This window comes from Prosopis cineraria, unplaced genomic scaffold (genome assembly GCF_029017545.1).
Source record: "Prosopis cineraria cultivar Desert tree isolate PC_DT_omini unplaced genomic scaffold, ASM2901754v1 PC12, whole genome shotgun sequence".
Lineage (NCBI taxonomy): Eukaryota > Viridiplantae > Streptophyta > Magnoliopsida > Fabales > Fabaceae > Prosopis > Prosopis cineraria.
The window spans coordinates 9789176-9861264 of record NW_026555343.1 but is presented as its reverse complement, the minus strand read 5'-3'; the positions used below and the strand labels follow the sequence as shown (position 1 = coordinate 9861264).

Here is a 72089-nt window from a genome sequence, read left to right as displayed (position 1 = left end):
TAAATTACAACCTAACAATACAACATAGTTTTTACCTAAGAGACGATCAAAAGGTGCTTCCACCATCCAAAAAGCTATAGGGCCTTTCAATGATTAGTAGGAGATATAGGGTTAGCTACAATATCTAAAACCAAAGAATTGTTTGGTGAGTAACGTTCTAATAAGAATTATAATTAAAATAATTAAGAAGATAGAACTAATAAATTTAGGCTAAAATAATTTTATGAAATAATGAAATATATACTTGAATTAACAATAAAGACCAATTCTTTTTCAATAACACAATTGTGAAATTTAACAATACTAATAGAACAACATAAATTGATTATGATTTATACTACTCATAGAATATGATAATTTCAAGTAATGACACAATTAGCTAAAATGCTTTTAGAGAATTTATAGAAATAATAAATTTTAAATTTAAATTTAGGATGGCTTTATCAAAATGAATCACAAGCGTGGACACACAGTTTGCAAAAATAAGTAACCAGTCAAGCATGGCTAAAAGCTACGAAACAAACACGGGCACAAAGCCCATGAAAACAAGTTTGAGTATGATAATCATGAAAAACCATCCCTCCATTCCACGTGCGTTGGCCATCGTACGAGGCTAGCACCTCCTCTGAGCACCCTAGTAGCCAGGTGTACTATAGCATGTCAAGGGCTAATGGAATTGCTGTTAACATTTGGGGTCAATCTCCCTAATTAAAATCAAGTGTGCATGGAGTTAAAAGAACAATTTCAAAATTTTCACTCTCAAATATATATGATTCAATTGTCATCTTTCATTCCCATATTCATTTTCATCTCCTCCATGCATGAGTTTCTATACTAAAAGTTTGCATATCAAACATAAAATTAAACAAGTAAATTGTTTTTGAAAAGTAAAATAGTTTGTTGCACAACAACTTTAATTATTACTTGTCACTAACATAAATCACCAGTAAAATCAAGATATCGTCATTAATAAAATGATTATTATAAAAAAATAGAGTTGATAAGAATGTTTATATAACTTATAAAAAAATAATATTGATATTTTAAATAAATGAGTTTTACAAATACTTGCTATAAATTCATTCGGAATGCTACCCATTCACCCGAGTTTCGAAAAATTTTATAATCAGACTCTCTCAATTTCTTGCTTACTCCAATGATGACCCAAATTAATTTAGCATATAAAACAACACATTTTATGTCATTATAAATTTACTTTCTTATAATAAACCAAAACTTAATATTCAAAATCTTTACTAGTTCCTAAAATTGTCCATCAATCCCTTAAATCTTCACTAACCCTTCTACAGCTCCTACCAAATAGTCAACAACACAAGTAAACATTCAACCACTATCATTAACACAACTCTTATTCCAAATTTAGCAAAATCATGATTATCATTTAGTCTAACAATTTCCCTTTAGATGCTGCACAATTCTAATAGGTAGATCAACTTTATAGTTTATATGACAACATATACTTTCTCAACTAGCATAGACAACTCCTCAAGGTTTTAATATGAAGATTAAACAATCTCATTCCCACCAAGTTCTTTCAAGCCTTCCTACAAATACCTTGAGAGCATTTATCATTGACAAAATTGTGAGATGAACAACTAAGCAATTCCAACAACTCCTAAACTTTTACTTTCATTAACCAAATTTAGTTCAATATCATGATAGAATAACATCCAAGATTAACTAGAACTACACTTTTAATGGATTCTAAAATTAAGTGACAGCAACAATGAGGATTAGAGCTGTCATAATTTAGCAAGAGAAGGGACAAGATTGTACAAGGCTACTGTAGGAAACGAAGAAGAAAGAAAAATAGCAACTACCTCAACTAAACACAATAGCAACAATTGTGGATCAGCAAATGGCTTGTGATGAAGGAGAAAAGGAGAGCTTTAATTTATTACATGTTTGAGAAAGAAGCAAACTAAACTTTTAGCTAACAAATAAAAGAATCAGCCAATACACATACACATGTAAGACTTCAACAACTGAAAAGGAAGGAAAAGAGAAAAAACTAAATATGCATATACACACACCTCTAATCGCATGAAACAGAGCAAGAAAGAGGGAGAGATTCAGCTACTTCCACCAGACAGAAATGGACAACTAGCTGAGAGACGGATGAATAGCCGGTGGTGAGGAGACAAGCCTACTAATAGTAAGGATGAAGCCTATACGATAGAGAAGGGAAGAAAAATAGAGAACACTCACAAAATCTCTCTCACTCTCTGTTTTGCATTTTTGATTGATAAGGAAGGAGGAAGATAACATGAAATAATAAGCTCATTCAAAAAATTACAAAACAAGACCTAAATCTTGTTAGGAAAAATTTTAAAATAATACCCCACCAATTTTTTTTTTGATTTTTCATATTATAATATTTTTATAACGATAAGCAAGGGGAACTTTAGTAATTTCTCATATAAAGGAAAACAAAACTACCATTTTGCTCAAGTAAGATTAAATCTCTAGACTTCATTATAAGTAATCAATATAAATTTCACTAGGCCAATACTCTTCTTACGTTATAAACTAAGATAATTAAATAAAATATCAATAGGGAAGGAAAATTGTTTAATTTAAATTTTTAGGTCATTACACCTTTCTTCAATAAATTTGATTTAATCAGCAACACTAACCACATATAGCACATGAGTACCATCAATTACTCCTATATCATCCTTAGAGAATGGCCAATATCGTGAATCATTTTGAATTTTCAAATGAGATCGTTGAGACAAAAGATCAAGTGGCTTTATGTTTGCCTTAGAAAGGTTAAGGCAGGCAGCTTATACTTTATGAAAATTTCTATGGTTATGAAAATTTCTATGAACAATTTTCCTTGAATGTTGAAATTGTTCCTATATCATTCTATTACCAACTCCATATCCAATTGTATTTAAAAACATTCCAACCATTTCTTTAACTCCTATTTTTTTAGATTTCTTTAGACCAAGATCAACTAATGTTGTGCACAGGTTCCTAAACAAGTGTTTTTCCATTTAAAATAATTTATAACAACAATCAGGATGACCTTGCAAAATCTCATTGACCTACATTTGCCTTGTTTGCTTGCTAGTTCTCCATGGCTCTTTACACACATATGGCATCACATATTTACTAACTAACTGACATATTTCTTGTTGCTCAGTTATATCTTATTATAACAAGGGAATTAGTTGATGAGCCACATCAACATCCTAACCTAATATATATTCATTTGAATCTTTCATGATTTTTCAACCTGAGGTAAAATAGTATGTAAATATCATTTGTATATAATATAAAATAAATAGTATATAAATATCATTCAACAACATAAAAAGTAAAGCACAAGATAAACATTAGATGAGAGTTAAACATTTCACTACAAACTAAGTCATCATAACCATAACAAACTACAAGTCAAAATAAAGCAACTACAAGTGAAACACAAGTTATATCATCATAAGTCTATATAAAAATTCATCCAAATGTATTCTTTAAAATAAAATCTGGTAAATTGTAGACTTGGTACTTCAACATATTGACCAAGTGATCAGGATGATCTTTAAGTTGCCAATAAGCATCTCGTATAGGCTTGTACAGAACAAGATTGACACATCTCCAATGCAAATCTTTATCACTAAAAACTTTTAGAAGTCCATTTAGGTGAACCATAACCTCAAAAACTCTTATGTCATTTATCAAAATCTTGTTCACTATCTCTATTCTAGCTTTGTTTTCCTTAGTTATTTCACTCACCACACTTACTATTTTCATTGAGGCAGGGATTTTTTGCTTTTTCCTCCTACCAACTCCTGCAACGCTCTTTCTCTTGCCTTGACTTCCATCACCACTAGTTCCACCAGTATTTTTGTGACATTCAAGCCCAACAATTCATCAGTGACCCCCATAGGTGCTACAGTGTCAAATAAATTTAGCTCCTCTTCACTATCACTAGATCCTTCTTGAAGGTCAATGGTAGGGTAGTACACATCCTCATCATCATCATCATCTATTTGGGTCTGGGTAGTAGATGGTACAAAAAGTGTCTTCCTAGTTGCCAGGACATCCCTAAATATCAAGGTTAATTCCCTTGCAAATCTTAAGCCTTTATATCTAAATTTTTCATAGAGGGGATTTTCCTACAAGCATTCAAGTAACCAACAATTAAAATTCTCAAATTAAAGTCTAATCTAAAAAACATTTAACAACTAATCCATACCTAGATTTTTTCACTCCTACCACTCATCTGGAGCATCGACAATATTCTTGACACTATCCCGTCCTAAGTCGGTTTCACTTGAAAACAACTTATACCATATGTTCCATTCTTTCTTCATGTTGTCCAGCTTATTTTCCATTTGCTTTTGCTTATCCCTTTTTCCTATTTTTCCTTGAACCCCTCAATTATTGCTTGCCACCCATTTTTGTTGGAAGTAGTTCCTTTCATTTAGTTCTTGTATACTTGCTCTAAGCATTCTTTAATGAAAATTTCTGTCAAGGATGAATTCCACATAGCTTTTTCTTTGTTGGTGTTCATTATTTTATAAACTAGCAAGCCATCACAAACATGTAAAATCAATAAATATCTTTACATGTATGTATCAATGTACCATCGTATCCTAGAGTCACAAAGAAACTAAATGAAAATAATAATCTTAAAACAAGGAAGGAACTACCCATGTTGCCAATGTTATAGTTTCAAGGCTGTAGAAGTTATGAGATAGAAAGTAGATTATATGAAATAAAATGTAGTTAGAGGTAGGAATCATTCTCAATTTTGTTAACCAGTTTTAGTACCTAAGGGTGTATTAAATCAATAGAGATCCAAATTTGAAAAGACTATAATCTAATCATATGACGTAATTACATAGATAAAAGGACCTTGCACCATTCATGTGAAAGTAACCACAAGACATCAAGTTTTAACATTCAAAATAGCAACAAATGGAAAAGAAAGTAAAAAACAAAGTTGAAGCTGAAGCTAAATCAATGCAAGTAGTAAACATACAATCGCTGCATTCACAATGTGTAAGATTACTTAATAAACTAACACATTGTCAAGGAGAGATATATTCAAGAAGCATGCTCATCAAGCGTACCATCAAACTAAAATGTCATCAAAAATTCTCAACACACAACATTAGCATGTTAAAAATGTCAGGCTTTTAGATTAAGAAAATAATCCTATTTACCACATTTTTGTTGAAAGCATATTGGTCTAAGAGTAGTATATCTTCCTCTACTTTAAAATAAATGAACAAGGGATTGAAAATAAAAAGAATAACAATTAAATCTCAATTCAACTGAAAAAGTACATGGGCATTTCTACTTATGTTACACGCATTTCTCATTATAGGGGATTGAAAAAGAGAATAACAATCAGAGACTGGAGTTCTAGAAACCCCATAATTGCAATCCATGACCTTGCCTCGCATTCACCTTCACTTTATGCACAATCAATAGCATAGCACTTACTCAAGTAGTTATTATATACAAATTAAAAAGGAACGAATAATAAAAAAGGTTGGATGATATCCTTATTTCTCATTTATCTAAGGATCATTAGAAACTCCGACTGAGGATCATCACCAAGCATTCAAGTTAAGGAAAAAAAAAAAGCTTCGGAGCATGACAATAGAGTACTACAAGAAGGAAGGCATAGAAGGAGATGAAAATAAGAAGCTTACTTGGCAAGGACAGGCGATTGCGAGTAGATCTAGCAATGAGAAGTGCAAATTTAGTAGACCACAATGAAGATCGAGAGGCGATAGGGAGAAAAACACTTTAGAGTAGGGACACAGTAGATGCAAGAAAGGACGGTAAAGAGCTGGAGATCAACCGAAGGTTATTTGGTGCTTTAACATTGTGGAGATTGGCTGCTAGACAGCGTCGCCTATGACTAATAGAAGGTGAAGCAGATCTGAGGTAAAGCTCTATATGTTGTGTGTTTTGAAGCAAATCGAGAGGTTATAGGAGAATAAAGAAGCAACACACACAGGAAGCTTAAAGGCAGAGCTCGTGGGTAAATAGAGGACAAGAGAGAGAAAGCATAAAAATTTAAAATGCATTTAATGCTTCCAATAGGCAACAACATTAACTCTAAGGAAAAGCTAGGTTTGTGGGCTTTTTGATTAACACGCGTTTACATGCTAACCATGGTTGAAAATTTATGCTTATCCAAACAAGATTTTTTTAACATTTTACATCCTAACCTAATTTGACCCATTCTAATTGAGATTAGAATGTAATCCAAACATGCTATTAGATATAGAACGTAAAGAAGTCGATGGAGAGAAGAGAGAAAAATTTTCTAATGAGTTACATTTTGGCTAATGGGGTAATTTCATAAGGGCTATTATAACAACAACAACAACAACAACAACAACAACAACAAACTCCTCTCTCTCTCTCTCTGTTTTTTTTTTAGGATTTGAACCTAAATTTAGAAAGTTAAACACCAAGATAGTTTCTACAAAGCCACCTAATCCTTCTTATTATATCATCCCAAAATTAATAAAAATATATTTAAATACCTCATAAATTTTAATTTAATTATCCATTATTATATTATATTATAATATATTATTTATTATTATTATTATTATTATTATAAAAATTAGGTCATCATATTCTTTCCCCCTTAAAAAAATTGATTCTTCAAATTTAAAAACATACTTTCCTTATTTTTTAAGTAACTAGGAACATTTGGCATGCATCTTACTTTCAACTTCATGTAACTGTTAAAAATTGTGCCCTAGGACCAATCATTATACTATGTAGAGCCGATAATTTGGGCAGGCCGGGCTTATTAGAGTCGGGCTCAATTTGAGTTGGACTTATTCAGATCAGGCTTAAAGTATCCTACCCCTTTTAAAAAGCCCATATAGCCAAGCCCGGCCCTAATATCTTCGGGCTTCGAGCTTATTCAGGCTGACCTGAATACCCGAAACTTTTAAAAATATTTTTTTAATTTTTTAAACCAATTTTAATTTTTAAATAATTCTATTAAGCATAAAATATTATCTTAATTTTAAAAGAATAAAATAAAAAATAACTTATTAACTTTGTATTTAAGTATCCCTGTTATTATTTTGTTGTATTATGTATAATTTATTCATAATATTTTCTTTACTTGTAAATTAATGTCTTAGTTATTTAAATATTGCTCTTATCATAGTCATATATTTATATATTTTAATTATATTATATTATTTTAATTATGATTTAGCTAATCTCAATTCAATCACAGTTAGACTACTAACTTAAAATTATTATCTCGATTAGTTCAAAGTTTTTAATAACTTTTAGGTAAATTGTAATTTTTATTTTTATGACTATAAAAAAAATTTCCATCATTATATTATATAAAAAAATTATTTAATTATGAGAAAAATATTATTTTTTTTGAAATTATTTTTCTTTAACTTTTTATATTATTTAACTCTTACATAAAAGGGATTCTTACTCTAGTTTACTCTTAATTTTTAACCAAATCTAGCATGGACAATAACTAAGTAATTATTCAAGAATATTATTCTATTTGTTATGCTTATCTACTAGTAGAGTCGATAATTCATACATGCCTAAATTTTATTTTTAAAATTAGTTTTAATTTTTTTTACTTTAAAATTAATTATCTTAATTATAAAAAATATAAAATTATTTTTTTATATGCAAATGATTTATAGGACTCAAAATTTGTATAACAAAAATTAGGTCTTAAAATATTAAAATATATTTTAAATATTATTTTGAGATATTTTATTGATTAAAAATAATAAAAATATGAAATATAACTATTTTAATTTTTTTTAAAAATAACTACATTAAAACACTTATATATATAGTATTTTGGTATAAAATGATATAAAACTTAAAAAATTAATTAATATTTATCATATTTTATATATTTTTTAAAAAGTTATTTTTTTATTCAAGTATTCGGGCCAAGCCCGAACCCAATCGGGCTTGGCCTGAATTTCCTCGGGCCTATTCGGGCCACCCGAATAGGCTCGAACAATAGAAAAAATAATATTTTTTTTGACTTGGCCCTAAATTTTTCGGGCGGGTTTGGGTTGGCCCGTCGGGCTCAATCCAAATTACCAGCTCTAGTACTATGCACATTATTATTTAATAAATTTCTCTTTTGTTATCATATCAATTATACGTTCACTATGATAACTGTATCCTTGAACAAACTATAGTGATTGTCCTAAATGTCCCTGATCAGTCATCTATAAGGGATCATAGATGAAACAAGACTAGTATGACTTTAACTAATTATAGAAATATAAATCAAAGTTATAGGCATTTGAAAGAGTATAAGGTGCTAGACCAACCCAATATGAGAAAGTTACATAATACAAGTCATAAACTTATCTTATATGTAACTATATCACTAAGCCTTTTAACCCGAGATCATCATGAATTTCTACATGATGACCATTATATTGAACTTTGATCTAGTCAAAATTCACCTTTGATTGGGTGATCATAACGGCTATGATTGAGTTTAGTAATATTCATGTAGAGGAATATGAGTGGTCAAGATGAAATTTATCCCTCATGTTAATTGAGAGATATTATTGGGCCCCTCAATTAGTAAGACTGAGAAAATATATAACTATACTATAATGAAAAATGTTTTTCCATTGTTATATCAATCCACTCAGAGATCAAGAAAGTACTGGTTAAGTAAACTAGAATGACAATTCCATATCTCACACTTGACCGAAATATCACATGACAAAAGGGATGTGATACGATTATATGATAGGTTGTATTAGATCATCAATTTCTAAATGAATTGGGTAGTTACAATGTCTTACTATAGGCCACTTGTGACTTGTGAGCTAATAGCATAATTAGCCTACTACCAACTTCATATGGGCCTACAAAGTCACACACAAGAACAGCCTAACTCGAGTTATAATGTCGAATTTTAATGAATCTAGAATATGTTTAGATTCAATGAATGTAATAGAGGATGAATAAAATATATATATATATATATATATATTCATGTGTGTATGTATCTGATATGTATATGTATCTGTATATGATATAAAATTAAATATAATATATATATATAATATAGTATGTATATATGATATGATATAATATTATATTGTATTATTTTTAAATTTAATTTTATATGATAAATTAAATTTAATAACTAACATAATATGAAAGAATATCATATCAGTTTTATAGTTTAAATCTATAAGATAAATTTAAATTATATATGATATTATAGATTTTATTTATAAGATAAATTTAATTTAAATTTCAGTTGGCTCTTCAAGAGGAAGGCAAAAACCTTAATCTGTATATAATAATACAAGGGGACGTGCAAAGAAAGAGAGAGTTAGAAAAGTTCTAATGGCCAAACACTATGAGAGCCACGAAACACCCATAGAGAAAGGAAAATCAACGTTCAAAGAAGAATGGATGCTGAGAGCGCTAATATGCTATTTGAGTTAAGAGCTATTTGTATGGATACCAATAGAGGGAGTAGATTTACGTTGTCGGCTCCTAAGATCTAGACTCTTGAAGAAAACGCATGTGAAGCATGAAAAGAAAAGGTAATTTTTCTTTTAACCTTGACTTAAACAATTTTGTTTGGTCTACATTATAATAACCCAAGAATTTTAAATAAAAAAAATTAAAATATATAATAATGTGTTTTAATTGTATTTGAATTTATTTTTGAAAATATTTTATTAAGAAGGATTCTTGCTTTAGTAGGAGTTGTACTGATAAGTTAAGTGCATCAGATCATGTATTTGATTCTTGCTAGGGCAAAAAGAGAGAGATTTTTATTTTTGTGTTCAGTTTTGCAAAATTACCATTTTGGCCTCAATACCATCAGAATATATTTGTCTTCTCTGCTTCTAGTAAATTCGGGTGAGGACCATTAGCTGAGAGAGGGAGAGATGTCTCAGATCCAGAACCTTCATTCTGTCTCCTCCTCATTTCTTCTCTACCATCGATTCATCACCGGTGGCGAAGTGCTAGAGTTTTGTACAACATTGCCGTGGAGATTGTGTCGCACTTCTCTTCCTCATTTTTGCACCGATTTCCTTTCCTTTTTCATCTGCAGTGTCGCCTTCCTCCTTCATTAAACTAGCTATGTTCTCCCATCATTCTCGTCGAAGTCATGCTCGTCGACCTTCCTCTTCTCCTCTATTCGAGTATCAACTTGGATGTCTCAGAGATCTCCTTCCCTTATTCTTCACTATGAACTTCTCCTCCTCTTCTCCCTCTATGTGAGCTGCTGTGACTTAGAGCATTAGGTCCTTCTTTCCCTCCTTCCATTTTCAGCATCATCAGGTTCTTCTTCATGTGCTTTGTTGTGGCTGATTTGCTATCAGAAATTTTGAATTTTTCCTTTTCCTTGTCTGATTCGTGTGTCTTTTTTTTTATGATAGAGATTGTGATTTTTCCTTGTTGAGTTGCTGTTGCTATCTATGACTGTATGTGCATATATATGGAAAGGGAAGCTTGATTTGAGTTAAAATTTGAGTTTAAGAGCATGATTTTCATTAGATAATTTCACTTTTATGTTGCTGTTGTAGAGGATGAATTTATCTATTATGGCCAATTGATTTCCGTTGAAGGAATAAGAAGATTAGGTAACATGGAAATTAAAGTTTTAAAAAAATTGATGATGAAAAAAAATTGAAGAAGTGAAGCTTGGTACTACAGTCGAATATTAATGTTTACAAGGTGTTTGATAAAATTCCTATTAGAAGAGTTTTGATTGATTTTTTTGTATGTATGTGTGTAATCTTGTTAATTCCACAAGAAGCATGCTTGGGCTTGAGTAATATTAATTGGTTATTCTAAATTGGGTTTTGTGAAGGAATCTATCTTAGGAGTTAATAAGATCTTGTTTGAGTTCTGGATTGTGGGGAGTTATATAGCTTATAATTCATAAGATATATTATCAATTTAGAAGTTATACTTGGATATTTGGAATTTGTTAAGATAAGAGAATTAAAGGTTATAATTTTTTTGAATGATTTGGAATGTTGTATGGTGGGTGTTTAACAAAAAGCTTAAGGAGAGAGTATATTTTAACTGACTAACAAACTATGGTTAACTGTTATGGATAAACCTTTATGTGTAAACTGTGTGACTAAAATTTCAAAATTATTCTTGTTAATTTTGGCTGAGTGGATTCTCTTGGAAAGGGATCTTGTTGATTCCAAAATAAAGTTCATTAAGATACTATTATATTTTATAGGATATTTGGAAGAAGGGAAATTTGCTTGAGGTGGTATAAGGTGAATTTTGAATCTTGCAAATGCTTCAGGTAAGTGAATAGCGTCCTAACTGATATTTTATTAAAATCTCTTTTATTCAAATATTATATTTTTATGCAAATTCTTTTTACGACAACAATGTGATTATGAGATATTTTGTTGATTAAATTATACTATTTTGTGAATTATTTTACCAGAATTGATCATTTTAGTTAATCAGTAAATATAAGTTTGAATTCTAATTGTGGGATTTCAATTTGGAAATTATTGAATTGTTATGAAAAATGATTCATGCGAGTTCGACATTGAAAAGAAAAATTTGATTGAATGGTGATCAATTTCTTGCATGTTTGAAAATAGTTTTAAAAAAAGGGGACTTTATATAGAACACTGGTTGCTAACGGTAGTTCCGTTAGCCCTTGGCGTGCCATGGTACACCTAGCTATAAGGGTGTGTATAGGAGGTGCTAGTCCTATGCGATGGCCAACGCATGTGAAATAGAGGGATGGTTATTCGTGAGCATCGTACTCATGTTTGTTTTGTGGCCTCGACTACATTTGGTTACATACCCTCATAGATTGTGTGTCTACGTCTGTTTCATGGTGAGAGCCACATTTGGTTACTTACCCTCGTGGACTGTGTGTCCACGTTTATTTTCGTGGCGAGAGCCGCATTTGGTTATTTACCTTCGTGGACTGTGTATTCACATTTGTTAATTGTTCTGATAAGTCTCTATTATATGAATTTGATTATTTGATAATTTTACATCCCATTGATTTTAAATAGTAAATTATTTATAATTATTGATTTTGTTTATTTGCTTCTTTACAATCAAGTGATAATATTATTTATTATGATATTTTAATGGTTCGAGATTTTATTTAAATTTTATAGAATCATTTTATTTTGAAGTTTACTAAATTTTTATAAAGATCATTGCCTCTTTAACTAACATAATTGTTTAAATCTTTTGTTATATTCAATTATTTATTGTCGGGACGTTGTTCACTGAAAATTATTTTTGGTCTCAGATATCCTAGTTGACACCAATTCTCCGGTTGATCCATGAGAACTCATAGATGTGCTGGATAAAGAACCGATCGAAATTTCTCTTTTTATGTAACTATCAATGCTTATGTATGTTATTTTAGAGAGGTGTGGTTAGGTGCTCCACATATGCTATGTCTAGGGCTTCTATTTTGGTATATATGCTGTCTATTCGTTGGAAGAGCTAAGCTCCTGACTGACATGATATTCTGTAAATATTTTTGTATTGTAGAGTTTTGGAAGATCCTATTTATAGACGCGGTTTTTGTCAAAATTTTTATAATTTTTTTAACTTTATTATAATAACCAATACCAAAAAAATGTTAAAATATTAATATAAATTTTATTACATTTTAGAAATGAAATAAGTTTAAGATTAGAGGCTTACGGAGATGTGTTATATGGTTCACATCTCGTACCGATTACCCTCCATTTTTTTTGGGGTGTGACACATATCATGATAGATTTAAAATTTTTAATCTTTCACTGTATCTCCCTATTCAAAAGAAACCTCTTCTTGAAAATGATTGCGCCACAACACCTTTATTGACTCAATCTTTTTTTTTTTATCAAGCAAAACATAAGATTAAACACATGCTTGGAAGTCGCTAAGATAGTAAGCAACCTCTGAACATGCTTTATGCTCAATCCAAATCTACTCAATTTCAACACACATATAAGGACCCCAAGTTCAATCTAACTTCTACATTAATTAAAATTAGGACTTCTAAAGTTCGCCCAACCATCCATTGAATCTACTTTTGGCCTAGAGAAATGGGTCGACAATGAGGAATTAAAAGAACTCATGTCGGTGAAGAGAAAGGAGAAAATAAGATAAGCACGATGCTCTGTTTCACGCATGGGGATGGGAGGAAAACAAATATGAACTAAGAATATTTTGAGAAAATTACAAGAAAGGCACTAGAAAACTTACAATAAAGGGGCATAAGAAAAAATTAGAAGAAAAGGCACAAAATTTTCTTGTAATTCAAAACATGTAAGACCAAACTTTTTCCCAACAAAATTCGAACTCCAAACCTTCAAGAAACTTAGTAATATAAGTTCCATTTAAACCACCACTCTCTATTTGCTATAGAACTAATTTAAATAAAATATCAATTGGAAGAAAAATTAATTTAATTTATTTTAAAATTTTGGGTTATTACATTAACCATCAACCAAGTGAACAAATCAACTAAATGGTGACCAAACACTTAAATACATTAAGAAAAGAGAAAAATAAACACTTATATATATATATATATATATATATAATATCAAACACAAAAATAAAGGAGAAAATCAGTGTTAATCCATATAAAAGCTCAAAATAATTAGAGGGCAAAAGTTTAGCTACTCATGATCATTAAGAAGCTACAAATACACAAAATATTGACAACTATTTTGGATTACAAGAAGAAAAAATGGAGAAGAAATGATGGAGCCAAAGAAATGAAGTTTTGAACATCTTCAAAGCTTCAACACTTGATCTTAAGTTATCCAAAGCCCAAACCCAAGTCCAACCAAGCTCCCAAAGTGTTGTGAAGTTTGTAGAATGAGTTTGGAGTTGAGCAAGGCCACATATATGTTTAGTGCCCACTCATTTTTGCAAAACAAAAAGGCAACATTTAACAGATGATAGCGTTGAAAGTCACAAAGTGTGACTTTTGGCCAATTTTTCACACTTCTCCTAATTGACAAAACTAATAATCTTTGCACATAATTTTTTTCATCTAAAAGCCTTCCAAAGCATCATTAAGGGTTTAGAAATGTTTTCATCAAACCCAAAACTAATAAATAAAGCTAAGTGTGCAAGCCAATATAACATATACTTTTTTTTTTAATTTGGATAATCAAAATATATATAATTGTACCAAGATATATTAAAATTTAAGGAAATATGCTAAGATGAAGTGAAATTCTAGAGATTGACATAGTGCCCAATGAAAATCACATAATCTCATAGTTCATTTCCATCCTACATGTTAACTTAGATGGTCGCCTTTATTTTATGGATTATTTTAATAACATTGTGAGAATTGTGCTGCATGAAACTTCATCTTTCTCTCCATTTTTACAAATACAAAATCTCTTCTCTCTCACCTACTTAAAAAAACATGGTCTTTCTCTCTCATATTTGTAAAAACAATGGAGAGACAAGATGAAAATTGGCACAATTCTCACTATATATTAATATAATATATTTCATAAAAATAAGCTGTACTCCTCCACTCCTATCATTTCCAACATATTTTATTGAAATTAAATAAAATTTTAAATATTTTTTAACTTGGTCTAAAGGAGCCAGTGTCGAGCAAGTTAAAAGAGGAGATCAGGCTCAGTTCGTACAGCGAGTAGCTCAACAGTCAGATTGTGATCCTTAGCTTGACGGTACTATTATTAGTGGAGCTAGCAATGGGGAAGGATGTGATTGACTGCCACATGCTAACAACTGTGTTGATTCAGATCAACTACCACAAGCATTTTACATAATTGCTTGAGTTTCTCATTTTGTTAGGATGTTACTAAGGAAATGTTTTGGTCTCAAATTCTTTAATTGATGCTAAACCTCCTACCGACCATTGTGGGGCTTATGATTGAGTTCGGTGGATATTTATTTTGGAAACACCTTCATTTTGATGTAATTTTTGAAACCTATGCATTGTGTTTTGGAAATACTATTTAGGGTGCTCCACATTAACTTTAGTTAAGGTCCTGATCTCTTATTATGTTGTTTGTCTGCTATTGAAAAGTGAAACTCCATATTCTAATAGTTGTTTTGTAAAATATCCATTATAGAGATTTCAGGAAGTTCTATTTATAAGAGAGGTGCTCCCAAAATTTCTATAAAAAGTTTGATATTTTTGGTTTATGCAAAAAAGTAGTGTAAGTATGTATAATAATGTTATTAATATGTCCATTGTATTAAATTGAAGTTTTACTTGATTCAAGGCTTGAGGGATATGTATTCTGCATATATCCTGTGCCAATCAGATCTAATTTTGGGGCATGATACTTTTTTGCTTCTCAATAATGCTCCAATAACTTAAGAAGACAAAGTAATTTTGTGAGATCCAAGTTTAATCTTAATATAGATAAAAAATATGCTCATTTTAGACCAAAATTTTATCATTTAACCCAAGTATAAGATATGCACATTTCATATTCGATGTTTCAAAAGTATGCACAACTTCACTAAAATGCATATAAAATTGTAGAAAAATACGTTAAGATCGAGTAAATTTCAAAGAAAATGGCAGTCTTTGCATACAAGAATTGAGACAATGAGTAGCATTGCTGGCTCGTGTTTACACCTATGAAGTTGCCTTGTTGCTCCTTATGAATTAAAAGATGAGAAAGAACATTAGATGCCAAAATAAACAAATAAGGGAACAAACGATCTCCCTATCTTATCCCATTAGTAGGAAAATTTGGTTGGGTAATTTTACTATTGAAAATGATGAGGTATTCAACAGTTGGTACACATTATAGAATCAATTTAATCCATGGAAAATTCATCCTCTTTGATATAGCTTTAAAGAGATCCCAAGAGAGCCTGTCAAAAGCTTTGGAGAAGTCAAGCTTAAGAGCTCTTAACTTCTTCCTTTTTTCTTTTATTGATTGAATTTGGTGGACCAAGTCTGTCGCTACTAAAATTCCATTAGAGATAAGTCTATTGGGTAGGTAGGCACAATGGAAAGGTGAGCTAAGTCTTGGTAACACGGACTTGAGCCTATTATTGAGGACTTTGGAAATATACTTATAGGCCACATTGCATAGACTTATCAGCTTGGTGTCCATGAAAGTTCTTGTCCTATATCTTTTTGGATTAGAGTGATAAAGGTCTTGTTTATAATCCTTAGAAGATGCTCTGAATACCAGAAAGAGGAAACCATGGAAAAGATATCTTCTCCAACAATGTGCCAAGAGGTTTGCTAGAAATTGCCTCCTATGGGGCGTTTTACATACCAGAAAGAGGAAGCCATGGAAAATATATCTTCTCCAACAATGTGCCAAAAGGTTTGCTAGAAATTGGTGTGGAAATCATCCGACCCTGATGAGCTATTCTTAGAGAGATTGAACACAGCATTTTAATTTACACTTCATCCCTTGTGATAGGAGACATAAGAAGCTGTAATTTTGAATCATTCAACTCTAGTATGTAGAAGTCATCGAGGTCATTAACCAATTGATAAACCCATGAAAACAAGCGTGAGTATAATGTTCACTAATAATCGTCCCTCCATTCCACGTGTGTTGACCATCGCATGGGGTTAGCACCTCTCATAAGTATCCTACTAGCTAAGTGTATCATGACGCATAAAGTGCTAATGAAACTGTTGTTAGCATTCAACGTTCCGAATTAGTCCCCTACATTAAAATCAAGTGTGTATGGAAAAAAATAGTTTTAAAATTCTTCCTTTCAAATATTATTCAACTATCATTTCCCTTGCCCAAATTATCATTATTTCTTCCATACACAAATCATTGCAATAAATATTTTATATCAATGTATAATTAAATAATTAAACTATTTATGAGAAATAATACCATTTATCATATATCTATTTCAATCATTGCTTATCAATAATATAGTTCATTAATAAAATTCATGACATCGTTATTAATAAGACCATTAATATTAAAAATGTGATTAACAAGGATATGTAAACAATTTATAAAGCAATAATAATATATTTAAATAAAGAATTTTTTTATAAATACTTTATTGAAAATATATTCAGAATGGCATCCACTCAAGAGTTTTCAAGAATTCTAAAACTTGACCCCCTCAAGTTCTCACTTATTTTAGTGATTCTCTAAATAATCAAACACATAATCTAACAATCATCTTGTCATTACAAATTTCTCTTCTTACAATAAACAAGCAAAATTAACATTCAAATTTTTTAATATTCTCTAAATTTCTCACTATTCCTTAAATTTTCACTAAATCCTTTAACAATTTCTATCAAATAATCAACATTAGGCAATATTCAACTATCACCATTGACACAACTTTTATTCCAAACTTAACAAATCTTAATTATCATTTAGTCTAATAATTTCTTTTTAGGTGTTGTACAATTTCAATGAATATTTCTTCTTTACAACTTGCGTATAAAAAAATATATTCTCCCTCAAGTAATAATTATAATTCTTCTAAATTTTACTGTAAAATTTAAACAAACATATTCCCAGCAACTTCTTTTAAACATTCTCACAAATATCTCGAAGGCATTTATCCTTAATAAATTATAAAATAAGAATCCAAACAATTTCAACAAATTTCAAACTTCTAATTTTACAACCTAATTTCAATTAGCATCGTGGCAAAATAACATTCAACATCAACCAAAAGTAAACCTCAATTCTTCCTAAAATCTCTAGCAGAGGCAATGAGAAATAGGTGTAGCATCAGTCAGCTAGAAGAAAGAAAAAGGATGCTTCTGCTGCTATGGAAATCGAAGAGGAAGGAGAAACAGAAAATCACCTCAACAACACACCATGGCAATAAACATGAATCAGCAAGTGGCCAACGTGGAAGGAGAAGAGGAGAGCCTCAACCTGTAACAGCCACGTGAACGAAGGAAACCAGAAATTTCAGCCAACAAACAAAAGATTCAGCTACCATAAATACACACACGGGATCTCAATAGCTGAGAAGGAAGAAAAAATAAACCGAACACGCTTGCACAAACCTCCACCAGCCATGACAGAGCAGAAACAGAGTAAGAGATTTAGCTTTACCTCTGGACAGAAATGGCCGAACAACAGAGGGAAAGGAGTGGTGAATTGCTAGCAGTGAGGGGATAAGCACACCAAGGTGAGATTGAAGCCAACGCGACGGGGAAGGGGAAAAGAAACAGAGACAGACGCGAACGCAGGCACTTCCTCTGTTCTGCTGCTTATAACCGACATGAAGAAAGGAGATAATCAGCTTATTGGAAACTTTTCAAAACAAGACCCAAAATTTGTTGGAAACTTTACAAAAGGTGACCTCATCATTTTTTTTTTGCTATTATAATATTTTTATAATGAAAACTAGGATACTTTAATAATTTCTCACATAAAAAAATAAAACTAACTTTGAGTTAGGTAAGATTTAAACTTTAAACCTCTATATAAATAATTAGTAAAATTTTATTAGACCACTACTTTTTATAAATTATAATTAAATTAATTAAATTAAATCTCAATGGGAAAGTAAAATATTTTTTTTTTTTTGGGGTCACTACAGATCTATTAGGACAGACCCTTTTCTAACAGCCACAGCAATATGATCTGCTACAAGATTTCCTTCACGATGCGTAAAGGAAATATTCCATACTGCTTTAGCTGCTATCAATCCAACGATATCATGCAATAGAAGACAACAATTCCGTTGATCTCCACTAAATTATTTCCACTTGAATGTATAAGGATTGAATTTGAACTCTATCCCTTGTTTGGATACACAGTGTATGGATTTGGATTTCATGTGTTATTATAAATTTTTTATGATTTTAAATTCTCTCTAAATCTTAATTATTTGAGATTTGAGGTACTCAAACCCTCTCATTTTTACTGTAGGTGCCTCTCTTAGCCTCACTTCTCCTCTCATCTCTCACTGAATGGAGAATAGATGTAAGCATATCATTTCCAATTTTTCCTTTTTTCTTTAATTTGAATATTAGTTTGTCTCTCTGCTTCCCTTTAAAACTTTTTATAATATCTAAACAAATTATTTTAATTAAATACATAGATTATAAATGCGAGATTTCAAATTTAAAATTTAAATTGAAATCCTTCAATCCAAATTAGCCAAAACAGCCATAATATCATAGAAATATATATCTAACTCCTCTAGCAATCCTTCCTGCATAAAAAGATCCATGCACCAGTTTTTAAAACAAGGAACACTACTGCCTCTATAAACTTTTATAGAGTTAAAGGGCTTCAAAAAAGAACAAATGTTCTTATGATTCCTTCACACTTTCTTTTATATAAAGCTATTTTAGAAGGTACTGCGGAGAACACCTCCAAAAGAAAGTGAATGATTCTTGTTATAACCTTCAACTTCCACAGCCTACTCCAGAATGGTTGAGGAATATTCAATCATGAGCTTGGTTTTCTTTTTTCTTTTTTTTTTTTAAGAGACCATCGAAGCACTTAGCTAATTAGTTTGTAGCATGATAAAACTTATTAGTATATACTATAAATGTGAGGATTATCACACCTTTTAAAAATCTCATAAACCATGATTCCCAACCTCATGAACTAAATTACTCACTTATGAATATGTTCACCTATCTCCTTTGATCATCTTATTTTTACCTTTATTTTTTCAATTCATTCCATTTCATTCTATTTGGTAAGCAAACATGACTTTCATCTTCTCCTCTCCACACAACCCCATCACACACACAGAAAAAACCTTCTCTCTGCTAATAGCCAAATCATCTCAAGCAATGAAGACCACCTTGCTTCCCTCTTCCTTGTCTTTGCCTTCAGCACAACCAAATTTGATTTATTGGTTGACATTGACGGCAACCCCATCATCAATGGCGGCTCATATTACATCCCCCAACTCATCACAGAAGTCCGCGGCGCTACCGGCAATGAATCTTGCCCTCTTACCGTTGTTCAGACCTCCTCTCAACTATCGTACGGTTTACCCACCAGACTTTCTTCTCCATTCCCAATCCAATATCTCCCCACAAATTTCATCATGGAGTTCACCATCGTTGCACCACCAAAGTGTGCCGACACACCGGCAAAATGGACGATCGTTGGTCGAGAAATGAGACAAAGAAGGCGAAACTTGTCGGGTACCAAGACGACCTGAGTGGTTGGTTTAGAATTCAGACATATGAAGAGACAGCCTATTATATGATGGTGTTCTTTCCCAGTCATGTAAGATTCTTGCAGAGCTCTTGGGATTTCCGAGGATCAGAAAGGAAAAAAGGTTTTGGTTTATTGATGATGACAACCCTTTCCTTGTTGTGTTGGCAGTGCTAAATCATCTGCATAATGAAGGGCCTACTTTATGAAATGGTGAATAAGCCATTGCATGTTGCAAGCAGTTTATAATATAACTCCTTGCACTTACTAAATAACAAATAAAACGTTTTATAATAAAAATATTAAAAAATGTAATATGAAGTCTACTAATGATCAACTAATGATGAAAAAACAGCAAAGTAATGAAAGAGAAAATGTTTAAAATTGAAGGACATAATTAACTCATATTTAAATTTAAGATCCCCAATAATCTTTTGGGTAAATTAAAGTTGATTGGTAAAAACAAAACCCTTAGTTCTTGTATACACTACACTTAAAGTAAGGTACAACTTGAATTAATGCTACGTACCCTTTTAGTGTTGATACAGATTTTGAAGGGGTTAATATTTGTTTTATGCAAGTCTGCAACTAGTACCAGATAACTAGAAAAAGGTCTCATATCCATCTATTTGGATATCTGTCAAAAAAAAATTGATTATATAAAAAAAACTTGATTAACATAATTAATTTTAAATTGGACTATGTGATGGGGTATAATTGATTAATAAGAATGATTTTAAACAGAATTAAAAATTGGGTAAAATCAAAGTTTTTGAAAATATATCCAAACACTTTATTACATGTCAAAATCAATTATAAATTAAAAATCATGATTTTCTTAAGAATATCAAAATACCCATTATATATGTCAAAATTAATTATTATAAAAAAAATTATGTTCTTAAATTATCTAAATATTTCTATACATGCCAAAATTAATTATATATGAAACCAATAGCGAATCCAATGGAAAAGAAGACCCTAAGACATTAACAGCAATGCAACGGAGGAAGGAAGAACAAAAAATAGCAAAGGAAATGCCAATAATGAATTCCATGTAGACTCTCACCTATACCGTAATGTTATCTTCATATCACCAAACGACTCTCCCTAAGTCCAATTGATGGAATCTCTGCCCATTTTCTCATAAGTTGCCTCATGGTCCAGCCCATGCTAAGATACAGCATATTCATGACATGACCTCCATTAATTAAATAGACCTTGTCCTCCACGAAGCTGGAGATAATATCTTTAAAAGCAATTAAGACGTTGGACATGTATGTGGATCCAAACCATTCCAAGAAACAAAATTGGAGGAGACCATAATGCACTTGGCATTGAATATGCGTGCGCATATTATACATATATATAGGCAACTCTATCTTTGATAAGTCCAAAAGCTACAATCCCATCCATCATTAAAGCTCGAGTGATCAAATATTGAAGTTGGATCTCAACTACAGTTTTGCCAATTGTATTTAGAAAACCCAAAACTGCTCCACATCTTGTCCCCAAGGCATGTTCGATAGTATCTAGTAATGGGAATGCACCAAATAATTTTAATGGAACAAGCAACTCATCCCCCTTGATAAAAGTGAGCTGCCAAAGACGGTTCCTTCTTTATTTGAGCTATGTCATTCACATATGTTCAATTAGTTTTTCTGTAATGGAAGTGTCAGGAAAAGTAGTGGAAAAATGACATACTGACCAAGCAAGAATGTAATAACCAAACTGGCTGGAGCCAACAATTTGCAGCTAGCATAAGATTTTTCGGCTAATGTCACATATTATATTCTGGCAAAGACAAACCAGTGCATTCAAGTGGCCTTGGGTTAGTAGGTTGTACGTTTAACTCAAGTGACTTTTTTATAATAGACATTCCACTAGAATTCCAGGATCCAAAATCCACCTAGCATGACCATTAAAAGTAATGTTCAAAACTCTTTGGAAATGATCATCTGCTATAGCCACTCTTCCATTCTTCCAGGATATCTCTACTGGAGTACAAGAGAGTAAGAGCATAATGGTGAAAAAAAGAACCGTGAATCGAAGCCATACTTAAATAGGACGCCAATAGAAAAGTGTATTCCTTAGCATAATAGGTCCTTTATTGATGCATAAATAACCCCGGGATGTGTGACAAGTGAATTTTGGAATTGTCCACACAAAGTTGAATATAGATTTACCCATGTGCATAAGAATCAAAGCTAAATCGGATGCAGATCTTTAGTGGGAGGGCCCAAGTAGAAGTATGGGAAAGAGATATAATGAATGGACCTAGAATTAGGTCAAGGCCTTGGGTGTGAGAGAGAAATGGAGGTTTTATGAGAAGATGCATAACATAGGGGACGTGAAGAATTTCGTGAAGTCTCTCCTGCTGCATTTCTTCATTCCTATAGAGCCTTCGTTTGCCTTCTCATTTGTGACTACTCCTTTGTTTGGTTTACAAGGGAATACATTTTTGGTGAAGTATGTCCTCAATTTAGGCTCCAACTAGCAAAAATAAGAAGAAAGGGAGCCATAAGAAAGAGTTTGTGTATCCACATTAATTGCCTTAATGATTTACTTAACTTAAGTGTAATGGCAAAGGAATTTAAGAAAAATTAGAGGTGTGATAATATCTTTAAATGGTAATTATATTAATGTTGAAGACTCCATTGCCGAGGGATGTTGGTGTAGTGGAAGAATGGTGCAGATATTAACCATTAGATCTCATGTTCGAATCTGATTCAAGCGAGAGAAATTCATTTTTTTCCTTTTTACTTTATGAAATTACCAAATTACCCTCATTCCAATTAGATATTTTTTCCCTTTCTTTCTTAGCTTCTTCGAGTAATTTCCAGAGTCTGTCAAAAGGGAGGTGCTCTAATTTTTTCTCTCTCCCTTCGTGCTTCCTCTGCATCTTCATCTTGCTCCTTCCTGTTTCAACCGTCCCCAGTGTGAACCTCTATTTCGTCCGCCACTGATTAGCTAAGTTCATGGTTTCTTTCCTTTCCTAGTTCAGATCGATGCAGTCTTCTCCCTTCACCGTCAATTTCTGTATAATTCTTGCTGCCATCAGTTCTCCTCTGTCTTCCCCTATTTTATGTGTCGCTAGCCAACATTCATCTCCTTCGTCTTCGTTGTTCGAGCAACAACATCTCCTTCATCTAGCTTCCACCATTGTTGATTAGAGGGTGTTAGGAAGAGGAAAAGTTCGGCTCAAGTGATAAATAGGTAAACTATAAATTTTAAAAAAATACTTCAAGTAAGTAGAGAACGTCCTAATTAATTTATTTATTAAAAATTTTTTTTTATCAAAATATTACTTTAATAATTTAAATATATTTATATATTTTTTTGCATTAGTTATTTTTGTTAATTAAATTATTTTATTTTTTGGAGTTATGATTTATATCTTTTAAATTGATGAAAATACTTTTATAAATTTTAATAGTACTTTATTTGATAAAGTTAATTATAAAAATTAGTGAACATTTTATGAGATATTAGCTATGAATTTTTATATTTAAAAAGACTGATGTTTTTATATGCTTCATCAGAGTTTGATATTGAGAAAAGAAATTATATTTTGAAAGTGATGATTTATCGCATGTCTAAAAGTGAGTTTAAAAAGAAACTTTATACAAAAACACTGGTTGCTAATGGCAGTCCCGTTAGCCCTTAGCGCGCCTAGGTCAATGACTAGCTAGTTGATTTTCGTGAACTCTATTCTCACATTTGTTATTTGTGGATCTCATAACAACATCTATTTCATGGCTTTGATCATATGTAGTTAGTTACTCTCATGGACTGTGTGTCCACGTCTGTTTTGTGGCTTCGACCACATTTAGTTATTTACCCTTGTGAACTGTATGTCATCGTCTGTTTCGTGGCATAAGACAGGTTCGATTATTTACCCTCATGAACTATGTGTCCATGTTTGTTAATTATTTTAATAAGTCCCTATAATTATAAATTTAATTAGTTAGTGATTTTACATCACATTGGTTTTTAATTAGTAATTTATTTATAATTATTTATTTTGTTTATTTGCTTTCTTGAAATCAAATGATAATAATATTTGCTATGATAGTTTAATGGTTTAAAATTTTATTTAAAATTTTATAGAGCTATTTCATTCCAAAGTTTGTTATTTTTTTTAATGGAAATCACTGTCTCTTTAATTTATATAATCATTGTCATTTATTTATTTTACCCTTTTAAAATTTTGTTAATTATAGGACATTATTCACTAGAATAATTTATTTATAATTATTTATTTTATTTATTTACTTTCTTGAAATCAAATGATAATAATATTGCTATGGTAGTTTAATGGTTTAAAATTTTATTTAAAAGTTTATAGAGCCATTTTATTTCAAAGTTTGTTAATTTTTTTATGGAAATTGTTGTTTCTTTAATTTATATAATCATTATCATTCATTTATTTTACCCTTTTGAAATTTTATTAATATCGGGACATTATTTACCAGAAAGCATTTATTTATTCTCAAATAGTATAATTGACAATGTACCTTCTACTATCTTTTGAGGGCTCATTGTTGGATTGATTAGAGGATCTTTTGAGGCTATATCCCTTCTGATGTAAATGTTTAATTATTTGTTATATTTTGAATTTATAATTAGTTGCTCCTTGTTAATTATAGATGGGATTTTGATATGTTATCTATTTGTCTGTCTGCTATGGAGGAGCAAAGCTTTGCATTTCTAATTTGGATTGTACATTGATGTTGTAAAGAATTTGAGAAGTCCTGTTTACAGGAGAGGTTTTGTCGAAATTTTTATGAAAAGTTTAAGAATTTATTTTTATTTGTATAAAAATGTTATAATAAATGTTCATCCTATTTTAAATGAGTTAAAATATTAGATTAAAGTTTCCTTAATCAAAGCTTAAAAGATGTAGATTTGTGCATATATCTCATGTCAGTCACGCCTAATTTTTGGGATGTGACATTGAGAATTTTATGTGATTGTGAAAATTGGCATTCCCATTCATGTTTGAAAGAGAGTTGTGAACAGATTGCGAAGAATTTATATATGCAAAATATGAATAGCAAACTTGTTTTCAATTGGTATATATGCTAGTATAGCTTAGAATATTTAATTGTTACTGAAACATTAAATCTCATATGTTATCTCTAACAATTTTTCAGGTGAGAATTCTGGCAGAATTTTGGAAAAATATGAGCCTTTGGCTCCTTTTGTCTCGAAGGCTCGGCACATGTATGTTGCATTGTTTTCATTGTCTAGTTGCCATGACCTTGGATCTTATTGTATGTTAAATTAAGTCTTGGATATGGATGTTAGCGTTTAGGATAATTTTGAGAACTTTGCAGCCGAGTGGACAAAATGTGAAAATTATTGATATGTTATGATTAGGTGGAGCCGTATTTTGTCCTGGAAGTATTATTGCTTCTCTGCTGATGCTGTGGGTGTGACGACCTTAAATTCTAAGTCGAATAAATATTTTTTTTTTAAATATATTTTTTTTAAATAAGTTTCATAGAAATAATAAGGGGGCATTTATAAGAAAAAAAAAATCTGTTAAAATTTGTGCAAGGATTAAACTTCTCAAAGAAAAACCTTGCTTTTAAATTATAGGAAAATTTCGTGTTCCTTATCGTAATTTTTTGTGCCTTTTATTGTAATTTCCTCGTGCTCCTTTTTGTAAATTGTCCCATGCTCTTTATGTTCTGATTTCGGTTCTTTTGTGTGAAGAAAAACAGAGCATTTTGAGTCATTTTCCCACCGCCTTCCTACACTCTTCTAGATCATTTAAGTCGGTCCATTTCTTTAATCCTTATCAACACACTTAACTCACTGTTAGCTGATCATTTTGTGGCTGTCGTTGCTTCATATCACCTCACCTTCTCGTCCTCGTCTGTTAGTCACGTTGAAACCGAGTTACTGATTTTCTCCTACTATACTGTGCTGTTCTGTGTCCATGAGAGTCTGTCAGCAGTTTGCTGTCTTAGCTGCCACCTTCCTCTTCTTCTCGGTCTTCATTCGACAGTCACAGTGGAAAGGTATCTCCCTCATTCTCTTGCTCTGTTTTGCGCCGAATTTGGGTGCCCACGGTGGTCGGTTTTTCTTTCCTCTTTTCTTCCTTCCCTGTCGTCGAAGTTCAATGTGGGTGTAGGTGGTTTCTGCTTCTTTTATTGTTAGCTGGAATCATAGCTTCTGCCTCCTCGTGTGTTGACAGATTTGAACCTCTAGCTTTTTTTGCTTCGACGCTGTACAGTGGCTGAATCAGACTTGCTGCCACTAAGCCTTGTTGAGGAATCTAATGGCGTCATTGGAATTAAGGTAAGAGGTCAAACAGAACGAGCTTTAAAATTTAAGAAACTGAGTGGGTAGCGTTCTAAGTAAATTCTTAAAAAAGTGTTTACAAAAAAAAATCTCCCTATTTAGAATTTTAGCAATTATCTTTTATAAATAGTACAATTATTTTCATTTATCCTATTTTTCTAATAATTGTTTTATTTAAAGAGAAAGTGTTGATTTTATTGATAGTTTATATAGTTGACAAGTACTGATGAAGTAATAATAATGATAATTGATCGGTATTTAAAAGAGGAAAAGAAGAAGAGAAAAGAAAATTTTGAAATTTTCTCTTGCCTCATGCATGTTAAAGTTTACTGAGAGGGACTGAGTTCAGAACGCTGGATGCTAACGACAGTTCCGTTAGCCCTTGGCGCGCCATGGTACACCTAACTAGCAGGGTGCTTCTGGGAGGTGCTAGCCCCGTGCGTAGGCCAACGCATGTGGAACAGAGGAATAGTTATTCGTGAGCATCATGCTCATGCTTGTTTTCGTGGGTTTTATGCCTGCGCTTGATTCGTGGCTCTTGCCGCGTGTTATGTGGCTTTTAGTCACGCTTGATGGGTTATTTACCCTTGTGAACTGTGTGTCCACGCTTGTTATTCGTTCTGATAGAGCCCTCCTAAATTTTGGTTAACATCTTCAGTTTTCTATTTATTTTCTGAAAGCCTTTTTATCAAATTGCACCATTATTAAATATTTTTATATTTTATGAATAGTGAAATTTTTATTTTCAACATATATGTGTGACTTTACTAGCATTGACTAATTTCATGATCATCTTATAAAAAAAATTTAATTAAGATTGTTATCTATATTCTAGTTAAGGGCAATTTTTTTTTATTTCATTAAGACATTTGAAATTAAATTTATTGTTTATAATCTCCATATTTTTTACTACAATTTTGATTAGAACGCTACTCACCGATAAGTTTTTTTTGATCTCAGATAGTATAGCAGACCCTGCACCTCCAGCTGACCATTGAAGGCCTTCTTGTTTTTGAAAAAAAAAAAAAAGCAGAAGCACATGGTGACTATCTTTTTTGGTGAAGTTTCATTCTGTGTTTTGTAAACTATAAGCTAACTCCACGTACCTTATGATTAGGCATTAATCCCTTTTGGTTATGATGTAAACTGCTAAAATAGAAATAGTCTCCTTGTTGGTTGGGCTGACAGGTTTTGTTGTTGTTGTGAAAATTTTGGAAGAGTTAAATTATAGGAGAGACTCTGCCGAAATTTTCACAAAACATTTAGACTTTGCTAACTTTATTATTGATGAATATAACTTACATATACTGAGATTTCAGCTGAATTCTCATTAATTGAGGCTTATGGAATATGAGCTCACCTCATATTCTATGCCGATTATACCCTTAAATATTGGGGTGTGACAGTGGGCGTTATGCTCATATTTTTGGGCTATAAATGTCCTAAACCCTTGATGTTGTTGTCTTTGGGAATTCCTATTTTTTTTTAATTTTAAGTTTTATTAAATAATTTCAAAATTTGTGTTAAATCCAATTTTTGTCTTGAGGACTTAAAATTGATTAGGAATTGATTGAGATTTTAATTGAGATTAATTATAGAGCCTAATTAGGTGTTGGAAGTGGATAACTGTTCACTAAGAGTGCTGACCCGTTATAAAAGGGGAGAGATTCTCTCCTCTTTCTTTACTTCCTCTTCCTCTCCTCTTTTGTTTCTAACCATTAAATTAACATTTAGACAGTTCAAATTTCAAATTTAATCTCCTATAAAATATTTAATTTATAGCCACTGTGATTTGCAACGTGAAATCCGTGTGATTTATTTTGGATTCCATGCGACTTGATGCATTTTCTAATTGATATGCTTATGCATTAGACCAAATCCAGTACTGAATTAAAGTAACTACATCAATATAATTGGAGTATTCAATTGTTGTTATCGAACAATTCTGCCATCCAATTATAACGAATCTCTAATTGAGTACCAACATATTAAAATATGATTATTAAATTTTAAAAAATGTATAAAGATTTAAACAATTCAAATAAAATCTCATAGAAGATTTATTTGGAATGTGGGACAGGTCTAAAGCTAGCATGTCTGTAGATTTGGACATGTTAGTTACAACCTTAAAAAGAAGATCTCAATATTATGCGTGTCATCTTCTGGTGACAATTATATACTATTCTTCATTTTACATTATTTGAAACGGAAAGTGACTTTCCAGGACCAAAAAAAAAAAAAACAGAAAGCGACTCATCAATTTGTATTATTTTCTTACAATTATTGCGCCATTCAATGCCTAAAATGCCACTAATCAAGATCGAGTGAATTCTATAAATTAGAGCCCTCATGCTCTCGTTTTTTAAAAGCACATTATATTTTAGCATTAATGAAAAATGCCATCACTCATTGTTAATCACTACTACCTTTGTCTTAATTTATAAGTCATTTTTAAACAAAATAACATTCATTAATAAAACTCATTAAATACACTTTATAATCTTTTTTTAATAAAAATATATACTTTTAAAAATACTATTTATCTAATACTCTATTTGTAAAAGAATATTAAGAAGAGAGAATATATAAAAATAATAATATTAGAAAAATATCATCTATAAAAGGGTCAAATTTATTTTTATAGCCAAACCTTTTTAGAAGGAGCGCTGGGCATCTATGCAGATAAGTAGAGTAATTTAACTCTTGAACCATTATTCTAAGGAGCAAAAAACTCATTCCATTAGTCACTTGTTGACTTTATTATTTTCTGCTTACGTAACATGTGTGTGAGGCCATTCACAATAACAAGTAAAACTCTAACCTTATCTTTTGATATTAATTTTCTTTTAAACTCTTTTTTCAAAAATGTTGGGCATTCTAAGTCTTATCAAAATAAAATTTAATAAATAATGTTAAAATATTGAATATTTCAATATTAATAATTTCATTATTATTATTTATAAATAATAATAAAAAATTTATAAATTATTTTTTAAATATTAATAACTCAAACTAGTTTTTCACAAACTTATAGATAACTTGTAAATTGTGTGTGAAGATTTGTAAATAATAATAATAATATTTACAAAAATTTGTGAGCCGTTTGACAAGTTTGATTATTTCATGCAGTATTCAACTCCCCTAAGTGTAAAACAACCACTACTCGAAAAACCAACCAAATGGTATGATCTAGACCCACCTAGGACGCCAAAGAAGAAACTAGAGTTGAAACCATAGCTTGCAAGAACACCATGGAAGAGAAAAATGGTGGCTCCTCCAAGGAGAGTCCCATGCATGCATATTTATTATTCGTAAATATTATTATTATTTATAAATTTTCACACATAATTTACAAACCATCTATAAATTTTTATAAACCTAGTTTGCATTGTAAATATTTTAAAATAATTTATAAATTTTGGATGAATATTTATAAATAATAATACTTAAATTATTAAATATTTAATATTTTAATAATATTTATTAAATTTTATTTTAATAAGATTTCAAAGTGCTGAGCACTCCTAAAAATAGAGTATGATGAAATTAGCACCAAACTACATTATCAAAGTTCTGCCTGTCACTGTGCATTAACCCCACCTACATATCACGTTAGCAAAAAATGAGCAAAGTTAAATATAAGGGTTTTTGGCTCCTCAGAAAAATGGTTCAAAGGAAAAATTGCTTTACTTATTAGTAGAAGGTACCTAACACTTCTCGAAAAAGAGTTCAGGATAAAAATGAACCTTAATCCTTTATAGAACCTTATGTTGTTAATGTTTCTCATATTTTGGGATGTTGAATCTCCCTCAAAAATGTCTTATGAAGTGAGATGAAGAGAGTATCATAAACCACCACCATTAATTGCTAGTGATTGACCACCACTGTCAATCAATTTTTTAACTATAAAATTATTTTTAAATTAATATAATCAAATATTTTCTTTTTGTTTTGTTTGAAAACTAATTTTAAAAATTGTATTACAAAATAATATTTAAAAATAAAAAAATGACAACGCAATCATACATGACCTTGTAATACTGACAAATTATTATATATCACATGCTTGAAAATAGGAGGCCATTCATCCTTTCATATTATATTATTACAATTATTGCACCATCAAATAACTAAAATGCCACTATCAAGATATAGTGACCTCTATAAATTGAAGCCTCAACCTTTTATCACTACTACAAAATAAGATTACATGAGCATTTTTTTTTTTTGCCTTAGGGAGTGCTTTTGAAACACTCCCGTATTGAGCGCTCCGGAATATACTGGAGCACTGCGCTCTTATATACAGAAGTGCTTTTCAAATGGTAAGACTACTTAATTTTTAACATTTTGATATTTAATTTCAGAGTGCTCTTTATAATGAGCGCTCCTAAATACCATCATACAGGAGCGCTCTTTTAATTAAGTGCTCTGATAGGTTTCATCTCTATTTTTAGGAGTATTTTGTAAAAGAACGCTCTGAAAGACGCGTTACGAAAGATATTTTCAGTAGTAGTGCATTTCTTCACCAACGCATCATCTCTCTATAACTTAGTGAAATTTTTCAGTAGTAGTACATTTACAACTTAGATATGAGTTTAATATCAAGTTGTCATTTTTCTTTGCCCAATTGTAAATGTTCTTTGCCAAGTTGTAAATGTACATGATTTGAGATTTGGGAGTATTTTGTGCATTTTATAAAACCTCTTCATAATTAAATCTATTCTATGGAACCTAGGTGTTATTTTCCCTATGAAATTTGGATTGGTTTGGGAGTTACCAACTAATGGGCCGGACGTTAATTTTGGGTTTTGTGGTAACGGGCCTGGATGGACGATGATGTTATTTAGTGAAAGTCTGAGCAACTTGAAGGGGAGAGAAGAATTTTGTGGCTCATCCCCTTCCTGTAAGACTTTCCCTTTCCCTCTGTGCTTCTTCTTTAATTTGCTGCCTCTGTTCTGTCCCTTTCCTTTCTTGTTAACTTCTTTTGCTGTATAGGTGCACCCAATGTCTGTGACTATTTTGTTTTCTATGTGTACTCTTTACTGCGAAATTGAGGCAATAATACTTGAGTAGCATTTTTTGGAATATTTTGTGCCCCATAACTGAGTTAATAGGCTCGAGAACGTTACAAAATATCTGATTTAGATCCATTCCACAACACCTGGAATTGAAAGACGTAGTTCACAGACATACAATATTCAATTAATCATATCTTTAGATCACTATGCAATCCAATCTCCCTTATAACATTGGTTAAAAAGAAATCATTTTCATTCGATCATATGCCTTTCTAAATCAATCTTGATTGCCATATAACCTTTCACATCGTGTGAGAAATAACTCCTCACGTGTGAAATTATAGAGGGTCCCCTTTAAGATCAAACAATTCCATCGAATTGAGTATGATTGTATGTGTGATAGCATCTACTATACCAGGAATATCAATGAACCCAATTATTGAAATTGCTCAGGATACCCTTTTTTGTTATTCGTATTAACAGCTACTCTAGGAGGAATGTTTTTAAACCAAGAAATATAGGCCTGCCTGCCATCCACACCAGAATAAATGAAGTTTTTCGAAAAAACCTGCTAGTGAAGGAAGACCTCCTATGTTGAAGAATCAGCAGATGAGTTGTGGTTAGGGGTGAAATGCCACTCGAACCCAGAGCTAGCTGGTTCTCCCTTTCACATCGTGTGAGAAATCTCCTTTGCAAGATAAATTAGATGTGTGTGTGTGTATGATTTTTAAAATGTGACACTAAGGACAAAAGAATATTCGAATCTAATCTTTTTGCTTTTAAAGTAAAACCTTGGAAAATTATGCTACTATGAGAGTTTGATTCTAATCTTTCGAAATTAGACATAAACTACACAATATTTTCATAATAAAAGGCTTATGTTTTCCAGTTTCCCCAGTGTTACGTAGACTAAACAAAAGCTATAAAAACTTACAGAATTTTATGTCACAATTTCATGAGATGCCGAAAAAAATCTGAAGTTTATTAATTTCTAAAAAAGTAAACGGTAATGAAAAGTAATTTATTTAATTCTTGTAGGTGAAATTCTAAAATCTGAAGCATGGAAATTATTTTGAAAATTTTGAACTCACTAACAAAAAAAAAAGTTAGATAGAAGATAAATACATTACATTCTACCATAAAAAAAGTGTTCAATATCATAGAACCTGCAAAAAAAATATGAAAAACAAAATGCCCATACACCCATATGTATCCGTAATTTTTTTTCCAGGAAAATAATTCATAATAAAATGCTTTAGTTAGGGTAGAATTTTCATCGAGAAAAATTGTCATAATTTCATGAACTCCGTGTGATTTTTTTTTTTGGATTCCATGCGAATTGCAAGTATATTCTAATTAACATGCTTACGAAATATGTTTTACCAAATCCATTACTAAATTAAAATGGCAACATCAGTATAATTGGAGTATTCATATGTTCTTATCAAACAATTGAGTACCAAATTATAAAATTCTGATGATTGAATTGAAAAAACGTAAAAGAAATATTCAAACAATTGAAATTAAATCTTGCTAGAAGATTTATATGAAATGTGGGAAGGGTCTAAATATAAGCATATCTGTAAAGATGTGGACGCATGTTGAATCAATAAAAGGGGGAAAAAATTCGCTACTTCAAAATAATCTCAACTATTATGCATGTCATCTTCTGGCGAGGATCCAACAATTATATTTCCTTCCCCTTCCATCACGACAAGAGAATTAATTCTTGGGTAGACCCGAAGCGCCATCTCATTTGTGCACTGACCAACCAGAACATGACACCTCACAAAATTTTAAAATGAGATGACACTTACCTGATATTTATATCTCTCTTATTTAATTTATATTGTTTAAATTATTTTAATCTTTTGTCCATGTCCTCCTCCTTCTTCCCAGGAACCCTTCTTCAGCCAACCACCGACACCATTCTTTGTGGAAAATCATCGACGAAAATAATCCACCTCTTCGTTGTTTTGTATTTGTTCCTGTGAAGTTCCTCCTTCCCTTGAGATAGTGATAAATTCGGACGAATTTGTGCTTAGAAGTCTTCACATGTAAATTTGAACATCACTCCTCCATCCGAATGTGCATGCAGTGGTGTCTGAATCAATTATTTTTCTATGAAGTTTTTATCTTGGAATTTCGCAATTCCATTTAACTTAAAAGAAGCAGTTTTTATTGAAGTGTGCAAGATTTGATTCTTTTGATCTGGAAAATGAGATAACATGAATTTGGATTGTGAGATTATGACTTGAAGAAGGGTGTTGGCGGCAACAAATCATGAACGAAGAAGGAGGACTAGCGGAGAAAGGGTTCCTAGAAGAAGAAAGAGGCCATGGAAAATAGATTAAAATATAAATTAAATAAGAGAAATATAAATTCCAGGTACGTGCCATCTCATATTAAAATTTTGTGGTGTCATGTTCTAGTTGGTCAGTGTACAAATGAATTAGGGCTCTAGGTCTATCTAAGAATTTTTCGAATGACAATTATGTCATTCTTCATTTTACATCTTCCAAGGTAATTATATGGTAAAGTTATAACTTTACGTTTTTTAAGTGATGGTAATTAATATCTTGGATTAAATAGCAATTTGACCCCTAAACAAATTATAGGTCTATAAATATTTAAGACTCTAAACTCATTTTTGATATAATATTTTTCTCTGACTTTTAAAAATTCTGCAATTTCACCCTACTATTGATAAAAGTTAAATTTAATTGTTAGTTGACCAAAAAGTAATAGCAAATGGTGAAAAATACAAATAATTTTTTTAGTCATTTTCTATTATTTTCTTATTAATTAATAGTTAAAATTAACTTCTATTAATGGTGAGGATATCAGTATACTGTTTTCAAAGGTAGAAGGGTAACTTTGTACAAAAAAACGAATTGAGGGTACTAGATGATCCAAAATCTATAGTTTTAAGGCCAAATTGTCATTTAACTCTTGTATAAGATACTTTTGGACAAAATCTCACATACTAGTAAATCTCATTAAATACACTTAACAATATTACTTTTTTAACACAAAAATATAAACTTTCAAAACTACCCTTCATTTAATATAATGAAAAGAGAGGGACAAAAAATATATATAGAGAGAGAGAGAGAAAGGGTAATATTGAAAAGTCTATTCTTCATTTACTCTCATTAAATGTTAGTGAGAGAAAATGCATTATTTAGTAAGGACAAAGTTTTAAATATATTATTTTTAAGACAGAATTAATGCATTTTGAATTTTTTTTTCACTCTAGTAAAACATGTTAGAAGTTATCTATAAATAAATGGTATTAAAAGGAGTAAATCTGTCTTATATTTAAGATTAAATAAGACTTTAAAACTTTGCCCAGTAATTAGCATCGAATAGTTTTCTTTTACAATTATATCACACTTTGCAATCGAAAGCCACTCATTATTTTATATTATTTTCCTACAATTATCATTGCACCATTGAATACCTAATGCCACTAATCAAGATCGAGTGAGTTCTATAAATTGAAGCCTTCATCCCCTGGTTTCCTCACCAATGCATCATCTCTCCATAACTCAGCCAAGTCTTTCTCAAGTAATAATGAAGTCTTCCTTGTCTACCCTCTTCCTCTTCTTTGCCTTGGCTTCGCCCAGACCAGATTTTGTTGACACTGATGGCAACAACATTAAAAATGGAGGCTCCAACTACATCCTCCAAGCCATCTGGGGACGAGGAGGTGGCATTGACATAGCCTCCACAAGCAACGAACCTTGTCCTCTCAGTGTTGTTCAAACTTCTTCTGAACTCTCCAACGGTTTGCCTATCTGAATTTCTTCTCCACTCAAAATCGCCGAGCTCGAAACAAACTATATCTTGAAGCTCACCGTGGTTGAGCCGCCTGGTTGTGCTGAGACTCTCCGGCGAAGTTGTCGGTTGTGAGTGGAGGCAATGCGACCGAGCAAGTGAAACTCGCTGGGTATGGAACACATTGAGTGGTTGGTTTAAAATTCAGGCTGTGACTGGGGCTTGGATGAATAAAGTCTATAAGACGGTGTAAAGATACTTGTGGAGATATTGGGGTTTCTTAGGATGATAATGGAAACAGGCTTTTGGTGATCACTCATAACGAAGCTCCTTTCTTGGTTGTGTTTGGCAAAGCTGAATCATCTGCTGAGTGAAGATAGCCTCTTAATTATCGTAATGTTTGAAGCCACTCATGAATGTGCAAGTATAGTTTAGATATGAACTCCTTGCACTTCATAAGATTAGATAAAATTCTGCTTCAAGTGGCTTCTAGTGTTCAATGTCGTATGTATGTGTGTGTGAAGATGTTTGATTGTAAGATAAAAGTAAATATATTGACCCTACGTAGTTATATCAGGTTTGTGATTGATCAAGTCCTATTAAGTATTGCCTGAGGTATTGGGGTTATCTTAATCAGAACTCAAATAAAGGAAATTTTATGAAGAAATTATTGCATCTCAAGATAATGTTTGACGTGTCCGTATCATCACATGCCCCAAGAAGAGTCAGAATAAATGAAATTGGAAAAAGAGAGGAGCAAGAAACAGAAGGCGTTCAAAAAATGAAACAAGAAGAAGAAGAAAATAAATATAGTATGGAAATCCAAGTTAGCTCTCCCAGTTTAACTGTTAAATCAATGTGTTGATCGGTTTAATAAAATAATTAGTTTATAACTAGTTTGATACAGTTTAACTACTATTTTGATCAATGTTGATTGCGGTGGCTGAGCCACATGTATTTGAGGGGGACCAATAAGAAAAATTACGTACATAAAAATGGGAGTATAGGTATTTATATTTTGCACGCCCTCTTTTTTATAGTTTGCAATTTAAACCATTTCATATTATTTTTTTAACTCAGATCTAAAATTAATTTTTTTTAACTCAAAAGCTCAATAAATTTTAGTTCACAATTTCAATATACATAAATAGTAATATTATTTTATAAAAGGTTAACATTTATTAAACCTTTAAGAAAATAAGAAAAAAAATAATCTCGCCTGTGTCATTTAAAATCTCAAAATAAATTTGTGAAAAAATTAGTTGAAACTGAAAGACACATTGTTTATCTATTAGTTTACCTTCTCTTGAGATTAGCAATGGTGTTACTTATTGCCATAACAACAGTTAAAAGAGCCTTTTCTGTTATAAAGTTTGTAAAAATTTGTTTGCACAATCGAATGGGGAATTCATGGATGAATGATTATCTCATGACTTATATTAAAAAAGATACATTTGAAAGCATTGACAATGAGTTGATTGTTTAACGATTCTAAAAACATGAAACCACATAGATAAAAGTTATAAGGTATGTAATTATTAAATAATTTTTGTTATTTTTTAAAATTATGAATATGTAAATGATTTCATCCCACCTGACCTAAGATACTGGCTCCGCCAATGCTTGATTAGTTCAATGGCTAGTTTGTTTTTTTCAATGCTTTGAAGATAAGACTCATGCATGCTGCAGAAGAAAAAAATGGAAAAAAAAACATTGAAATAGTGGAGAGAACTATACTAGTCTATACTAGTTTGGTCCTATTTAAAATAAAAATATTTGGAGCAGAAGAAAATAATTTTCTAGTTTTATTCTTTAATTTGATAAAAAATTTAATTTATGCAAATAAGAAGTTGATCTATCACCTTCTTTTAATTAATAAAGGTAAAATAGAAGAGTTGACAATTTGTGATATTATTTAACAAATAAAATAATAAAATAATTTTTTAAAATACATGACAAATATGTCAAAAACCTTGTAAAAAAGATAGGGAGAATGACATTTAGCTTCTAGAATACAGAATTAATAATAATTAGGTTCTTGACAAAAATTTTTATAAAATAAATTGTAAATATTAATTCAAACAGTTATAAACAGAAAATATAAATTAAATATTTATTGATAATTGAAACTCATGAATTCATAATTATTTAGATCAATATTTTTTTGCTAATTTTTCAAAAAAAAAAAATTTGAGAACCTAACCATCATTAGTTCAGTATTTTAAATCCTAACTGTCATTCAATCAAAAAGAAATTAAAAGATTCGTGCATTCGTCCAGACCGTTGGTGGGTTTTCAAAAGTTGAGGAGAGCACGAAAATAGTTGAACTTGAACCATACCCACTACCTCGTAAATAATTAGTCAAAGCCTTTCAGGGTGCAGACTGAGACCTACTAGTCCCATATATTTTATAAATAAAAAAAACTCAAAGCCAAATTGTAAAGGAAAAGCTAAAAAAAACTATATTTTTATTATCAAATACATAATTAAAATCTATTATTATTATAATTCACTTTCCTTTAAATTATATACATTATAAGTATTATTTTTTACCTATTTTTATTTTTAAATTTGTTATGGAAAATAATAAATTTCTATTATTTTGATTTTGTTACGTTAAGTAATTACATATAATTAAAAATATTGGTGAGCTGGTACTTTAATCAGTTCAATAATCAGTCAAGTTTTCAAAATATTTGTGACGCATGAAGTCTCTGAACCCGCGAGCTAAAATCAAAAGAAATACTATAAAAATAATAAATGCTTTATATATATATATATATATATATATAAGGGATTTAGATACTCTCCATGCCATCTCTCAATGCATCAATCCATTTTGAATCTCATCCATCCCTTTTATTATTCATTTAGTTTAATGGTGTCAGATTATTAATTATATCATTAAAATAAATAGATTATTCATTATCACCACTTGAATACTTTTGAAAATAAATTCATAATGCTTATTTATAATAATCATTAGATAAATAAAATATTTATTTTAACATTATAATTAGCAATTTGACACCATTAAACCAAATGAATAATTAAATATATCGATAAGATTGAGTGTGGAGGAATATATTGAGAGAATGTATAGAGAAGATACAAATCAATATACAAGAAAGTGAGGCAAGAGCCCAAAACAAAAATCCGCTAAACAAGTAAACGTGGACTAGCATGGCCAAGACATCTCTACGCAACAAATGATACAAATCATCATCAAAGCTGATCTAATTGATGAAGATATAGCCAATAATCTACAAAATCATGGAATCATCAAATCCTACTGCCAATGTAAAGACCTTATTAGTAGGCAATCTATAAATACCTTCTGTAAAAACTTTTTAAGTCTATAGGCATATCCTATCCTTAGCAAGTTTCTGAGAATCAACTCGTATAAACTTTTATTTTACCAAAAATGACACAAACCTGTTGGTGGCTCATACAATAGCTGTACGACATTGGTTTGAAGGTAGCTCCACCTAGCCAACTATTCTTAAGTAATATTTCCACTATATGCAGATATCCCTCTACTACCAAAATAACAATACACTGGCACCAAAAATCAGGTTCCAATCCTCCCCTCTCAGATTCTGTGTGAACCAATCCAGTTAAGAATAATAAAAAAACTCTCCTTCAGTCTTTCATACATACAAGTTTCTATGAATTTTCCATTGGAATTCCCTGCTACAGTTTTTGTGTTTGTGTGTGCTGCGCTCTCCACAAATGCACAGGCCATGACAAGTAATATAATATAAGTAAAATATCATTTCCACAGAAATTTATTTAAAAACAATGATCAAGCAAAAGACTAAGTAAATTCAATTAAGTTGAGCTAAAGACATTTAGGTAAAGTTGATTTTGCAAATTAAATTAACATTAAAAAAAAGAGAGAATGATTCACAAACTTCAAGTACAAATTAGGACTTAACATTATTTATCCCCTTTGCATCTCATAACACCAAAATTATCTTCTCTCATAATTACTTTTAATGAAGATACGTGCTAACCTAGAGTTCTAAAAGTACTTAAACAAGCTCTCTCAAGTCATGAATAAGTGTTTAGCTAAATTAATTACCCAATCTCTTATTATAATAAATAAAACTTAATTTTAAACACCAATCTTAATGTGACTATGCAAGGCTAGCAAGTATATCTCTATCTTACTAGCAAAACTATCCATTCAACATGCAAATGTCAAGTTTTTGCACTATTTTATTCAAGTTTTACACTCAACCTAGCACTCTCAAGCATCAATTAAGTGAACTTAACATCTAAATAGTGGCCCAATACTTAGAACCATTAAGAAAAGAATAAAATAAACACATTTATAATCACAAAAGGAGAGGAGAAACTTAGTGTCAATCCATACAAGGTTCCAAATAATCTTAGAACAAAATATTTAGCTACTCATAATCATCCATAAGCTTCAAATACACAAAATACTTAGACCCTTTTAGATTACAAGAGAGGAAAGGGAATAGGAATAGGAAAATCAAAGAAAAGGAGCTTCAAATGTCTTCAAAACTCCAATCCCTTACTCCAAGCTCTTCCAATACCCAAACCTTAGCACAACCAAGATCCAAATATATCTTAAAGTGAGTGGAATGCCTTCTGGGTCAAGCTCTCAGAATACATATATACATACATACATATACATATACATATATATATATATATATCCTACCCAAGCATTTTCTAATAAATAAAATGGAGTATTTTGCTGATAGCAGTGAAAGTCATGACTTTCACACGATTTCGACAGTTTTGCATAGTTTTTATAGTGAACAAAACTTATCCTTTTTACACTTGATTTTTTCATCCCAAAGACTTCCAAAAGCATTAACAAATGTGTAGAAATGAATATAATCAAACCAAAGTAACACAAAATTAGCCTAAAAGTATTAAATTAAAAATAATTGTGCAAACCCAAACCAAGATGCAAATTTTCTTAATTTGAGCAATCAAAATATAATAATTGATCCAAAATATATTAAAATCTAAGAAAAATGTGCTCAAATAATATGAAATTCTAGAGGTTATCAGTGTGTCAAAAGAAAATTTTCCTTGCTTGAACTTGAGAAAGACTCTGTGTGTGTGTGTGTGTGTGTGTGTTAGGGTGAAAATTTTATTATACTAAGATGAAAATTTGATTAAGTGGGCTAAGAAGAAAGGAAGGCTTGCGCGCACATAACAACAGGCTAATATAGTTAAGATCCAGCTTTTTTCCTTGTGCACAAGTTAAATGCTGTGTCGGGCACTTTAATTACCATTAACTAATTTTTATTATAATGTTAAGAAATAGTTTTCTTTAATGGTTACTAAGCCATATTAATTATATTTAAGCCCATTAAGCTATGCATTTAATCGTCCTCAAATCATCCAAGAATTTTTTGCTTATATAAGCTATCGACCACCGCTTGTTCAGACACACACCGCTCCTGAGTCTTCTCTTCTTCCTCCCGAATTCTACCTTTACTATTTATAGTTTTATTTTTTCGTCACCCTATTTTCCTACAAGAAAGGTTCGTTTAATCTAAGAGAGTTGCTGCGATTTAACCAGATAGTAAAATAACTCTTAATGACAGCATGTACTTGGGCACAACTTGAACTATATTTCCATTGGATTTTTCAACATTCCCAATCCACTTCACGTACATCACTCTTCTCTTTCATAATAAATATAATAAAACTTAATCTTATATATTACAAACATGGGAATCATCACATCTCCAAAAATTTAATGAATAATAATTCTCAATCTCATATACTAAAATTACTTTTCTCCCTTATGAATTCACCTTTCTCCCTTCACATTTTAATCATCTTATTTTTACTTTTATATTTTTAATCCATTCCATTCCATTTTTTTATAATAACAAAACTGGACCTAATGGTTTCAACTTGCTCACAATTATCTTCGAAATCACTTTGCACAGTATGGTACATGAGGATATTGGTGGTCTCAACTGTGTCACCGGTACCTCAGACTTATCAACCTTCCGAAACAACACAATTAATTTCACGTGATTACAAAAAGCAAAGCATATTCTAGTTATCATTCCCATGCGCCTTGGGGGCACGTGAGCTCTACGTGCTGTGGTGAAGGGCTCCAGCAGCCTCATATCCTAGCACATGAGACTCTCTCCTCCTGCTTTCGCGAATGGCCTGCTGTGCGTTGCATTATTTTATTTCATCTTTAAAAGCAGTGTTTCTCTTAAGCAGTGTGACACTCACAAGTCATACGTGCAAGTTTTATATGTTAAATAGCCCATATTTAGGCCTGAATTATGTTAATTTATATTAGATTTTAGACTCTTATTATATATAAGCGAATCACATCATTTGTCTCAAAGCGCAATTACATACAAACTTGTCTAGAAAATTATTGAACAGTTTGGATAAACTGAAAATAATCTTCAAAGTTCTTTTCAATGCGTCAAATGAAATTTCAAATATTTTCTTCAATTTTTTATTTTAATTTAGTTTCTTCCGAAACAAAAAATTATTGATTTTTAAAAAAACTACAATATGTGTAAATTAGGGAATTCGCTATAAACAGATCTACAACTTAAAGATAAAAACCATGAACCAAATCACTACCTTATTTGATAAAACATAGCTCAAAGCGCAAATTAAACCACGATCAAGTTTCGTGTTTTTTTTTAAATATGTTTTTTTTAGAGTTCTTAACTGTAATATAATCAAAATGGGGAAGACAATTCAAAAAATAAGATATGTTTTTTTAGAATTCTTAACCGCAATATTATCAAATTGGGGGATATAATTCGAAAGATAAGATCAAATGAAGGGAAAAAATAAAATATCTGTTTCTCTCTCCCTCTGTGTGTGTGTGTTTTATTTTTCCTATGACAAACCCAATTAAAACATTAAAACCAAATTTTGTAGAATATGCTTCCGCTTATAGTGGTCCCTGTATAGTACAGCAAAACAATCACAATATATTGGGAGAATTACTTGCAGGTCCTAGTCAAGATAATTAATTACTCCCTAATGTGTTGTCATTCTTCTAAATTCGGTTGTTAATAAACTTGAAAGTAATTAATTATCTTGAGTGGGACATGTATGTAATTGTCCCAAATATATTCTATCCAACACTTACACATGAAGTTCTCTCGTGCCACTATCTGATACATCTTTTTCATTCATTAACTAAATTTTTGTCTCACTTGCATAATTGAATACCTAAACTACCCCTCCAAAGGATCAAGTGAATCAATAAATAGAACCCTCACATCCTCTCGTTTCGACATAACCAAAATGAAGACCACCTTCTTGCTTACCCTCTTCCTTGTATTTGCCTTCATACCATCAGCCAAAGCTGATTTGGTGGACACCGATGGTGACCCCATCAGAAATGGTGGCTCATACTACATCTTCCCGGCCCTCTGGCGACACGGCGGCCCCGTCAGCCTCCAAGCTAAAGGCAATGAAACTTGCCCTCTTACCGTTGTTCAAGCCTTCTCTGAACTCGCCCACGGTTGGCCCACCAGACTTTCTTCTCCATACAGAATCTTATTCCTCCCTACAGATTTTATCATGGAGTTCATCGTCGAGTCGCCGCCAAACTGTGCAGCCACTCCGGCAAGGTGGACGATTGTTGGGGGAGAAGATGAGACAAAGCAAGTGAAACTTGAGGAGTATGAGCCTGAAGACACCATCATGAGCACGAGCACACGAGGTTGGTTTAAAATTCAGACATATCATGGTACGACCTATAAGATGGTGTATTGTCCCACTGATGATGATCCTTGTAGAGCTCTTGGGCTTTCCAAGGACGAGAAAATAAATAGGCCTTTGGTTATCGCTGATGATGATGACGACCCTTTCGTAGTTGTGTTTCGCAAAGTCGAATCACCAGCTGATTGAAGTGCCTACTATCAAAACTGTTACATTCACTGAAGAAGAACAAGTGAAATAATGCTTCATGCGCCTTCCTTATCGCCATCTGTGTCACTAGACTAAAATAAATTTTGCTTCGATTGGCTTCCTTTTGAAAAGTTTTTGTGTTTCTATTTCTAATAAAATTTAGGAAGAATGACAGTGAAGTCCCCAAACTAGTAAAGCCTCGATAAAATTCTCTAAAAAATTAAGTTAAAAATATTGGTTTAAATAATTATAAATTCAAGAGTTTTAATTATAAATAAGATATTTAAGTTTTAAAGAGAGTGGAAATGGAAAGAGGAGCATTTAATTACAAGAGAGTATTTGTAGAAAGAAAATATAATTTTAATATAGAAATTCTTGCATAGACCCCATGCATCACATCATACATGCTCCATCCAATAAAATTGTACCAATTCAAACAGATAAAATAAATATTATCTGTTATTATTTTTAATTACTTTAAAGAATGCCTATTTAATTTATTTCCTTTTCTTAACCTATTATCATTGATAACAAAATCAATTTATACTAATGTTATCTAACATGTTTTTATCAGATGGAGAATGGATAATGTAGTATATTGTGTCCATGCAAGAATTTCTCATCTTCAAAACATTATCTTTTTATTTTTTTTTCTAGGAAATACTTTTCTATCTACCAAGATCAGTAGTTTTCTTAATTTATGTAGAGTAAATAATTTTATCTTATAAAAAGAACCAATAAAGTATGACTTACACTGTCGAGGCAAAGGTCAACCGACAATTGTGCGGAAGGGATAAGAAACTACATAGAAGCATATCAATTGGGAATAAAAATCTCTTCTTGTATTTTTTTTTTTTCCTCATTGAAGTTGGAGCCAACCATTTGCTTATCCTCAAGCAAAGAATGGAAACAAATACTACTTACATATACGAGACAAACTAATTGCATTCATTGTGAAAAAGAAATATGGAGAACTTATTCACGTAGGGCATATATACTGAAAATATCGTGTTTGTTTGCAACTATACTTCCAACACCGAGCTTCACGTTTAAAGTTAGGGGACTAAAACTATTTGTTTTCTTGTGCACTGTTGTATATATGAAAATTGATGTATATATGTATGCTTTTAAATTCAGATCCAAGATATTACACTAAAAAATTACAAATTTAAAATAGGATATTTTTTTAAAAATTTTGAATTATTATAGAAAGACATTGTTATTAGTTAATAAAATAATAAATAATTATATAGAACAGAAATAACACATCATCCTGTGCCAAATATATCATAATATCAAACCTTGATGTAATCCATGGATCTTTCATGATCTTTTACTTGAAAAAAATTCCACAACAATCTCATTATCTTTATAAAATCTGTAATATTCTGCTAGTTTCGTGTTCGGCTTGACACTCCATGATGACGAGACTAAATCTCAGCATATCTCTCAACCTTATTTATTTACAATAAAAAGTAAAAATAAATAGTTAAATTCACTAAAAAGGTAAAGGGAAAGTATGAAGTAAAACATCATCCGAAGGCTGACTCGGATGACATCTGATAACAGTAAACTTGCCGAAGAGTAGCTTGAGGAGAAATGAAATATCTTGATCAATGGAATACAGTAAGCTTCGAATGCAACAAGCCACTAAGAGTTCAGGCAATATAGTGACAGATCTGGAGAAGAGAAAGCGCGGTAGTTCCTCTTTATTGAGCAGGATGTTTGCAGCACGATAAGTAATTTCGCTTATTTTGAATTTACAGATCTTGATTTCCCAGTTGAGCAGATTTATATCTTGATTATTCTTGTGTCAGTGAATGCTGGCAGGTTATTTGTCCTGTTGAAACAATAAGAGTGACCATTTCTCCATATTTCTCTTTCACAATGAACGCTCACAGTTTGTCTCATAAGCATTTTTTGTTTCCGTTAATTGTTTGACGATAAGCTTCACTGAGAAACAAGGTAACAAGACCAATTGAAAAAAAAAAAAAAAAAAGAGGTAATAAGACCAGTTGATATGCTTTTACGTGGTCCTTTTCGCTGCCATACAACTGTCGGTTTTCCTTTCCATCCACGCTAAAAGTTACACTTTCTCCGATATTTTTACGAGATAAAGTTGCCTATTTTTTCGGCCACAAAAATTGTCTACTTTACAAAAACGAAGAAAACTTATAATTCTTAATGTTTTTAAAATTCGCAAATGCCGTCTTGAAAATGCTCTTCTCTTTTCGCTCAATTTCTCAATTAAAGGTGTACTCTTTTCGTCAACTTAGTTAAAATTGTTAGGTTATGGACCTGAGTTGATGTATAGGAAGTTTCACATGAGATAAAGTTTAACTTAATAATTAATACATAATAAAAAAAGACCCACAAATGTAATCTTTAAGATTTTCAGTTAAAATATGATATCATTTGATGTATAAGAAGTTTCACATCTGATAAAGTTTAACTTAATAATTAATATATAATAAAAAAAGACCTACAAATGTGATCTTTAAGATTTCAAGTTAAAATATGATATCATTTTGATGATCTTTACACATTTTTTTCTCCCTTATTTCTAGCACTCCCCATTTTTAACAAGTAGAATCAAAGCGAGTTTCCACCCAAAACTCACCCAAAATGGGACTGGCCCTGGCTAGATGATTTTTGAAGCATAACTGCAGATGTGCAATACACCTAAGAACCTTCAATGTACTTCTTCCTCTCAATTTTTTCACCTATTTATTCCTTAAACCCAATTTTCTCTACAAATTATTTTGATGATAATTGCTAGTCTTATTCCTACATTAAAATCTTATTGATGAGTAATCTATAAGGGAAATTGCATCTAAAAATCATTGAAGCACCTCATTTGTTAATGTGGTATCATATCGTTGGTCTTTGCCCATTTTTTCTCTCCCCCCTTTATAAACACTCCTCATTCATAACAAATGGAATCAGAGCGAGTTTCCACCTGAAACTTGCCCAAAATGAGACTTGGACTAGCTAGTGACTACAATAATGTATGAGTCTATTTTTTTTTAAATATTAGTTATTAAACCTAATTTTTTATGTAGTAGTAAGCCTTCCATACATCCAATTCACCTATAATGTATCCCCCCATCTTACTTCCATAATTTGGATCCTAAGCCACAAGTCTAGAGATCACGTGCCTGTGCCTCTTCCAAAACGTGACATATCTTTAAAGATTTTTTTATCAACTTGCATCGATGGATGAATATCGAAACTACCCCTCATTTTGGGAGTAATAAGTCCAATAAATAGAACCCTCCATCCGCTCATTTCCACACAACACATCCCCAGAAACACAATCTCAACAGTATAATGAAGCCTGTCTTGTTTTCCCTCTTCGTTCTCCTTGCCTTCTCCTCCTCTTCAGCCACATCCAAGTTTGTCCTTGACAGTGAGGGCAACGAGCTTATCAATGGTGGCACATACTACATCCTTCCACATATCTGGGCTTTAGGTGGTGGCTTAAGGCTCGCCAAGACCGGAAACGAAACTTGCCCTCTTAGTGTTGTGCAGTCACCCTTTGAAGTCGACAATGGCTTTCCTTGGACAATTAGGTCCCCATTAAAAATTAGAATCCTCCCATTGGACTCTAATGTTGACTTCTTCTCAGTTAAGGGAAAAGTACCTTCCTGTGTTCCTATACCGTCGGTGTGGACTATGGTTGAAGAAGATGGGCTGAAGTCTGTGAAAATCGCCGAGTATGAGAAAGCTCAGGAGGGTTGGTTCAGGATTCAACAATATACTAGTATCGCGTACAAGATTGTGTTCTGTCCCATTAATGGTGATTCTTGTAGAGATCTTGGCATTTCCAGAGGCAATGATGGAAAATCGCTTTTAGTTATCACTAATGACACCCCTCTTTATGTTGTGTTCATCAAAGCTGAATCATCTGATGCACGGAGAGCCTCTATTATGTGAAGTGTAATCGACTATGAATAAGTAATGTGCAGGGTTACGCTTGTAGTAATTTCCTTGCACTTTGTGATAATTATATAAAATTACGCTTCAAGTGTGTCTCTCTCTAAGCTTCTTTTAGTTTATAATGTAGAAAAACATGAAGGGATATTTCGGTTTTTTACATGGAATTTAACTTCTGTCAAAGGGAGAATATCATTCAAGATCCCAAAGTCAAGATATTTGCATGAAAGTATCAAGGCGCTGAATTGCAGTTAAATTTATCATGTTATTTAGATGACCCTTGAATTTTCATTTTTCTCCACCTTTATTCTGACGCGTTAGAAGTCTTTTAACATGTCATAAGGTTTCCAGATTTCATTTTTTAGGCATCTTCTAGTTTAACGCATTAACCAACATTTTAACGTGACATCTTGACGTCGAAATTTCCACCTAGCTATTTTAATGATTCAACTTCCATTTTAACGTGTTAATGAGTCAGAAAAAGTTTCCCAACAACCATAAATTGCTCATTTTTGTTTCTAACTCCTATATTAATCAATGGCTTATAATTACAACACTATAAGCTCATTGTTAATTAGCTTGAACAATAAAAAAATGCTGAGTTATGAAATTTAAATTATTTCTTCTATTATACAAAAATAATTATACTTGACCAAAAATATGTCTATATTCTTATTATTTTAGTATTAGAGTTTTATTTTACTCATCATACTCCTCGAGAGTTTTTATTGAGTAAATCTTCTTGAATTATTTGTTGCAATAGTAAGGGTGAGATTTCTCCTAAGAATTAAGGGTGTGGTAACCTTAGATATATAATTGAAGAGAAGACTTCAATATATATAAAGGAAAAGATTGTAGTGGCTCAAAAGTGTTCAATTCAAAATTACAGATTATAGTAAAGAAATCTCAAATAGTTTATTTGAAAATTGTTGTAGCTGCTCAAGTATGCATAGAATTGAACTAGGATTAAATTTGATTCTTATACACTAAGATTTCACTTGAAGTTTGATTTCTATCCACTACAAAAAAAAATTATAACAATAAAGATGATAATTAAAGACAGCCTAATTATCATCTCTAATAGAGATGAAAGTAGAGATTAACTATATTTTTAGAGATGGAATTAATTTAAAAAATATTTTAAACTCTAGAGATAGATTTATAGATGGCTTGTATGCATATCTAAAAAAAGCAACGCCAAAATTTATCTTGACTTCTATCAATATTCATTAAAAATTTAATTTTAAAAAAATAAAAATGTTAAAGACAAGTTTTGAGATGAATATATTTCATCCCTAAGCTGGTCATCTCCAAATCCATCTCTCGTATTAATTTTACATTTTTTAATTTTAGAGACTGAATTTGAGACAGACTTTTTTTTATGAATTTAGGAACAAAAATTTAACCATCTCTTACACCCTCTCCATATTTTTTTAAAATTCTATAATTTTATTTTTATTAATTTAGAGATGAAATATGAGATGATTAAAATAAATATAATATAGATGAAATGATTTTTGTTTCTCAATATTTCTCTAGTTCAAAGTAGCTAGAGACAAATGTAAAGACAGAGTCTTATTTATAATTGTTTAATTTTTGGATTATTAATGGTTTTAATACTCATCATTTGTTGTAATAGTAAGGGTGAGATTGTGTGAATCTTCTTCAATTATTTGTTGTAATAGTAAGGGTGAGATATCTCTTAGGAACTAAGGGCGTGGTAACCTTAGAAATATAATTCAAGAGTGAGATATCTCCTAAGCGAAGACTTCACTACAGGGGGGGGGGGAAGGCTCAGTGCTTAATTCAAAATTACGGATTATAGTGATGAAATCTCAAGTGTTTTTCTTAAAAATTGATGTAATTGCTCAAGTATGTATACAGTTGAATGAGGATTAAATTTGATTCTTATACTCTAAGATTTCACTTGAAATCTGATTTCTATCATTTAAACAAGTGTCAAGCTTGTAATAATTGTTTAAGTATTCTTACAAACAAAGTTTATAACTTAAATTTTTGCACAAGCACACACTTATATATACAATTTTAAAATAAAAAAATGGACTAACATCCAATTCACCTCCTTTCTTATATATATTGTCATTTCTAACAATAAGAGCTCGATAAATTGAGAAACTAAAAACATCATAAATTTAATAAGCTTTAGAGGGTTGGAGTAAAGAGCCTCTTGAAGCTTGACTTTATTTAATTATGACAAAATGAAAGGAATTAACTAATTTTTTTGCACATTATTTATTTATAGTCAATTACACAGGAGCAAATCCTCAAAAATTAACATCCATGAATTTATATAAAAATTTAATTTTTTTTTTGTAAAACATAAGATATTCTCTCTCTTTCTTAAAAAAAGTATGATATTCATAGATTACATACTTTAGATATATAGGTTCTCCACACATCATATATAAGCTGTCCTTCTTTGAAATCAAATTTCATTCTATTGAACTAATAAATGTTGGTTTAGTTGGTAAGAATGCCGATATAAGTACCTTATTAGCAAGTACTATGCGAATACTTTTGTAAGTGCTCTTTAAACCTGAAAGTATGTTATGATCTTGGTGGATTTTTAAGACTCAACTCACCTAATTTTTTTCTTAAAAAAAGAAAAAAAAATTCATTCAATTGAGAAATTATAAATTTCAGCTGATCTCTTCAGTGCCGTTCAGCCCAAATATCTAGTAGTGGGTTAGGCCCAAGTTTTTTTTTAACTGTTTTTGGTTTGCCAATTTAAATTTATAAGGCCCTAAAATAATCTATATTCTATTATAATTTTTGTATGGGGGAATATGGCATGCCTTGTTTATGAAATTCATGTTCATATTGTCATGTCCCAAAATTGAAGGGTGACTAACACGACACATGAGTTATATCACATATTCCTTAAGCCTTAAATTAAAGAAAATCTTTTCTCTTTAGTACAAATTATAATGTATTAAAAAAATCATTATAATAAAAGATTTAATATTTTTATAGAAATTTTGACAAAACCTTCCCTATAAATAGGATCTTTCAAAAATTCTACAACACAATATTTTACACAAGATATAATATTAGTCTGGAGCTCAGCTCTTTCCAGCTAACAGACAACATATATCAAAATAAATACCTATCTATAGGCTATGCGGAGTATCTATTCTTACTTCCAAAATAAAATACATGAATTCAAATATTTACATTAAAGGAGATAATGCTAAACAAAATTCACCCATAACAGTTGTATGTCCTTTAGAGGTCAGTAATGGGATCAACGTCAGCTAATTAATCTGAGACCAAAATAAATTTTCAGTGAAGAGCATCCTAACAATAAATAGTTAAATGTGTATAAAAGAAAAATATAGAATAATTATGAGTGCTACAGATGACAATTTTTGCAACTAAATATTTAATAAAATTTGGCATAAGAGGGTTCTATATAACATTAAATAAAATCTTGATTCATTAAAGCATCATATCAAACGTCATTATCATTTATTTTTAATAAAGCAAAACAACTGCATTAAATAATTATAAATATATCGTTAATCAAAACCAATAAAAAAAGATTCATCAAATAATTAAAATCTCATAACTATGGGAACTTATCAAAATAAGTAATAAATATGAATACACAGTCTATGAGAGTAAATAACAAAACGCAGCTTATGTCACAAAATCAAACGTGGACATACAGTTTACGAGAATAAGTAACCAAACACAAAAGAAGCCACAAAACAAACGTGAATACACAATCTACAAGAGTAATGCAAATCAAACGCGGCTTGAAGCCACAAAAATAAATGCGAGTATGAGACTCACAAATAACTAAGGTGCCAAAGACTAATGGAACTGCCATTAGCAACCAGTGTCCTATATAAAATTTATAGCAATCCATTTTTAAACATGCGAGAAAATCATCGTTATAAAATATAGTTTCTATTATCAAAGTCAAACTCGCATGAATAATTTTGAGCATTAAAACTTGCCAAGATAAAATTTTGTAACTGAAATCCATGTTTGGCATTTATTGCATAACTCAAAATAACCAAAGTTCATAAAAATAATCTCATCAATTTGAAAGTATTCATTGTAAGGTAAGAAAAAAAAAATACACTTGCCATAACTCAATTATCTTTCAACACTTCTTTATAATTTCCCAATATAAGAATTTAAATAACAAAATATTCAATACTTAACATAATTGTTATTAAAATAATTTACATAAATATAATATTTTAGAAAATAATTTTATGGTAAAGTAGTTGAGATATTATTCACTTATTTGAAATGTTTTCAGGTACTAAAATTCACTTCTTAAAACCCAATCAAACCTTCTTCCTCTAAATGCCCTATCTAATATAAAAAGAAAATTCAATGACATATTCAAGTTTGATAAACTCTTTCCAACTCTTGTCAAGTGCAAGCAACAGAACTTAATTAATATTTTATATACACGTACCATAATTAATCACTCTAAATTTCAAGTTCTCCAATCACCCATTTTATCAAGCAATTCAAAGGCTTTCCCAAATCAAATCTTTAAACATTATCATTTATAATTATCATCCATACAATTTCATAGAATGCAATTTGTCTCACCATAATTTCATAATCAAAATTCTTCATATAATTCAAGTTAGATTTATCGATAATTAATACCCAAATTGAGTATGTCCCCGTAAGAGCTAATGAAATTTTTTTAAAAACTTATAATCAAACAAAACTTTCTAATATGCGTATTAGCAAACATTTTACAAGTACTATTATTTAAACCATAATTTTAATTCTCTTCCAATCTCCTCATAATAAGCAAACGAAAATTAACAGCGCTAGACCAAGCGGAAAAAGAACTCACAACAAATGTCACCAGCTCTAGCGACTGATTTCCTCACGCACACCAGCGACTTGATCGTGAACGGCAGAACAGAGTAGCAGCATGAAAATAATCAAAGATGGGAAGGATGATGGAGAACCTGGTGTTGCAAGACAGCACAAGCACTACGGCCACCGGAGACGCGAAGAACAGGGGAGGAGTGCAATGCCGGTGGAGAATCAGATCTCATGTCGGTAAAGGGAAGGAAAGGAATGAGCTGGACGAATGCTCTGTTTTCGCGCAGCAGATATAAATTTTGAACAAAAAGAATAATTGGGAAAACTACAAGAAATGCCCCAAGGAAAAATTACAACAAGGGCAAAATGTTTGTCATAATTTAAAATAAAATAAAACCACACTTTTTCAATAAAATTCAAATCCTGAACCTTCAAAAAAAAATATATAAGTTTTTATAAACTATCACTATCCATTATAAAATTAATTTAAATAAATATCAATTAGAAAAAATTTAATTTACGTTAATTTAGAAAAAAATTTGGGTCATTACACATATAAACACCTAATTATAAATATAATATTTCAAACTTATGAGGTTATGCTCAGAAACCATCAAGTTGTAAAATTCAAGTTCATATTTCTCTTACCTTATGAAAGACATTGTTCTTGAAGTAATATTTTCTATATCTTTATTGTTTGAATATAAGTATTTGACTATACTCATTTCTACTTTTAGAGAGAGTTTTTATTTAATGATTTACTTATTTAAAATTGTTGTAAAAAGTGATGTAGAGATGTTTTTTTATAATCAAAAGAGGTTATACCCTTAAGAGAAAAGTTCATTAGTATAGTGAGTGATTCTAACTGCTCATAAGTTCCTATATCAAACTTGTAGGATTGTAGTGGCTCACAAATGTCTGGTTCAAAATTGTGAAAGATAGTGGAGAAATCTCAAGTGGTTTGCTTGAAGACTGGATATAGGTTTAGGTGATAGAATTAAACTAGGATAAATTACATTTTGCATTCTCTTTTCCTTCAACTTTTTATATTTCTAGCAATTATAGTTTGTACTTTAACTTCACTTAAAAATTATTTTAAATATTCTACATATATTAAGCTTGCAAAAATTACTTTGACATTCTTGCAAACAAAGTTTTGAACTCACATTTACTCAAACTCTCCCTTATACATTGTTTTGATAAAAATGTTTCAAAAAAACCCAAAATTTTGATTAGCACCCAATTCACCTCCCTCTTAAGTATCTTACCATATCTAACATCCGTTCTTATATAAGGTATTTTTTTAGAAGCTGTTCTTGTCTTTAAATGCAACGGGTATCATAATAATTGTGAGAAATTGAACAATTTTACCCTTGTCTTGAAAATAAAAAGAGATATTAATTGTATGCTTTACCCACCACCATGATATTAATTGTGACATTTGTTGGGTGGCAAAACTAGATATATTGTTATGATTTTAAATTCTCAACTAAATAATAAACTTTTATTGCTATACAAAATTTAACTAAAAATTTTATATATAGCTACGGAGAGGGAGTATTGCTTGTTGTCATTTATTGTTTGGGGATAAGCAAATGCTTGGCTACAACTTCACTGAGAAAAGAATCAGTATAGAGATTGTGAGAATTGGGAATGGAGCACACTTTTAATTAATTAAAGATCTGTAACGAGGGAAATGCGAAACACGAAGAGCGAGAAGAAGAGAAAAGGATAGGGGGAGACAAACAGAGGTCCCTGCTCCATCTGGGTTGTGACTCGACCTCACGTGACTGTTGGCAAGTGCCTTCAAAAAGCCTGATTCATTACGACAATGAGTAAATTGATAAAACACAACATAGTGAAAAGTAGCTACCACAATATTCTGTGCTTCATATTCTTCGTGCTTATTATCCAGAAAAAAATTAGTATATAAGATAAGAACAACTTGGCAACGCGTGTGAAAAAAAATATATATATTATGGTGATATTGACAGTAAGAGAGAACCGGCACCATGTTTGTATCTGTAATTCTGCATGCTATACAGAGACAAATCTATCTTCAAAATCCAAAGGGGAAAAAAGTTTACATACTTTATTTTCCAAATTTTTTTAAAAAAGTTACTTTTAAGCAAAGCATGTTGCATAAGTAAAACAACCCGACAATTTAATCAGAAATACCCTCATTCCCCTACAAGGTAAGACGAAATTTTTATTCCCAATTGATATGCTTCTATGTAATCTGCTATCCCTTCCACACAACTATCAGTTGGCCTTTCCCATCCACACTATAAGTTATACTTTCTGGGATATTTTTACAAGATAAAGTTATCCTTTTTTTTTTTCCGTGCCACAAAAAATATCTACTTTACATGAACCAAGAAAACTTCTTAATGTTTTTAAAATTACATTATAGTTTCACAAACATCAACACTATGTTCATTTTATTATACATTAGTAAGCCTTCCATAAGTCCAACTCACCCAAAATATATCTCCTCATCTTGCTTCCATAATTTGGATCCTAAGCCGAAAGTTTAGAGTTCGTGTGCTTGTGCCTCCTCCAAAATGTGATATATTATTTTTTTGCTTTGGTCAATTTGCATCGATGAATATCTAAACTACCCTTCCTTTTGGTAGACATTAGCTCTACAAATAGAACCCTCCATCATCTCGTTTTCACACAGCACCACATCCCAAAAAACAAGAGCTCAACAATCAATATAATGAAGCCTTCGTTGTTTTCCCTCTTAGTTCTCTTTTCCTTCTTCACTTCTTTAACCACAGCCAAGTTTCTCCTTGACGGTCAGGGCGAACCCATTGTGAATGGTGCCTCATACTACATCCATTCACCTATCACGCCTGGACCCGGTGGCTTGGATCTCGCCAAGACTGGAAATGAAACTTGCCCTCATAGTGTTGTGCAACGGCCATCTAGCATTTTTCCAGACTATGGCTTGCCTTAGACAGTTACGTCCCCATTAAAAATTAGATACATCACACCAAGCATTAATGTGGACTTCTTCTCTATTGAAGGAAAAGTACTATCCTATGTTCCTGTGCCGTCCAGGTGGACCATTGTTGAAGGAGAAGATGGGATGAAGTCCATGAAAATTAGTGGTGGGTACGAGAAAACAATGCAGTGTTCGTTCAGGATTCAACCATATACTCTTTTCACGTATAAGATTGTGTTCTGTCCCATTAATGGTGATTCTTGTAGAGATCTTGGGATTGCCAGAGGCAATGATGGAAACTCGCTTTTGGTTATCACTGATGATTATCCTCTTATTGCTGTGTTCATTAATGCTGAATCATCTGATGCACGTAGAACCTCTATTATGTGAAGTGTAATCAACTATGAATAAGTAATGTGCAGGATTAAGTTTAGCAAACTCCTTGCACTTGATGATTAAACAAAATTACACTTCAAGTGGCTCTTTCTCTCTATCTAAGCTTCTTACTTTTTTTATTCTTATACTCTAAGATTTGACCCATAACCTATGGGATCATCATGGAATCAAATTTCACTACCAATTTAAGGGTCTTATTTGTGGGTGATTTGTCAATACTTTTATAAATTCTCTTAGAATGGAGGCATATCTTGGCCTTCATGCGTCCCTAGAACTCAACATGCCTAACATCACCAAAATATATATATATATATATATATATTCACCAAATGGGGGCCTACTTTTACAAGTTTTTTAATGATGGAGAAGGCTCATCTTGCATAACATCCTATTTTTATTCATAAAATTTAAATGATATTAATATATGATTAATCAAGTAAATTGAAGATTAAGGTAAATAAATCATGTTGTCTGAGGCTAGAGACACATAAGATTGTGATTTAATAAATATAATATGAACTTGAGAAAAACCCTGATCAAGATAAATTGATTCTAATTGTACTTTTAAAACATTTATAGGTATTTATTTGAATTTAATGGAATTAATTCATGGTAATTGGAATTTGTCATATAATTATTTGAGTAAGAAGAACTAAATTGAGACAGGTTATATCTTTTAAATAAGATTAAATAGAAATATGTAAATTATTTCCCATTTAAGAAATCATAATCATATAAAAATAATAGAAATTATGTTTGAGCAAAATACACTAGTAAAGTATAATTTATAAGATGTTAAGAAAGTCTTCGGAGCAAAGTGTTTAACTACTGATAATCATCCACAACTTTCAAAGCCTTCCAAAAGCATCATTAAAAGTCTATAACTAGTTCCACCCTAACCTTAAAACAAAATAGCACAAATTTAGCCAAAAGTATTAAATTAAAGCCAAGTGTATAAACTCTTTGATACACATTTTCGCAATTTGGATAGTCAAAATATATATCATTGTGCCAAAAAATATCAAAATCTAAGAAGAATGTGCTCAAATGACATCAAATTTTAGAAGTTAACACATCCCTACAAGCGTGAACTTTTGCTCATCCTCAAGTAAAACAAGCACTATAATATCTAGATTGATCAATTATTCACTTACTAAGCATGCATGAAAAAGTCCTTACTAGTTGCTCAAGATGCAAATCAAAAAGAACAATAGTGGAATATGGAGGAATGCTTAGTTTACAAATTAAGATCAAGCTTTCCAACAATTTTGAAACATTTATTTGTCCAAAAAAATGATTCTCTTGCAATTATTAAGTCAAATTTAGCAATTCAACATGGCTTTCAATTCAACTCTCAAAAGGGGTTCAAATGAGAATGATGTTAGTTAGGCTTGAAAGGCTCAATTGCATTTGAAAAAAATGCCCAAATTTCAAAATCATGTTAAGTAATTAAAATGTCTCAAGAAATTTTAAATTAAGTTTTAGAGTCTCTCAATTGAGAAAAAAATATACAACCAATTGCCATAAATTTTCCTAACAGAGATATTTAAATCATTTTTTAACTCCAATGTGTAAAATAAAGTTTTACAAATTGTCAAAAAGCAAGCCTTAACATTACAAAGTAAGCATGTTAAAATATTAACAACAATTTCCTGTCAAATGTATAATCTAAATAACCTTCTATAACTGGATCACACCAAGTGTCCCTAAGCAAATACTTTGAATGCAAAAGTGACTCTCTATTTTTTTTTTTTTTTTGGTATAGAAAAGTGACCCTATTTAATTTTGATGTCAAAAGTTAGAGGGTAAAAATGACCCTTGACTTTATATATTGTGATGTCAAAGTTTGATAAAATCCATATATCTTTCTTTATCTTTTACTTGAAAAAAATAAATCCCCAAGAATGGCATGCTCTTTACAAAATCTGTCATATTCTGCTAGTTTAGTGTTCTGCTTGACTCTCCATGGTGACAAGACCAAGTCTAATATATCTCTCAACCTTAATTTTTTTTTATAAAAAGTCAAAAAATGTACGATAAAAAGTAAAACTAAATAGTTAAATGTTATAACAAAACTATATAGTTAAAGTCACTAAAAGGGGAAGGGGAAAGCAAAAGTAAAACATAATCCGAAGGCTGACTCGTGCCACAAATGGTGAGAGTAAACTTGCTGAAGAGCTTTAGGAGAATTGAAATATCTAGATCAATGGAACATTGATGCAAATTTCCAAGTAAGCTTTGAATGAAAGAAACCACCGAGTGTTCCGGCAGTAGAGTCACAGATCTGGAGAAGAGAGAGCGCTGCACGTACTTCCAGTTTTTTTTTTTTTAGCAGGATTTTTGCAGCACAGTAAGCAATTTTCCTTCTTTTGAATTTGCAGATCTTGATTTCCCAGTTGAGCAGATTTATATGATGATTCTTGTGTGAATGAATGCTTGCAGATTGTTCGTCCTGTTGAAACACTTGTATCTTTACTTTGGTCTGTGTACTGTAGAGGTCCACCCAAATTACTTGTTTTGGATTCCATCGTGTAAGGCAAGATTCTTTGTATGCCAAATGAGGTGTAAAAGGATGAAAATACCTACAAAAAGTTGAGTTTCTTTGTTTTGAATAAAACCTTCGAAACTTAAAGTGCAATGCAATTGATAATTTGATCCCTCAAAATGTCATAATTCCTTTGAAGTCCTTTGAGATTTTTCTATCATTAATAAATTTATATAAATTACCAAATTATCCTTATTGAAAATAAATAATCCACAACTATTGTTTAAATATTCAAAACCTTCCTTCATACACTCGCAAAAATGCAATAGCAAATAAAGAATTAACATGTGAAGTTGTGATTTGCTATTGTATTATTGTAAACAATATTTTAAAACCTAGACCAAACAGCGAACCAGAAATGTCAGCAGGTCACAGGTCTCATAGTTCAACCAGTTGGACCAACGACCTAATAATTAAATAAAAAATAACATATATATATATATATATATATAATACCACCCAAGTCTTTAATACAACAAGCTGGCAACAATATACCACCACCTAAGTCTTTCAAAACACCTAAGTCATTAATACAACAAAAACACCATAATATGTTTTGTTCAAGTCATTAACATAATGCATCAAGTTCATAAGTACAACAATCTACAATCCACAAGCCTAACATTATAAGATAACTAATAATTTCATTACTTGCCAAAGATATTAGCAGATCTTTGTCAATCCACTTGATTAATCCAGGCATGATTAGGGTCAAAAGCATCAACATCTGTGTTATAACTATCATCATCTTCCTAACTAAATGATCTTAAATCAATCCCTTCACCCTTTACCACATTCACTCTATGTTGATCATCTTCATAAACAAATGCATTAAAGTGATCAAACCAGACTAAAGCATTATTAAGAGCAATATAATAAAAGTGATAGCATGTAATAAAGCTCTCAAGAAAATTCAAATTCAAACCTTCCTCTTCCTACTGCAAAATAATAGCTCTTGGTAGTGTTTGCTCATCATAAATGAGATCTCCTTCTATCTATCAACATGAAGTAAAGAAGGATCATCTTCTTCCATTACCCAATACTCAATTTTATCAATACTTTCAAAATCAACAAGATCAATTGCTTTTCTCTTGTTAGCAACTCTAAAATACATGACAATAGCAAACTATAAGAATTCATTCATCCAATCTTTATGAATGCAAATAAACACAAAGCTTTAAATAATATACCTATTCTTTAAGTGAAAACTGTAATGAACATATACAAGATCATTCAACCTTTGATGCTCCAATCTATTCCTTTTCTTGGAGTGTATTCTTTCAAAGACACTCCAATTCCTTTCACAACCTAGTGAAGATGCAGTTTGACTTAACAATTTAATAGCTAAGTTTTTAACATTCGGACAACTACTTCCCAAAATATCACCACCATTCATCTGCCATATTAAAGATAAAGTTAGTAGAAGAGATTTTACAGATAAAGTTGCAAGATAATAAATATGAAAGATAAATATATAAATCTTTACTTTATTAGGTTGCATTGATTTTGCAGATTCAATAGTCAATGGATGACTAAAGCTACCACTCTTTTCCTGATATTGTGTGTCTTCTTGCAAGAACTTGGTCTTATTAGAAGAGACTTTCTTATCTATAGCAGTAAGATATCCTTGCATAACCTCTGGCTTTTGAGAAAAGTTTTCTTTATCTTTAAGAAAGGTAGGATTAAAGACATAAGCAGCTATATGAAGATTTTGTCAGAGCTGAGAATCCCACCTTCTCTTAATAATCCTTGTGTAGGGCTTGTATAAATATTTTTTCTTCAAAAAAGTATTCTTTATAGCTTTCCTTGCCCTATACATACCATCATAGACATACCCAAGTAATAGCCTATCATCAGAATCAACAATTCTCAACAATCAGATGAGTGGTTTTATAATTTCAATAACAATTTTACAGTCATTCTAAAATTTGTTGTCTAACACAATCATTGTCACATCCTTAGCCTTTCGGTCCTTAAAGTATCTAGAGTTTGAAATGCCTTACTAGTTATCAAGGCTTGTATATCATGCTTGTGCTTATAGATACTCTTTAAAGCAATGAAAGTAATGGCAAACTGTGTGGCCCCTGGGCGAATAATTTCTACCCAACCCTCTCTTTTCCTCAACCAAGCTAGCAAAAATGCATGGTTATATATGAATTTTGAAACTATAAATGCACGTGCTACTAAACTAGTAACAATCTCCATCTTACCTATGTCTGCCAAAATCAAATTTAAGCAATGGGCAGTACAAGGAGATCAAAAAATAGAAGGGTACTTGTCATTTGATAATCTCCCAACAGCTTTATAATTAGCTGCATTATTAGTTACTAGATGAACAACATTATTTGCACCAGCAAATACAACCATGTCCATGAATAAATTGCAAAGATTTTGAGCATCCTTAACTATATCTGAGGCATCAACAGATTTAATAAAAACAATTCCTCTAGGACAATAAATAAGAAAATTAATCAACTGCTTATTTCTTTGATCTTGCCAACCATCCGCCATTATAGTACAACTAGTTTCAGCCTAAAAACTTCTACATTCATCAACTAGTAACTAAACCTCCTTCTTCATGTCTTGCAATATTTTACTTCTCACAGCATGGTAATTTAGGGCTTTATAACCAAGACCAATAACAGTAATAGCATCTACCATAGGTTGGTAGTAAATGAAATTCACAGCATTTATTGAAATACAACAATCATATAACCACTTACCAATAGCTAAATCAGCTCTATGCAAAGCTTCTTTACCTGCAAATGCACTTCTTATTCCTAGTTGTGCACTCGGGGTTGTCCTTAGGGCAAAGAACTTCTCTAAAGATTTAGATGCCTTCCTTTTTCTTGATTGAGAAGAACTTAGAACATTTGCTTCAATCACCCTTTCTTGAGACTGTGGAGGAGCCATTTCTTCCATATTTGAATCATTCCCCCCAAATAGACTATCCTCTCTTTCTGTTGGGTTATCTTGTTTTTTTGTTCTCTTTCCCTCAATCTCTTTCAAATTTTCCTTCAATCGAAAGCAAAGATCATGAGGCACATTTTTACAACTAATGGCATCTCCTCTTTTCCTAGTAAGGTGTTGTTTTATTCTATTAACTCTCCCACCAGCATATTCCTTTGCACAATACAAGCATTTTAAGTGAGGTTTGCCACCTTCCTTTTTGTGAGGTTTGCCATCTTCCTTTTTGTTTGGTATTTGAGAGAAATGCTCCTATGTAGGATTTGATTTAGCTCTAACAGATTGAGTAGATGCAGCAGTAGATGCGTAATCAGATGATGACATTTTCTACACCTAAACAAGTAAATTAACAAATTAAAAGCAAACAAACAATATGAATATAGCCTTCCTATTTTGTTAATAAACAACTCTTGAGTCTCAAATGGATTATGACAATATGAATATAATTATAACCAATGTCCATGAATAAATCATAGAGCAGACAACACAGTACAAGAGTCTTGAATGATTCAAAATTCAGAAAATAAATAGCGCAGACAATAAAAAAGTTCATCCATCAGCATTCATTCATTGCTAATTTGCTATTCAAAACCATGGCATTAGATTAAATTGGGCAGAGAGATAGATGAGGGAGATAGAAAATCTCACCAAGACTGAGAGAGAGAGAGAGAGAGAGATCAGCAATCACTAAAGAAGATGAAGAATGAAGGATGCTGAGCCGACACCGTCTGACTGTCTCGGTGTCTCCGACAGTTGCACGCCTGGGTAAGAGTCAACCAAGAAGCCAAAAGCAAAACCCAAACGAATGGGAAGGAGAGACGTGAGACAGAGAGAGAACAGAGAAGAGACCCACACTGCACGCTCCCATAGAAACGGTGAAGAAGATGAGGAAAGAAGTCCTAGATGGCTGACTAGTTGAATGGCGAAGACCCACAGAAACGGAACCCAGACAGTCGAGATTTGAGGAGGCGATGTGCGATGACTGACCAGAACGGCAGAACCCACCGTGCAAGATAGGGAGAGAAGTCAAAGAACAAAGAAGAGAAGACTGAGACTAAGACCGTGAGATGATGATGCCTGATTTCTTTTTGAGTCTAGCTGCAATGGCGAGGCTGCGTGACTGTAGGCGTTAATGACTTAAGCTTAATGCTGAAATCTGAATCTAATTGTCCAAGCGAGAACCCGACATCGATAAGGTTTTTTTTTAAATACTAATCATGTCCCTCCTTTGACCAGCTTCTAACCCATTCAAATCGCTCCGGGTTTCGATTCTTTTCCAAGTTTATAAAACCCGTTCAGTTTCAGACAAGCCAACTCGGGTCAATAGCTAATACGGGTTAATTGGTTGACCCAACTCGCTTCCTTCAACGGGCGACAGTCCGACCGTTCGGGTCGGTCCGAGTCTTTAAACATTGATTGTAAATATAAGAAAGAAAGTTGTGAATATTTAAACAAAATTTATAAATCATTTATTTTCAATAAAGATAATTTGATAATTTATATAAATTCATTAATGACGAAAAAGCTTCTAAAAATTTCAGGGGAATTATTGCATTTCGAGGGACCAAATTATCATTTATATATTTTAGAGAGTTTTATTATCATTTTTTCTTATTTTTAAACAATGAAATACAATAAAATGCACGCTCATTATAAACAAACAAACAAACAAATAAATAATAGTGGCCTAGTGGGCTTACATACACTTTGTAAAAGTCAAGGGGCAAATGCAGCCTCTTAACTTAGAGAAAATTACAAAGAGAGTTCATATATTTCACTTCTTTGCATCTCTTGGTGTAAATATTTTGCACCTCTTAACCCAACTTTAAAGATGTTTAGATTCCAAAAAATAAATAAATATATTTAGCTGAAACCTGAAAAAATGTAACAACCCAAACACTAATCTTATTTTTATTAAAAATAAATTTATTATAACATAAACTGATATTATTTTTTGGGGTTTAGAAAAAAAATTAAAATAATACCTTGATTTTTGAGGGTTGGGGGGGGGGGAGTGGCTGTGCGTTCTGCTTCTGCCATTCTGTTTTGTATCTCGCTGCGGAAAGAAAAGAAGAATAACGAAGTCTGCGCTGAAGCTAAACACCCAAAACACCGACGCTGCTGATGGAAGAGTCAAGAGAGAGAGGGAGATAAAGAAATAGAAAGAGGAGGAGATGAAGAAAGAAGCTACCACAGTATCTCACTGAATTAACGCTGTCAATATTCTTAATCTTGGCACACTTTGTCATCAACACTTTAGAATAAAAAATTGTATATGATATAGTGATTTGTTTGTTGGTGTCGGGTATGGAATGTGTGGTCCCTTCACTTTTTGAAGTTAACAATAATATTATCAATAATATTATCGGTTGCTACAGAAATGATAAAAGAACATTTTCTACTAAAAAAATTGTAAAAAATTAATTACAAAATCATACGTGACAGATTCATTAAGGAATAATTGTCTAGTGATTTATATTAAAAATATTTTTTTTCAATATCAACAATGAGATAATTATTCAACAATTTCAAAACATAAAATCATGCAAGGTATATAGACATGTCTTTCTTTGTTATGAAATTCTTAAATTATTTATAAATTATTAATTTAAAAAATATTGCATCATTAACTCACGATCCTAGCACCGTCACTGTTTATATATACTTATCATCATCATCATCTTCAGGCCTTGAGTTTGGAAGTTTTTGTACTATAAGGGGAAATTTATTTCAGTATTAATATTATAGAGTTATGTACCAAAATACCCCACATTTTTGAGGTGATGAAGCGCCCGACGCAAGAGACGATGAGCAGCCAAAAACGTGCGCACATCTTTGACCCGTGTCAAGCTAGGGTGAACCACGTAGCACTCGGAGGTGGCTAAACCAATCCAGAGCACGCAATCCTTCCACGTGGGAGAGAATGTTGGGCCTAAATATGTGTTGGTCCTGGAGCAGATATTGAGCTTGGTAAATAAGGGAGATAGATCCAAGACAGGCCCAATGGACTACATGGAGCAGAAAGGCTTAAGAGAAATGAGGTAAAGGATCTTGAAATCGACATGTTGACTGAAGACAAGACACTCTTTTTGGCATGCCTAGTGAGCGAGAGTGCCACTTCCATTTCACACGAGCAGGTTTTGATAGTTTTATATGTTAAGTCACAATAATAAAGAGTTTGGTGAATTAATGTTGAGATATATTGACACTTAGTCCCGTCATCATGGAGAGGCCATTAGAGCATGAAACTAGTGGAGCGTGAAGATAATGAATAATGAGATTGTTTTGTTTTTTTTTTTATTTTTTTTTTCAAGTAAAAGAAAAAAAGATAAAGATACGTGGATTTTATGAAATAAGGCAATTGTTGTGAGATATTGTTTATTATGATGTTATTTATGTTCTATCTAACTATTGGGTTTTCTATTATTGGTGGATCTAGGTCATATAAAAGCCCAATTATGAAATGGAGCCTTATCAGTATATAGGGAAAGCATATGTTCTTAAGTGTAATTAAGATGGACACTTAAGTATAATATCAACCCTTTTTTCTTGAATTGTGGAGGGCGTATTGTATATAAAAGAGATAAAAAGTCCTACATCTAGTAATTAGAAGATGGATTAAGAATATATAAAATTTAGGGTATGTCTAACTAAATTATTTAAATTATTTTGGTGAAGTAGATTTTCCTTAAACATGCTTAATACAAAAAGTTTAGCATGGTATTATGGGCCATTTAATTGGTGACGTAAAACACAGAGAGAGAGAGAGACAGAGAGAAGAATGAATGAAAGATGGAAGAAAAAAATAGGAGATTAGAAAAAGAGAAAAAAAAAAGAGAAGAAAAATTGAATAAACATGAGGGCTTGAGACTAAAAAAAAGTGTAAGCCAAGCAAGAATAAAATGAAAAAAGAAAAGTAGCAGAGAGAATATTAGAGATAAAAGAAATAAAGAGTCCCACATCTAGTAATTGAAAGATGAATTAAGAATATATAAAGTTTAAGGCATATCTAACTAAATAGCTTAGTCTATTTTAATGAGGTAAACTACTCTGCTCGAATATATTTAATATAAAGAGTTCAACAACATGAACATCTAAACCAAAAATCCATTCTACTGCATGCATAAGAATCCGAAAGCTGACTCTACAAAGTTATGTTCCTCCACTTACACATATTGGTGTCAAGATATACCAAAATTATATAAAATATTGTGATGCCCCAATTTTCATTTTTTTTTCTAAAAAAGAATATACCCCAATATATTATAGACGATTTTAGTTCTCACTTGTGGGTGGAATTTACCGGTTCACAAAATAATACAAAAAGTTTTAGTCCCTAAACGTGTTGGCTGGAAGGAAGTGTATAGGTGCAAACAACACGTAGTTTTCAGTTCCCTATGTGAATAAGCTCGTGACAAAATAAACAGGGAACCGTTTCTCCATATTTCTCTTTCACAATCAATGTTCATAATTTGTCTCATAAGTATTATTTGTTTCCACTTAATGATTGAGGGATAATTTCACTGAGAAACAAGACCAATGTTTTATTCCCAATTGATATGCTTCTATGTAATCTCTTCTTCCTTTCACACAATTGTCGGTTGGCCTTTTCCATCCACATATAAGTTATACTTTCTCGGATATTTTTACAAGATAAAGTTATCTATTTTTTGGCCACAAAAAGTATCTACTTTCCAATCTATTTCTTAATTAAAAGTACTATTTCCACTCACTCGCCTAAAATTATTAGATTGTTTAGTCATGACCAAACTTGAGTCAATATAGGAAATTTTACATTCATTGGATAAAGTTGAACTTTACAACAAATAAATAATTAAAAAAAAAAGACTTATCAAGTTGAACATTAAAGTGTTGAGTTAAGATGTAGTGCTCTTCTACTATTTTTGATCATTTGTTCTCTTATTTCCAAACAGTCATTCCTCATTCCTGGCAAGTAAAATCAGCAAGAGGTTATTATGAATACTTTCATTTTATTAAATATTGGTATTAATATCAATTTTATTATATATTAGTCAGCCTTCTGTAAGTTCAACTCACCCAAAATGTATCTCCTTATCAGTCCCGATCTTCTCATAATCCCCTCTCTCCTTTTCTTCCCCTCATCTCATCTACACCCTTGAATAATAAAATGAATGGCTCAGATTTAACCTTTTTTACTAAAAAAGTTTAATTAATTATTTTATAAAGTACTTATCATATAAAAATAATTAAATTTAGATTGTTAAAATTTGACCTGCATAATTCACAGTTATATATCATTATTAATTTTGTTATAAATGAAATTTTTATTTATTTATTTTATTTCAACATTGTAAGTTAATTTTTGATAGTTCAAAATTATTTATTTATTTATTTTATCGAGATGTATTTGATTTAACTGGTTGAGAGAGTTAAATTACGTTATCAATATGATATTGAATTCAAGTCTTGAAATATGCGACACATTAAATAAATATGACAAAAATATTTTTAAGATACCTGCGAAGCTGTAATTGATAATAACAATTCAATATAATAGGGTTTAAGATTAGTATGGATGTTCTTTGTCTTGTCTAGGGATAGAAATGAGATGTAGAAAAGAAAAAAGAAAAGAGAGAAGGAAAAAAAAAAACGAGAAACAGAGAGGCGGCGCAGGGCCGCGGAGGGGAGAGATGCGCAGGGGATCCGCGCTTCCCTCCTCATCTTGTTTCCCTAGTTTGGATCCTAAGCCACGAGTCTAGATAGAGTTCACGTGCCTGTGCTTGTTCCAAAATGTGATATATTACTTTTATTTGGGTCAATTTGCATCGGTGAATATCCAAACTGCCCCTCCTTTTGGTAGAAATAAGCTCTATAAATAGAACCCTCCATCCTCTCATTTCCACACAAAAATACATCCCAAGAAACAAAGCTCAACATTCAATATAATGAAGCCTTCCTTGTTTTCCCTCTTGGTTCTCTTTTCCTTCTTCACTTCTTTAACCACAGCCAAGTTTCTCCTTGACAGTCAGGGCGAACCCATTGTGAATGGTGCCTCATACTACATCACTGGACCTATCTGGCCAGGACCTGGTGGCTTGGATCTCGCCAAGACTGGAAATGAAACTTGCCCTTTTAGTGTTGTGCAACACCCAACTAGCATTTTTCCTGACTACGGCTTGCCTTGGACTGTTACGTCCCCATTAAAAATTGGATACATCAAACCAAGCACCAATGTGGACTTTTCTCTGTTGAGGGAAAAGTACCATCCTGTGTTCCTGTGCCATCCAAGTGGACTATTGTTGAAGAAGATGGGGTGAAGTCCGTGAAAATCAGTGGTTGGTACGAGAAAACTCTGCGAGGTTGGTTCAGGATTCAACCATATACTCTCTTCACTTATAAGATTGTGTTCTGTCCCATTGATGGTGATTCTTGCAGAGATCTTGGGATTGCCAGAGGCAATGATGGAAACTCGCTTTTGGTTATCACTGATGATTATCCTCTTATTGCTGTGTTCATCAAAGCAGAATCATCTGATGCACGTAGAGCCTCTATTATGTGAAGTGTCATCGACTATGAATAAGTGATGTGCAGGATTAAGCTTTGCAAGTTCCTTGCACTTTGTGATAATTAAATAAAATTTCACTTCAAGTGGCTCATCAAGTCTCTCTCTCTCTCTCTCTCTCTATATATATATATATATATCTAAGCTTCTTACTTTTAGTTTATAATGCAGAAAAACATGGATATTTTAGTAATTTACATAGCATCTAACTTTTGTCAAAGGGATAATACCATTCAAGGATTAAAAAAAAAAAAAAAAAGATATTTGCATGAATGGATGAAAGGACTGAGTTGCAGTTAAGCTTATTATGTTATTAAAATGACCCTTGAATTATCATTTTTCTCTGACGTTATTTTAACTTGTTAATGCATTCTTTTAACGTGCCATGTGGATTTCAAGACTTTGGTTTTAAGCATCTTCCAGTTCAACGCATTAACATTCGTTTTAACAAAATTTCCTCCAAGCCATTTTAACGAGTCAACTTCCATCCTGAGGTGTTAATGATTCAGAAAAAAGTTTCCCAACAATCATAAATTGCTAATTTTTGTTTCTAATGCCTATATTACTCAATGGCTTATAACTACAACACCACTACAAACTCAATGTTTAACTAAGTTGAACAATAAAAAAAAATGTTGAGTTCTGAAATTTAAATAATTTCTTCTATTATACGAAAATCATCTTCCTTGAGCTAAAATATTTCACTCTTTGTCATTGAGAATTAGAACTTCATTATATTCATCATACTCCTTGAGAGAATTTTTATTGAGTGAATCTTCTTCCATTATCTGTTGTAACAGTAAGGATGAGAGATATCTCTACAGAATTAAGGTTGGCTCACAGTTGCTTGATTCAAAAGTAAAGAAATCTTAAGTGATTTGCTAGGGAATTGACATAATTGCTAAAGTGTGTATAGAGTTGAACCAGGATTAATTTGATTCTTATACTCTAAGATTTCACTTGAAGTTTGATTTCTATCATTAGTACAAGCGTCAATCTTGTAATAATTGTTTAAGTATTTTTTGGAAAGAAAACGAAGCTTATAAATTAAATTTGCTCAAGTATACACGTATACCCTGTTTTCTACTAAAGTTTTGAAGTAATGAAAATTTGATAAACACCCAGTTCACCGTCTCTTAGATATGTTGTCATTTATAACAATAAGAACTCAATAAATTAAGAAACTAACATAAAAAATTTAAGCAGATTAGAGAGAGAGAGAGATAGAGAGAGAGAGAGAGAAATGCAAAGACTCTCTTGAATAGAATATGGCAAAGTCAGGAATATGAATCAGTCTTAGCCGAGCAGTTATGACAGAAGATTGGATGGAAAAGTATAGCTCCCATAGCTCCATAGATTGCAGCTTATGAGGGTCATATTCTTCTAATTTGTGAGGATGAGTAGGGTGTGTGTGTGCGCGCGTGCGCGCGCATCTATAAGTGAAGCAGATTGGAGGAGAGGGAAGAGAAGATCACTAACGTTGAGGCTTGAGAGGAGAGAAGAGACAGAAGACGAAGCGAAGGGCAAAGTCACAAAACATTGAAAAGGACCCGTGAAAATAGCCGTGTTTTTAGATTCTCTCCCATCTTGCCGGGGGCTTATTTCAAAAGTTCATTCATTTTAACTTCTCCAAATAAACAAATATCTGATTTTTTTAGATTCTGATTATTTTTTAAATCTTAAACAAACATGTTAAATTGGTTTTAAGTGATTATTTTTTACAAAAAAATACTTAAACAAATGGCCCCTTCATTTATTTATGACAAAGTGAAATGAATTAACAAAGTTTCCTGCAATTTATTGATTTACAGTTGATTACATGAGACCAAATCTCTAAAATTGTATACATGAATTTATATAAATTTTTATATTTTTATATAATTTTTAGAAACATTAAATTTTCTATCTTTCTTAAATGAACAATTTATAAAATTCACATTATCGACAAGGAAACCATTTTCGAAATTACATTTTAGATATATAGGCTCTCCACACATCATAATATAAGCGGTCCTTCTTTGGAATCAAATTTCATGAAGATAACAATAATAAAATGTTTGGGGAATTATTGTTGAGATATATTGAGACTTAGTCCTGTCATCATGGAGAGGCAATCAGAGCATGAAACTAGTAGAATATGACATATTTTACGAAGATAACGAGATTGTTTTGTTTTTAATTTTTTTTTTCAAGTAAAAGATGAATAGATAAAAGAAGATACATGGATTTTATAAGAGTTTGAAATGATGCAATTGTTATGAGAATAGAGGGAAAGGCTGTGTTATTAAGTGTAAATTAAGATGGGCACTTGAGTATAATATGCCCTTTTTCTTGAATTGTGGAGGGAACAGCTGCATATATTATATAAAAAAGAGATAAAAGTCCCATATCTAGTAATTAGAAATTAATTAAGAATATATATAGTTTAGGGTATGTTTAACTAAATGACTTAAATTATTTTGGAAAAGTAGACTACCCTCAAACTTACTTATATAAAGAGTTTAGCATTAGCATGGCATCATGAGCCATTCAATTGGGGACAAAAAAAATAGAGAGAAAAAAGAATGAATGAAAGCTGAAAAAAAAAAGAAATTAAGAAAAAAGAAAGAAAGAAAAGAGAAAAAAATTGAATAAACATATAGGCTAGGCAAGAATAAAATGAGAAAAGAAAAGTAATAGAGAGTATATATATATTATATTTAAAATAAATAAAGAGTCTTACATCTATTAATTAAGATGGATTAAGAATATATAAAAGTTAGAATATATGTAATTAAATGACTTAAACTATTTTGGTGAAGTGGATTACTCTCAATATACTGAATATAAAGACTTTAAACAACATGGACGTCTAAACCAAAAATCCATTCTACTGCATGCATGAGAATCCGAAAGCTGACGCTGGGATGTTCCTCCATTTACTCACATTGGTGTCAGGATATACCAAAATTATATAAAAATTGTGATACTCCAATTTTCATTTTTCCCCCAAAAAAGAATATATCCCAATATATTATAGACGATTTTAGTTCTCACTTGTGGGTGGAATTTACCGGTTCACAAATAACAGAAAAAGTTTAGTCGCTAAACGTGTTGGCTGGACGGAAGTGTATAGGTGCAGACAAACACGTAGTTTTCAGTTCCCTACTTGAATAAGCTCGTGACAAAATAAACAGAGGACCATTTCTCCATATTTCTCTTTCACAATCAATGTTCATAATTTGTCTCATAAGTATTATTTGTTTCCATTTATTATTTGAGAATAAGCTTCACTTAGAAACAAGACGAAATTTTTATTCCCAATTGATATGCTTCTACGTAATCTTTTCTTCCTTCCACACAATTGTCGGTCGGCCTTTCCATCCACACTAAAAGTTATACTTTCTCGGATATTTTTAGAAGATAAAGTTGTCTATTTTTCTTGCCACAAAAAGTATTTACTTTACATAAACCAAGAAAACTTCTTAACATTTTTACTATAATTTCACAAATACCTTCTTGCAAATGCTCTTGTCCTTCCACTCTATTTCTTAATTAAAAGATACTATTTCCACACACTCACCTGCAATTGTTGGATTGTCTAACTATAAGTGGACTTGAGTCAATATAAAAAATTTCATATTTATTGGATAAAGTTGAACTTTATGACTAAATAAAAATAAAAAGAAAGGACTTATCAATTTAAACTTTAAAAGTTTTGAGTTAAGATATAATATTCTTCCACTATTCTTTGATCATCTGTTCTCTCTCTTGTTTTCAAGCAGTTACCCCTCATTCCTAACAAGTCAAATTAGCAAGAGGTTATGAATACTTTCATTTTATCAAATATTGGTATTAATATCAATTTTATCGTATATTTGTCAGCCTTCTATAAGTCCGACTCACCCAAAATATATCTTCTCATCTTGCTTCCCTAGTTTAGATCCTAAGCCACAAGTCTAGGTAGAGTTCACGTGCCTGTGCCTATTCCAAAATGTGATATATTACTTTTATTTGGGTCAATTTGCATCGATGAATATCTAAACTACACCTCCTTTTGGTAGAAATAAGCTCTATAAATGGAACCCTCCATCCTCTCGTTTCCACACAATAACACATCCCAAGAAACAAAAGCTCAACATTCAATATAATGAAGCCTTCCTTGTTTTCCCTCTTCGTTCTTTTTGCCTTCTTCACTTCTTCAACCACAGCCAAGTTTCTATTAACAGCCAAGGCAAGCCCATTGAGATGGTGGCTCATATTATATCCTTCCACATATGTAGCCAGTAGGCAGTGGCTTGGATCTCACCAAGACTGGAAATGAAACTTGCCCTCATAGTGTTGTGCAACTCCCATATTCCATTGATACTCACTACGGCTTGCCTTGGACAGTTACATCCCCATTAAAAATTAGATACGGCACACCAAGCATTAATGTGGACTTCTCTCTGTTGAGGGAAAAGTACCATCCTATGTTCCTATGTCGTCCAAGTGGACTATTGTTGAAGAAGGTGGGGTGAAGTTTGTGAAAATCAGTAGTGGGTACGAGAAAACTCTGCAGGGTTCGTTAAGGATTCAACCATATACTCTCTTCACTTATAAGATTGTGTTCTGTCCCATTATGGTGATTCTTGCAGAGATCTTGGGATTGCCAGAGGCAATGATGGAAACTTGCTTTTAGTTATCACTGGTGATTATCCGCTTATTGCTATTTTCATCAAAGCTAAATCATCTGATGCACGCAGAGCCTCTATCATGTGAAGTGAAATCGACTATGAATAAGTAATGTGCAGGA

The 72089-nt window shown here is 31.5% G+C and overlaps 4 protein-coding genes and 1 long non-coding RNA gene across 5 annotated transcripts; all 5 read left to right on the top strand.

The window, feature by feature from the left end:
• The first annotated feature begins 26036 nt into the window (after positions 1-26036).
• On the top strand, positions 26037-27733 carry LOC129287902 (uncharacterized). Its single transcript, XR_008587838.1, has 3 exons — positions 26037-26173; positions 26350-26453; positions 27417-27733. It is a non-coding gene; the product is annotated as an uncharacterized LOC129287902 (long non-coding RNA).
• A 14808-nt stretch (positions 27734-42541) lies between these two features.
• Positions 42542-43150, top strand: LOC129289072 (trypsin inhibitor 1A-like). The gene has a single exon (XM_054925893.1). The coding sequence runs from the start codon at positions 42542-42544 to the stop codon at positions 43148-43150; it is 609 nt and encodes a 202-aa protein (XP_054781868.1).
• A 3292-nt stretch (positions 43151-46442) lies between these two features.
• LOC129287532 (trypsin inhibitor DE-3-like) lies at positions 46443-47182 on the top strand. The gene has a single exon (XM_054923723.1). The coding sequence runs from the start codon at positions 46481-46483 to the stop codon at positions 47084-47086; it is 606 nt and encodes a 201-aa protein (XP_054779698.1). The 5' UTR covers positions 46443-46480; the 3' UTR covers positions 47087-47182.
• Positions 47183-54614: 7432 nt separating this feature from the next.
• Positions 54615-55281, top strand: LOC129289071 (factor Xa inhibitor BuXI-like). Its single transcript, XM_054925892.1, has 2 exons — positions 54615-54868; positions 54917-55281. Exons 1-2 carry the CDS (start codon positions 54636-54638, stop codon positions 55251-55253), a joined length of 570 nt encoding a protein of 189 aa, XP_054781867.1. The 5' UTR covers positions 54615-54635; the 3' UTR covers positions 55254-55281.
• An 11641-nt stretch (positions 55282-66922) lies between these two features.
• On the top strand, positions 66923-67407 carry LOC129289070 (factor Xa inhibitor BuXI-like; the record flags this gene model as incomplete). The annotated part of the gene is made up of 1 exon (XM_054925891.1): positions 66923-67407. A coding segment is annotated over one exon (390 nt), but the record flags the coding sequence as incomplete, so codon positions are not given.
• Positions 67408-72089: the final 4682 nt, after the last annotated feature.

What these genes read in the sequence shown, in the direction of transcription:
- LOC129289072 (XM_054925893.1), top strand. Translation starts at nt 42,542, where the DNA reads ATGAAGACCACCTTCTTGCTTACCCTCTTCCTTGTATTTGCCTTCATA.
- LOC129287532 (XM_054923723.1), top strand. Translation starts at nt 46,481, where the DNA reads ATGAAGCCTGTCTTGTTTTCCCTCTTCGTTCTCCTTGCCTTCTCCTCC.
- LOC129289071 (XM_054925892.1), top strand. Translation starts at nt 54,636, where the DNA reads ATGAAGCCTTCGTTGTTTTCCCTCTTAGTTCTCTTTTCCTTCTTCACT. An exon ending in ATTTTTCCAGACTATGGCTT is followed by an intron (nt 54,869 to 54,916) that starts GCCTTAGACAGT and finishes CATCACACCAAG; the next exon opens with CATTAATGTGGACTTCTTCT.